Here is a 72,089-nt window from a genome sequence, read left to right as displayed (position 1 = left end):
TGAGAGGAGGAATGCGCGCTAAGTAGCCCTCCTCTTCCAATTGTCGAATTGCTCCTTTGGCCCCTGCAGTAAAAGCAGACAAGATGGATCTCACAATCGGTCCGTTGAATTCATTTGACTCAATCATGACAGTAGCTCGTTCTTTGTAACGAACATCTTCATGATCCTTATAGACCACCAACGCCATCTGAGAGGTTTTTCAATTCATTTTCCCTAGCAGCAACCTCGGCTTTGGTCAAATCAAGGGAACTGTTTAGAGATGCCACCTCGTTTTCTTTCAATTGCAAGGCCTTCAACTTCTCACTCAACTCTGCTTCATAATTATCTTTTAACTCGCCAAGTTTTGAGGTCAACTCTTGATTGAGGTCCGTAACTAATTTGAATTGGGGCTTCAAGACTCTCAATTTGAGTTTCAAGTTGCTTCTTGGAGGCAGCAGAAAATTCGGCAGAAGACAGTTCGGTAACTTGCTGTTGCAGCCTTTTGTTCTCCGATTTCAATTTTTCGTTCTCAGTATATAAGATGTGTAATAGTCGAGAGAAACCCATGTTCTCTAGCCACCGCTGGGAGCATATCCAAAACTGTGAGATAGTATTTCAGAAACAGAAAGCAGGAGTATATAATCATACCTTATTCTCTTTATGAGAAAAGCGGTCAATCGCTTCAGGGATGGAAAGCCCCTCAAAAAGGGGATGAACCTCATCCCAAGAATTAGCAAAAGAGCCCCCCAGTAATATGGGGAGGACAGGGATGGTAGAAGAGCTAGCTGAGAAAGAAGAAGTAGGGATAGATGGTGGAGCAAAAACCAAGTAAGAAGAAGGCGAAGAGGGTAAAGATCCTGAAGTCGGAATAGACAAAGGAAAAGTAAAAGAAGCGTCACCAGAAGTACTAGTTTTAGGAAAAGGAGAGGTAGGAAAATTCAAGGAAGAATAAAGTTCTGCTAATGTGGGCTCATCGGAAAGAAGATCAGTTGATACAAAATCTTCTGAAGCTAGCTCATCGGCAGAAAGAATGAGCCTCCTTTTTGGAGGAGGAGCCCTAGTTAGCTTGCATCCCAGACGCTTGCCCGTAGAAATTTCAGTTATGGATTTATCAGAGCTACCAGGGGATGTAAGCTCAATAAGAGGAATAGAGGCAGATGAGGAGACAGCAACAGCTGCGTGAGACGGAATAGTGGAAGCAGGATCAGGGAGGATCTGCGCAGCAAGATCCCTAGAAGAACCTCCTGGAGCCTCATGAAGCCCCGACGAGCTAGGCACTTCGGCTAAAATAGTTGGCCCTTCACTTATAGGGGGAGGGGCCAGAGCAGCTAGGAATTCAGCCTCCTTAGCACGAAGTAGGTCCTCCTCCACGCTTAGTTCGTCATTGATCAAAGCATCATAGAAGTTCTCCACTGTATGAAAAGAAGAAACGGTTTAGGTAATTAAAAGCAGTAAAGAAGAGGCAAGATGTTACCTAAGGAAATGGGGGTATCAGGTTTGACGGGGCTTATGCCAAATAGATTCAGAAGTTCAACTTTTAACCATTTTGAAATAGAGAGCCGGTGACCTAGTAGCTTCTCACAATAAACGGGAAAAGAGGGAAGCAGATGAAGCTCTCTAACATCGGGCAGAGGAGGTAAGAAGGATTTCCAAGCATGATACCAAGGGATGGGTCCGGGAAACTTTAGGAAGAAAAAACGGGATTTCCAGGCCTTGAGAGACGATGGCATATCACCAAAAAGAACCATTTTAGTTCGCGACTGGAACAAGAAAACACCAGGCTCAGAGAGTTTAGGGTAGGAAAACATGAAGAAATTCTGAGGAGTAGGAGGAATGTCTCGTAAACGGAAAAGCATGTAAGTGCCACATAGATAACGAAAAGCATTAGGTGCAAATTGTTGCAGGGGAATGTCGAAATATTGACTTATTTCAATCAAGAAAGAGGGGATAGGGAACCTTAAACCCCCTATCAACTGATCCCTGAAAAAAGTCACGTAGTTATCAGGAGGATGATAAGGTCGATCATTCGGTGCTGAGATTATGATTCTATATTCCTTAGGAATTTCATACTGACGACGGATGGATGATCTAGTATTCTTATCAAAGATAGAAGACATATGGACATACCAAGGAGCAATTGCTTCCTCAGCCATGGACAAAGGTATAAGTTAGGGAAACAATAGATTACTTACTGGGGGCAATAAAGAGGAACGTCAAGAAGTAGCAGATATGAAGTTTTTTTTCGGTTGCAGACGACAACAAGAGAATGGTGCCAGAGGAGAAATGAGGTTGAGAAGAAGACGAAGGGTTTAGGGTCCAAGAAATATACCACTATGTTGGTGCGGGAAGCATCCGACGATCGAACCTAAGTTTTGATAATGGCAAAGGATTCAAAGTTAAGGTGCTTTGTTATCTGACAGCTTTTACTGAGTGTCTCAGGAAAGTCCTAACTGCGGTTAGGCAAGGTAAAACCCTAGGGGGTGGTAACCCTAGGTCATAGGGGGTGGTAACCCTATGCGGAAAGCCTTGGCAGGTCGTTGGCTTCAGGTAAAAGTCCTAGGGGGTGGTAACCCTAGGTGGAAAGTCCTGGTGTCGCGAACCAGGTGAAAGTCTGAACTAGCCGGTGAAGCGGATGTTCAGCAGAAAGTCCGGAAGCATCGAGTGCCGAGCAAAAGTCCAGTCGATCTGGAGGATCGTACTGGCAATAGGTAAATCTCCTGAGTGGAGTAGGTGAGGACACGTTCCCCGTAGAGGGAACAGTAGGCGTCGGGTCGACCTAGGGTTTCCGGTAGGAAACCTGAAGTCAGACCCGGACAGTTCGGATGCTGTCAAAACTTTTATTATTATCATTCAGTATGTTTCTGTGCTAACTTTGTTTTGCAGGGTATGTGTTTGGGACTAACACATTTTGCAGGAACAAAGGAGCAAGTTACAACTCGGATGAACAGTGTCCGAGGCGCCTCCATGGAGCTTGGAGGCGCCTCGGGTGCGAGCCAGGAAAAGGCCAGCGCAGCAGACTGGAGGCGCCTTGAAAGGAGTTCAAGGCGCCTTGGACCGGAGGTTGAAGGCGCCTTGAACCAGATAGAGTTCGACCAGGTCCGTGCTGATCCACGCGGGTGACTTGGCTCGTTCAAGGCGCCTTGGTGAACAGTATAAGGCGCCTTGAACCCCCTTTATAAGGGGTCTCGACCAGCAGCTTCAAAATACAATTTTCAAGTGATCTTATTGCTACAAGCTGCTCACGAGACGATTCCGAAGTGCTGTTGCGAGACATCGACGACCCGGAGCTCTGAATCTTCAGATTACGATATTGTCGTCGGTATAACTGTATTCTTTTTAATACTTAACTGTAATACTTGTACTCTTGTTGAGCTTATAGTTGTTGCCCACGGAAAGCGATCAAGGATCGCGGGCCTTCGAGTAGGAGTCGTCACAGGCTCCGAACGAAGTAAAAATCACTTGTCTCTCTGTGTCATTTTATTCCGCTGCATTGACTCTTAAGTTTTACGATTCCGATAATTGAACGATTATAGCCACGAGCGCTATTCACCCCCCCCCCCTCTAGCGTGTCTCGATCCAACAATAGGTATCAGAGCGGGGTCGTTTTGAATTGGTGCAACCACCTTTCAAAACAAATTTTTCGCAGTTTTTCTTCGTTTTCGGAGTCGAATTAGAATTTAGCCTTATAGCTATATTCTAATTTTTGTTTCCCTCGAATCGACTTTTGCTCGAAGTAGGTGCAACACCGCTTGAGTTCGTTTTTATTATTCTTTATTTCAGCACTACTAATCCAAGACTTAGTCTTGGAACATATTCTGTTGTTTTCTTTTGTTACATATTATAAATGGCCCAACAAGAGGGTTTCGACCTTTGTCGTCCCCGCTATTCTCGGAGAGGATTTTGGCTCTTGGAAGGAAGAATGGAAGCGTATCTAAAGATACAATTGAAGCGTGGATGATTATAAAGGCGGAATGAAGCGCCAATCGATGACGACGGCAAAACAACACCCTGCGAGAAGTGGGACGCTTCTCTAATAAAAAAGGTGGAAGCCGACGCCAAAGCTACCTGCACCCTCCAGTGTGGTCTTACCAAGGAAGAACTCAACAGAGTTGGCCCGCTCTCCTCTGCAAAGGAGCTCTGGGAAAAGCTAATCGAACTCCATGAAGGCACTGACGACACCAAGGTAAGTAAAAGAGATCTTTTACTTAATAAATTATATAATCTAAAAATGCAGGAAGGCGAAACGGCGAGTTCTCTTCACGCGAGAATACAAGACATCCTTAACTCTCTTCACGGAATTGGCCAGAAGATAGAAAATCGGGACGTAATAAGGTATGCCCTAAACTCGTTTCCAAGGAATACACTGTGGGCATCAATGGTAGATGCCTACAAAGTTTCCAAGGATTTATCTTCTTTAAAACTAGATGAACTTTTTAGTGAATTTGAACTTCATGAGCAGACTAATGCACAGCCTACCGAGAAAGGTATTGCGTTGGTTGCAGGTACAAGCCGAACCCGGGAACCGAGACCACGACGGAGAACCGAACCAGTATCGGAAGCTAAACCAGACTCTGACGATGAAGAAGGTGACATTACAGCCGAGCTGGTAAACCTCGTGAAAAAGCTCTACAAGACGAAAGGATTCGACAAAAGAGATCTAAAGAAGGCAGTAAAATCAAAGGAAGGCCCACAAAATATAAAGATGAAGTTTGAAGTTACATGCTACGGGTGTAACCAAAAAGGGCACATCAAAACCAACTGCCCTAACCTGAAGGAGGTCAAAAAGCAAAGAAGGAAAAAGGTCCTTAAGGCAACATGGGACGAATCTTCATCGGAGGACGACGACGACGAGCTCGAACAAACGAGTCTACTTGCATTAATGGCCCGGGACCAAGTCGTCGAATATGGATGCGAGAGCGAGTCTGAGGCAGAGTCCGAGCAAAGCCACGGATCCGTATCCGTTTCCGAAGGACCAGACCCTGCTGTAAGTATCTCCCGGTTGAACATTTTAGTTAGCTACTTATTGCGCAAATTAGCTAAGTCAAACCTGAAAGTTAAGTCACTTCTAAAGGAAGTAAGTGTCCTTAAAGAAGTAGCTAACACCAAACCCTTACCTGACCAAAGTCAGACTGGATTTCCAACTCAAGTTCAAAAACTTGAGGAAGAAAATTCAAGTCTAACAAATCAGGTTAAAGATTTAGAAAATACCTTAGAACGGTTTACTTTGGGCTCCAAGAATTTGAACTTGATTCTTGGGACACAAAGAGCCGTCTACAACAGAACTGGGCTGGGATACAAAAGTAAATATAGATCTTATCTATCATTAATAAACAAACAAAGTATTAAATCAATCCAAACATGGGTCTCCAAATCTAACTTGGTCAATCAAGTTGGACTTGGCCAATACTGGGTTCCGAAGGATCAAATATACTACCTCGATAGACCATATCGAGGCCATGATCCAGGGGGAGCAAAAAGAAAAACAATCCTAAAAAATTAAATTCAAAATTCAAAATTCGAAATTGAAATTAAAAATTTAAATTCAAAATTCAAAATTCAAAATTCGAAATTGAAATTAAAAATTTAAATTCAAAATTCAAAATTCAAAATTCGAAATTGACATTAAAAAAAAAAAAATTCAAAATTCAAAATTTGAAATTGAAATTAAAAATTTAAATTCAAAATTCAAAATTCGAAATTGACATTAAAAAAAAAAAAAAAAAAATTCAAAATTCAAAATTTGAAATTGAAATTAAAAATTTAAATTCAAAATTCAAAATTCGAAATTGAAATTAAAAATTTAAATTCAAAATTCAAAATTCAAAATTCGAAATTGAAATTAAAAATTTAAATTCAAAATTCAAAATTTGAAATTGAAATTAAAAATTAAATTCAAAATTCAAAATTAAATTATAAATTCAAAATTCAAAATTAAAAGCAACTTCAAAATTTAAAATTAAGTTATAAATTCAAGATTCAATTAAAACTCAAAATGAAGATGGAGGATCCAAACTCGCTGGCACCCCCAACTAAACTACCCGGCAGGGTAACTGAACCTAATCCACCCGAAATGGGTAAAACAAGAGTAGATTACCCGGCAGGGTAATTAAGGTTAGATTAAAACGGACTAAGGTTAACTTGAACCACAGTACTAGTGAAGTTTTTGGATGATAGTACGTTAGGGAAGCTTGGGCATCGCATGTCTAGGAAGATATGGTTTCGACCTGGTGCATTTGGCCAAGTGGAACTGACCGAAGCTACCCTTAAATGGATCCTAACTAGTTAGACCAAGGTTTAGTACTAAGCTCAATGGGTAGGACTATTTGGAAAACCTCGAAGGCATGGTTACTTTAATGAGTTCCTTGTGACTCACCATAGTCCAGAAGTTTATCCAAAGAATGCTTACTTGTTGAACCCAAAGCTAAACCTGAATCTAACACAAAGTTAACCCAAACCTTAAAATTGAATTATAATTCATCTCACAACCATTATAGGATTCCCTGATTGAAAATTTAGGTCGGGTGAGATGATTAAGAAATTTAAAATTAAAATTCAAAATTATTTTAAAATCAAATTTCAAAATTATTTTAAAACTAAATTTCGAAATTAAACTAAATTTCAAAATTATTTCAAAACTAAATTTCAAAACTCTTTTAAAATTTATCTCTAACAAGGTTACTTCAATTTAACTATCGTGAAATCCTTCAACCACTTCCTATGTAGGAATTGGATCAATGGATGTTGGATAGTAGCTGCTCCAGACACATGACTGGAGATAAATTGAAGTTTACTAAACTCACGTACAAGAACTTAGGATCAGTTGCATTCGGTAACGAAGGTCAACTTAAGGTAATCGGAAGAGGTAATATCGAACTCAACTCCGATTTTATTATTCGAAAAGTCCTTTTAGTTGAAAATTTTAAGTTTAATTTACTAAGTATAAGCCAATTGTGTGATAGCGGATACTTAGTAACTTTTGACAAAACCAAGTGTTTAGTTAAAAACATTGAAAATCCTGAAATCTTACTTAAAGGACTTAGGATAAATAATATGTATTCAATTAATCTACCGACATCCTCAACAAAGTGTTTTCTAACACGAGAAGAGGAAACTGATTTGTGGCACAGAAGATTGTGTCACACTCACACTAGACTCATTTCAAAAATGAGTCATAATGGTCTAGTTAGAGGTTTGCCCAAATTAAAATTTATTGAAAGCTCAATATGTAATGCTTGTCAACAAGGAAAACAAACCAAGTCAACCCACAAGTCAACCAATCTAGAAAGAACTAACACTTTACTTGAGCTCCTTCACCTTGACCTATTTGATTCACATGGAGCCAAGTCACTAAACAAAAACCAATATTGTTTAGTGATAATTGATGACTACTCTAGGTTCACATGGGTAAAATTTCTAAAAACAAAAGATGAAACCTATGAAATATTCAGTAATTTTTGCAAATTAGTAGAAAATGAAAAAGACACTAAAATTAAACGAATAAGAAGCGATCATGGGGGAGAATTTGAAAATCATAGGTTTACCCAACTTTTTAAAATAAATGGATATCAACATGAATTTTCATGTCCTAGAACCCCCCAACAAAATGGTCTAGTGGAACGTAAAAATAGAACACTACAAGAAGCCGCTAGAACCATGCTAAATGAATATAATTTAAATCACCAATTTTGGGTTGAAGCAATAAATACTGCAAATCATATTCAAAACCGAATTTTGATCAACAAATTTCACAAGAAAACCCCTTATTAACTATATTATCATAAAATTCCTAACTTAAATTATTTAAAAGTATTTGGATGTAAAGTTCACATTTTAAATACTAAAGATTATTTAAGAAAATTCACACCCAAATCTAACAAAGGAATATTTTTAGGATACTCCTCAAACAGTCGAGCCTATAGAGTCTACAATCAAAACACCCTAAAAGTTGAAGAAACAACTAATATAATATTTGATGAAGAAAATAATCTACCAAATATAAATGAGAATGTTGATATTGATCCAAGAAATATAGAAGATGATGAAATTCAACCAAATCTTAATAAACCAGAGGAACCAGCCCCTGACCCACTTATAAGACCAACTAGGGCCAGTACCTCTCACCCATCTGATCAAATTTTGGGTGATCCAAACCTAGGAGTCAGAACTAGATCCTCCTATAGAATCCACAGTCAGATTGCCCTAATTTCTAAAATCGAACCAAAAACAATAGAAGAAGCACTACCTGACCCGGACTGGATCATAGCTATGCAGGAAGAGTTAGCCCAATTTGAGAGAAATCAAGTCTGGGAACTTGTATCTAAACCCTCAAATAAATCAATAATCGATACAAAATGGGTATTTAGAAACAAGCTAGATGATCAAGACGAAATAATTAGAAATAAGGCTAGGCTTGTAGCTAAAGGATTTAGCCAAGTTGAAGGTTTGGACTATGATGAAACCTATGCCCCAGTAGCTAGACTCAAATCCATTAGAATGTTGTTAGCCTATGCAGCAAACAAAGGATTTAAACTATACCAAATGGATGTCAAGTCAGCATTCTTAAATGGATTTATTAAGGAGGAAGTATATGTAAGCCAACCCCCAGGATTTGAGGACTTAGGATATCCTAATCATGTATTTAAGTTAAAAAAGGCCTTGTACGGACTTAAACAAACCCCTAGGGCATGGTATGAATGATTATCAAATCACTTAATATCCAAAGGTTTCAACCAAGGTCAAATAGATCCAACTCTATTTGTAAAATAAAAAGACATCTTCATAGCTCAAATCTATGTTGATGATATAATTTTTGGATCAAATAACTCTAAATTTTTAAAAGAATTTATTAGATTAATGGAAAATGAATTTGAAATGAGTATGGTTGGTGAACTTAATTTTTTCTTAGGCTTACAAATAAAACAAACTAAAGATGGGATATACATTTATCAAACTAAATATGCAAAGGAATTAATTAAAAAATTCTGCATGGAAAATTCAAAAATAATAAATACTCCAATGACAACCAACATTAACATAGACTCTGACCCTGAAGGAAAACCAGTAGATCCAAAGTACTATAGGAGTGCCATAGGAAGCTTGCTTTACCTAACTGCAAGCCGACCCGACATATTATTTGCGGTTGGTATGTGCGCAAGATACCAATCTTGTGCAAAAGAGTCACATTTAACCTATGTTAAAAGAATACTTAGGTACATTAAAGGTACTCTAAATATAGGACTCTGGTACCCTAGAACTTGCACCTTTGACCTTCTTGGCTATTCTGACTCGGATTACGCCGGATGCAAGTTAGACAGAAAAAGCACAAGTGGTAGTTGTCAATTTCTAGGACAATGCCTAGTAAGTTGGTCAAGTAGAAAGCAACATTGTGTTGCCTTATCTACCACTGAAGCTGAATATATAGCCTTAGGTGAATGCACATCTCAATTGCTTTGAATGATGCACACTCTTAAAGACTATCAACTGAACTATCATAACACAAAAATCTCAATTGATAATATAAGTTCCATAAATTTAACAAAAAACCCAATTCATCACTCAAGGACTAAACATATAGAAGTAAAACACCACTTTGTAAGGGATCATGTAGCTAAGGGTGATATTATACTCAACTATGTTGAGTCAAAATCAAATCTAGCTGACATCTTCACAAAACCCTTACCTGAACTTGAGTTCAGCTCACTTAGAAGACAAATAGGAATGTGTTGGGTAGAATAGACAATGTTTTTTAAATTGGTTATCATTTGCTTTTAAAATTTCTAGGAAAATAATGATTTCAAAATTCCAATTTCTTAGAATTTTCAACATTTGGATCTAGCTTAGGCTTTCCCCCCAGAAATCATGTTCCTCTAGCTGTAAGCCAGAGCATCTCACAAACACCTAGGTCTACCTTGCTTGTGTTTTGAAAAACTTAGAAAGGAGTGAGATGCATAGGGTATTGCCTGGACTCAAGAATGCTTATATCTGTGCATCAATATGAGTCTGGGCGTTAAATATGCAATAAACATTAATCAAGTTAGTTCTCCAGCTCTAGTCAAGTCTACCTGGATCAAAATAACTCAACTTGACTAACCATGTGAAAGCTACTGCCCTCTAGGCAATCAGCAAGTAGCTAAAGGTTAGACAATTGGGAAAAGTGTGTTTCATTTTTTAAGCATGATTGTACTTTAAGGTTCTAATCAAATTACTTTACCTGATTATTTTAAGGCTCTGATACTTGATCAAATTAAACTCAGTAATTTAATTTGACTCATGCTTGGACTAGAAAATAAACTACTGCTACTCCCTGTGTCCTAAAACTAAATATTCTTTAATATCAAATTTTCTTCAAAATGGATATTCAAATATTGTCAAATCTAGTCAACTTTTAATAACATTTTAAAGTTTTTTTCAAGTGACCTCATATTTTATAACTTCTAAGCAAATCCTTTTATTGAAAATTCAAATACTCATATTTTCAAACTTAGTTAATTTTAAGACTATTTTAACTAGACTTAGTTAGATTGTACTCTAAACTTAGCTATTTGGCAAAATATCTTCTCAATACAAATCATTTCGAAGCTGAATATATAGCTAAGTATTTTCAAATTTGGCAAATTCCAAAATTCAAAAAGCTAAGTCGTTTTTGCTAAGAAGAAAATTTATTTTTATCCCTCTTTGAAAATTTTCCTTCAGAAAAATACAAATCTACTTTTAAACTGGTTTATTTTTGATATATGGCAAAGGGGGAGAGTAGGTAAATTAAAGTTAAAGGAAAATTCAAGGTATTTAATAAAAGGAGGGCTTTTATTAAGGGGGAGTCTAATATTACCAAGTTAAAAGTTTCCAGCTTAACTGTTATTGCATTTGAAGTTTATTTACTTAAGCTTGGTTAACTTTATGCAGTTATTACATATGTTGTTTTTCTTAACTTTGAATTACGTGTTGCCATAATCAAAAAGGGGGAGATTGTTGGTGCGGGAAGCATCCGACGATCGAACCTAAGTTTTGATAATGGCAAAGGATTCAAAGTTAAGGTGCTTTGTTATCTGACAGCTTTTACTGAGTGTCTCAGGAAAGTCCTAACTGCGGTTAGGCAAGGTAAAACCCTAGGGGGTGGTAACCCTAGGTCATAGGGGGTGGTAACCCTATGCGGAAAGCCTTGGCAGGTCGTTGGCTTCAGGCAAAAGTCCTAGGGGGTGGTAACCCTAGGTGGAAAGTCCTGGTGTCGCGAACCAGGTGAAAGTCTGAACTAGCCGGTGAAGCGGATGTTCAGCAGAAAGTCCGGAAGCATCAAGTGCCGAGCAAAAGTCTAGTCGATCTGGAGGAGCGTACTGGCAACAGGTAAATCTCCTGAGTGGAGTAGGTGAGGACGCGTTCCCCGTAGAGGGAACAGTAGGCGTCGGGTCGACCTAGGGTTTCCGGTAGGAAACCTGAAGTCAGACCCGGACAGTTCGGATGCTGTCAAAACTTTTATTATTATCATTCAGTATGTTTCTGTGCTAACTTTGTTTTGCAGGGTATGTGTTTGGGACTAACACATTTTGCAGGAACAAAGGAGCAAGTTACAACTCGGATGAACAGTGTCCGAGGCGCCTCCATGGAGCTTGGAGGCGCCTCGGGTGCGAGCCAGGAAAAGGCCAGCGCAGCAGACTGGAGGCGCCTTGAAAGGAGTTCAAGGCGCCTTGGACCGGAGGTTGAAGGCGCCTTGGATAGGCTGAAGGCGCCTTGAACCAGATAGAGTTCGACCAGGTCCGTGCTGATCCACGCGGGTGACTCGGCTCGTTCAAGGCGCCTTGGTGAACAGTATAAGGCGCCTTGAACCCCCTTTATAAGGGGTCTCGACCAGCAGCTTCAAAATACAATTTTCAAGTGATCTTACTGCTACAAGCTGCTCACGAGACGATTCCGAAGTGCTGTTGCGAGACATCGACGACCCGGAGCTCTGAATCTTCAGATTACGATATTGTCGTCGGTATAACTGTATTCTTTTTAATACTTAACTGTAATACTTGTACTCTTGTCGAGCTTATAGTTGTTGCCCACTGAAAGCGATCAAGGATCGCGGGCCTTCGAGTAGGAGTCGTCACAGGCTCCGAACGAAGTAAAAATCACTTGTCTCTCTGTGTCATTTTATTCCGCTGCATTGACTCTTAAGTTTTACGATTCCGATAATTGAACGATTATAGCCACGAGCGCTATTCACCCCCCCCCCCCCTCTAGCGTGTCTCGATCCAACACACTATAGATAAAATAAAATGCTTTCTAGTCCAACGGATGCCAAGGATCAGGGGAAAAGAGCGAGTGATTCGCGCTACGTGGCGGCCGGAAAAGGTAAGTGTCAGGTCATTTACATCGGATGTGACAGACCAGATCGCAAGGGGGTTGGTAGTGCCTCGAACATTCTCTCACCCGATGGAAAGTCAATCACTAATTAGAAAGTTTCGAAAGAAGACGTGAACGACTGGCCATAATAAAATAGAAAGGACAGAACTTTTTGACCATACCTACACTAAAGACAAAAATATTTTAAGAATAAAAGTTTAGAAGAGTGACAAATTTTAGTCTATCCGTGTAGAATATGACTTAGTATTTATTGAAAATATTTTTAACGAGGGCAATTGTGGTTATATTAGTATGATATTGACTTCAGTCAATAAGACAACATCAGTTGATATAACATTGGTTATAATATCAAACTATACTAATAGTTAAGATAACCTTAGCTATGATAAATGATACATAGGATACATGAAGAAATAATGAACATAACACCACATTATAAATAATAGAGGAATTCAATAAAAGCCTTTGATTAGATACAAAAATTTGTCTTTACACTTAGAATCTGATCAAATACATAGCGTCACATTTCCTCAGGAACAACAAACCTCAAATAGATAGTAAATATTACAAGCACAAGCTCTTAGAGCCTTCGGAAATTTTCAATCACCACTGGAGTCAAACTTACCATGGAGCAGAGATAGAAATAGCCCACTTCGTCCGAACTTGTCAAGGCACACAAGAGGCAATATTTTGCCCTAGACGAAGAAAGCAACAAAAAACAAAAAATCTCAAGGGCAACGAGACAGGGGAACATTGATTCATTCCATGATGGAAAAGTAAATGTAAAAACCACTTCCCCTCTCAAGCCGTGTGAGCTCAGTGAGTGGAGCAATCAAGTTTAGCCCAAGGGTAACATGTGTTGTGCCCTTCACACAACACCCATGGGTCATTTGGCTGCCCCTCTATAAGTAGAAAAAATTTCTCTAAAGTTTCTTGGGTCCTTCAGAGCACCTGCATCTTTGGATAGAAGATTTGAACTGTGAAGCTTCCTCTCTTAAGACGATCCCTTGAACCCCTGGAGTAACCGGAGCAAAAATCCCAATAAACTCATATATAGATCTCACCTGGTCCAACAAAAGTTGCCTCCAAAAAGGAGGATCCACGACCATGGCCTTAGCAACAAAAAGTGGCAAGGAAGAAAAAGAACTGAGAGGGGTTGTGGGTGAAGAGAAGGTTGTAGCCCTATTTAAAGGAGAAAAAGGCCCACAGGATTGCTATACTTAATTTATTAAGACGGTGGTACACAAAATCTGTGAGGTCATTTCAAAATCTGGAGCAGAGTCACGGGTAGGAAAAGACAAGACCATACTTATGTCTAGTCAGTCGTCTACACCTCCTTCGACTAGACTTAAGGGGAAGGCTAGTGATATGGGTTAGGTTTTAAGGGTCTTCAGATGAGGAAAGAAAAGGAAGAAAGAGTCAAAGGAGGTAGGCCAATAACAGCCGAAACATACTTTCAGAACAAAGGTAGACCAATATCGGTCGATACATGCCTGCCGTATGAAGGTAAGTCAATATTGGTCGGGACATACCTTCAGAACAAAGGTAAACCAATATCGGTCGATACATGCTTGCCATATGAAGGTAAGCTAACAACGACCGATACATACTCCAGAGCAAAGATAGACCAATATCGGCCGATACATGCCTGCCGAACGAAGGTAGGCCAATATCGGTCGATACATGCTTGCCGTATGAAGGTAGGCCAATAACGGCCGAGACATACTTTCGGAACAAAGGTAGGCCAATATCGGTCGATACATGCCTGCCGAACGAAGGTAGGCCAATATCGGTCGATACATGCCTGCCGTATGAAGGTAAGCCAATAACGACCGATACATACTCCAGAGCAAAGATAGACCAATATCGGCCGATACATGCCTGTCGAACGAAGGTAGGCCAACATCGGTCGATACATGCTTGCCGTATGAAGGTAGGCCAATAACGGCCGAGACATACTTTCGGAACAAAGGTAGGCCAATATCGGTCGATACATGCCTGCCGAACGAAGGTAGGCCAATATCGGTCGATACATGCCTGCCGTATGAAGGTAAGCCAATAACGACCGATACATACTCCAGAGCAAAGATAGACCAATATCGGTCAAGAGGGTTCTTTCGAGCAAAGAACCCACACAGCTCCTTCAATGAATACCTTAGAAACATGTTGAATAAAATATTATTTTTTGACACAACAAAGATACAAATAGAAGTCACATGAAGAAGAATCATACATGAATATATCGAATAGAATAATTCATGATAGAGAATATATATTTTGACGGGAAAAATACTTTCAGCTTGTCTTGCAGGCGCTAAACGACAAAGAAGGTACATCTGGGGTACAAAAAAGATTCCTTAAAAATTATCTTCCGCAAGGGCGCAGCTGACGTCATCTCATAACGAACTCTAACAAACCGGGGTCCACTTCATGGCTACGGAGGTTACATAAAGTGGTATAAAAGGTGAAATCCTCTCCGTTGGCTGGGTAAGTTCACATTATTGGGTACTTTCACAACCCTAATTTTCTGGCTACTGTTCATCTTCTTTATTCTTCCTTCCTTGACATCAAGAGAGATCACTGACTTAAGCATCGGAGGGCCTAGCCAGGGATTCCCACCCCGGTCTTAGGTCACTGACGATAGTGTTGGTTGGTCTCTTGTGCGCAGGGAGCCTCGGGAGCTTGGGAGTTTGACTTTCTCCTATCTGAACGGGGATTTCTTCCTACTTATCATATTTCCTTCGGTGACTCTGGTTTTCTTCCGATCCGCTTTGGGTTTCTCGGGTCGAGGTTCTACCGGCATTATTCTTCATCAGTACGGTGGGTTTCCTTCTTTCGGATCTCCTTCACGGTCAGCTTCTCAGACAGGATCAGTATCGTTAGGGGAGGAGCCCCTAATAAGGATACGCCAATTGACTTTCATAGTTGTGGATGCCCCCTCAATCTACAACGTCATTTTGGATTGTCTGACCCTATATAAATTTCGAACAGTCATCTCAACCTTCAGCCAGAAAATAAAATTTCCTATGGATGACAAGTGAGGGAGGTTAAGGGGAATCAACTGGTAGCACGCAAATACTATAGAAAGATCATCAAGACAGAAGCCAATGTTGTCTAGAAGAGCAGAGAATGGATGTCAACACCATCCGGGAAGCACAACTACCCTGGTATATGAAGAAAGGGAGGTGGTTCAAATTCAACAAGGCCAGTCGGAAGCCACTACTCAAGTATTCGTCGACTTGCCCCCAAAACTTAAAGAAGAGCTTGTTGCATGTTTAACATGTAACAATGATGTTTTTGCTTGGGAGCCCAAAGAAATTACAGGTGTCTCGCCCACGGTCATGGAGTATGTACTCCATGTTTTCCCTAACGCCCGTTCGGTCAAGTCAAAGAAGAGAGATTTTGGGGTTGACTAGAATAAGATCATTCAGGCAGAGGTGGACAAGCTATTGGAGGTCGGCAACATTCGAGAGTTGCAATTCCTAGCCTGGTTAGCCAATGTAGTCCTGGTGTCCAAGCAAGGAAATATATGGAGGGTCTACATTGACTTCAGGGACATCAACAAAGCATGTCCCAAGGATTACTACCCCTTTTCGAGAATTGCCCAGGTAGTAGATTCAACTTCCTGCTACGAATTAATTTATATGTTGGACGCCTATTAAGGGTATCATCAGGTGTCGCTCGCTAAGGACGGCCAAGAAAAGGTTGGCATTATAACCGCTAAGGGTACTTACTATTATAATAGTATGTCATTCAGACTAAAGAATACAGGGGTAACTTACCAACGACTTATGAACAAAGTGTTCTGAAAGTATATTGGGCAAAATATGAAAGTTTATGTGGACGGCGGGTGATAGACCTATGTGCAGATGTGGAAGAAACCTATCAGACTTTTAGACAGTATGGATTGAAGCTCAACCCCAGCAAATATTTGTTTAGAGCAAAAAGTGGGCATTTCCTTGGGTACATTGTGACAAAGAGGGGGATGGAGACTAACTCGATCAAGGTGCAAGCTCTTGAAGACATGGCTCCCCCACGCTACTTGAAGGAGCCTCAAAGAATGACCGACCGAATGATAACATTGCCTCGTTTCATCTCTCTGTCGGCTGATTGAAACTTGCCCTTTTTTAAGATTCTTCGCTAGGCAGCCAAATTTCAGTAAGATGTGGACTGCGATAAGGCTTTTGAGGGGTTAAAAAAATTCTTGTCCACTTTGCCTATACTTGTTAAGCCAGTGGCGGGAGAACCTTTGTAGGTGTATTTATCGACAAATGAGCATATGGTCGGATCAGTGTTGGTGAGATATGAGGGAAAAGATCAGCAATTTGTGTATTTTTTGAGTCATTTATTAAAAGGAGCCGAGTGTCATTATACTGTGCTCGAGGAATTGGCATATGAATTGGTCTTAGCTGCTAGAAGGTTGCGTCCTTATTTCCCTTTTCATCCAATCATAGTACTTACTAATAACACTTTAGAACGAGTACTTGTCAACCCAGACATCTCAGGGAGGTTGATCAAGTGGACCACAGAATTTAATGAGTATGATATACAATACCAACCTTGAGCGGCCATCAAAGCGTAGGCCCTGGTTGACTTTGTTGCCGAAATACAAAATCCTAAACCCAATGAAAATTAGAAGATATACATAGATGGATCATCCACTTGATAGAGTAATGGGATAGGTATTGTCATGATATCCCCAAGGGATGAGAGAATGTAATTATCCTTGCGATTAAGCTACTGGGTTACCAACAATATAATGAAGTTGAATATGAGGTATTAATAGCTAGGCTATAGGTCATTCAACTTGTAGGGGTCGCCCGAGTTTTAATCTATTCATATTCCAATTAGCGGCTCAATAGTTGTTTGGCGATTTTGAGATCAATAACGAGTGACTTAAGTTATATGCAGAAGCATTTGACAAGTTGAAAGCTAAATTTCAGGAGGTAATTATACATAAAATTCCTCTCACAAAGAATCAAACTGTAGATGATTTAGCTAAATTAACCTCCGCAATAGTTCCATGAATTTTGGATAAGCTTATGGAATAGACGTTACTGATCGCACACATTGAAAGGCAAGCCGAGACAAAACTACAGATTGACTGGAGGACGCCGTTGATTTTGTTTCTTTAGCACGACCTCTTACTTGAAGATCGGGAGCAAGCCAGGATGCTCAAGAAATGAGCAGGGTGATTCGCCTTGATAGGGGAAAATGTTTATAAGCAAGCTTTCTCTCGACCTTTTCTCAAATGTGTCAATCCCGATGATGTATAATATATCTTACAGGAAGTATATCAAGGGTCTTGTGGGAGTCACTCGGGTGGGCGTTCGCTCGCTCAGAAAATATTACATGCCAAATATTTTTGGCCCACCTTACAAGCTGATGCCTGATTGGTGACAACTGGTCTGTCCTGCTAAAGATATCAGAATATCCTGCACCACCCCACTAAATTGTTAAAAATATCTATAATTTCATGTTCATTCAATCAGTGGGGTATGGACATTATGGAGTCATTCCTAATCACGCCCATGCAGAAAAGGTTCCTTATAGTGGCAATAGATTATTTTTTCAAATGGGTAGAGGTTGAACCACTAGTCAAAATAACCGAGAGAATGGTCATCAAATTCTTGTGGCACAACATCTTGTGTCGGTTTGAGATTCCACATAAACTCGTTTCACATAATGGGAGGCAGCTTCAAGGGAGAAAAATTCGAGAGTGGTGCTCCGGCTATGACATCACGCAAGCTTTTACATCAATAGATTATCCACAGAGCAACGGGTAGGAAGAAATTACAAATAGAGAGATCATCAGAGGGCTCAAAACCAAGCTTAACCATGTCGGAGGAAGTTGGGTCGACGAATTACTTAGTGTATTATGGGCTTACCGCACTACTCCTCATGAAGCAATAGGTATAACTCCTTTTAATCTTGTCAATAGTGGTGAAGCTGTTGTCCAGGTCGAAGTTGGTGCCGAGTCTAATCGACAATGGCTATATAAAGAGGATAACAACGGCCGAGGCCTTATGGAGCTCGATTTGATAGAAGAAATCAGAGACAAGGCAGTAGCTCGGCTAATATCTTTCCGTGAAAGAATGAAGTAGAACTATAATAGAAGGGTTATTCTAAGATTCTTTCAGGTAGGAGATTGGGTCTAGAAACGGATTAAGCCGATCGGAGACGTCAATAAATTAGAGCCACAATGGAGAGGACCTTATAGAGTGGTGCAGAAGCTCACCTTCGGATCCTACTACCTCGTAGATGCAGACGGGAAAAGGTTGGACTGTCCCTCAAGCGTGAATCATCTACAATCCTATAGGGCTTAAGAGTATGCCTATAATTATCTCATGTATTATGTTATATCTTTAAACTTAATAAAAATACAAGCGGATTTAACTTGAAAACTATATAAATCCCAGACTCCCATGCACCAGGCTGAGTTATAAGCGAGCATGCTCTCGCACCTATAAGTCCCAGACTCCCATGCACCAGGCGGGGTTATAAGCGAACATGCTCTCATGCCTATAACTCCCAGACACCCGTGCACCGAGTCAGGTTATAAGTAAGCATGCTCTCGCTCCTATATGTCCCAGACTCCTGTGCACTCGGTAAGGTTATAAGTGTAACGTCACGGCCCCTCGGCCCCTTGGGAGGCCACACTAGCAGCACGCCCCAGAAGAGTCTCTGCCAGAAAAAATTTCGATGGAATCTCTCCTGTACGGGTGATAATCTGAGACATATCTACAATGCCCTCAGGGCCATATATACCTTGGCCAACACGGCCGGAATAATAACAATAAAATAACTAAACAACCACGCAATTATATATGTAGCAGCCCACTCGGCTGTACTAAAACCAAAACACAACGGAAAATGATAGAAAACCAAATACAAACCAAAATACAAGACTGCTAGCCGACTAGGCTTACACAACCATCAAACAACACAAAACACTCCATAACAACACTCTAGCGCCAAAACCAAAATATACAATACTAAGTACTCTTAATACACAAAAAAAATAAAAACATAAATGAAACCGGTAAGTTTTCAGATGTGATGTGGGAACCGGCAGACATGATGCTCCAAGCGACTCCGTAAACAACTTGGTACATGAAAATAGTGTCCACGGGGGGTGTGAGTTCAACAACTCAGCAGATACCTGGTTGACATGTATAGTAAACTATAACAAATAGTAATAACTATGAAGTACAATCTCCTGGACAAAAGATGGAAATGCACAATAGAAAAAGTTGAAGAGGACTGTACTCACCAGGGCATCCTATTAGAATAATCAGGTCGTCAGACCGAGAGTATCATAAATCCTGTATGCATGTCAAACATATGCATCCATCCAAATGCAGCATATAAGTGCAGCAAACACAATCAGTAAATGTATAAATGCGTATGATGCCAATGATGGGTCCTGGTCACCCCTGACGCCAGTCAGCCATCTCACACACGATGGTGAGACCGAGTGGGTAGGGCTGTGACAACCGTTCACTCTGCCATCACTACTTCTGATGAGTGACCGAGTGGACGGAATGCTGTCGGAGTACACCTATCCTCCTACCCCAAATCATAAGTGGGGGAGCGCAATGCTCTCATCTTCCGGTGCAAAATGACAGGGAGGGATCCTGACGTGCTACCACGCTGCAGTCACACTACCCATGAGCGTCCCAGCGGAGCACCACCGAGCAAATCTGACGTGCTACCACGCTGCGTCACGCTACCCATGAGCATCCAGCGGAGCACCGACAAAGATGAAACTGGCGATGTGCTCAACAATAATGGAGCAGACTATCGCGCAGCATGCAATCATGCGAATGATACATTACACTAAGCATGACAGAATCCTGAACAGCATAGCAATATCCATATATATATATATATATATAATGTGTACCATAGGACAATAAACCAAATCAAAGGTATACAGATCAGATAAGGTATAAAAAAAACCTAGATCCTGAACATAATAAACACATGGTTGTGTCACTACCCCTATAAGCATGTATAATCAGGTAGGTACTAACATGAAGTGCATAATAAGTAAACAAAACAAGTATGTAGCAGGTATCGGGTAGTGACCAACCGAAGCAAAGACGAACATAATCATTACTAAGGGTTATAATCTACTAAACATATCAACATGACATTATCAAAGATAAGTCAAGGTACCCACCTCAAATAGCAGGTCCAATCCAGTCAAATCCAACGTCGAGATATTCGTCCCACGTCAAAGTCCTGCAACCACATAACGTATGGTACAACTAGGTCAAATATGAACTAGTGAGCTAAATCTATCATGAACCAAATATCTAACTTAACCCTAATATGATTAGGGATCCATTCTCGTTAGTTCAATTAAATTTAACTCAATCCATGAACCCTTATCATCCTGCAAACTAACCAAATTTGTCATAGCTAATGATGGCTCACGGCTAAAAGGGTTTTCACCATCGAAAGATGATCTACTGCTGCCCACTCTTTTCCTGCTAACATAATAATTCCGAATCAACTAATCCAATCTATCATTTCAGAAAAGAAATGAAATTCTACACACTTCTTACCCTAATCCAAATATGTAGCCACTCCGTGAAGGATCCAGTGGCTACTGTGATGAAGAGGAAGCTCTCCAGGCCATCCCACAATCCTTCAGAAAAGAACCTCACTGCTGGAATCAAACGGATCAAAAACAAGATCAAGCAGTGGAGTTTACGGATCAAATCAAGGAATGAAAATCACTAGTCCAACCATAACCTAATTCCAACGAAATCTATTCATCTTACCTCTTCTTCTTACCTTAATCCATGGCCTTCCCTTCTATTGATCCACACAAGGAACCGATACTGGATCAAAGAACACCACTACAAGACCTCTTTGGAAATTCCTCCTCACTGATGGATGGGTTGCTGCCGACAGTAAGAACACTGTAAATAATTCCAGCTCCTCAAAAACAGAACCTCATCGTGGAATGATCAAGGGCAGAGGGCACTAGGGCAGCGACGTCGGCACTGTGCAGAGGTGCGGCAACGAGGCTTGATCGTGGCTCGGTCCTCTCTGCCGAAGAGTTAACAGAGGAAGACGGCGGTGGTGGTGTCGGCTAGGGAAAAGGAGATACTGGTCGAAACAGAGGAGAAACTCGGCACGGCGGTCGGCCTCGATGAGCATATCAGAAGAGAGGAAGGGCGGCGGCGCTGGGATCTCTACCGCGCAGGGCGACGGGCGCCAGTGACTAGCTAGGGCACGAGCACAGAAGAGGCGGTTGGCGGCAAAAAATCTAGAGCACAGAGAGTAGGCGTTGCTCCGTACGGTAGAGGGAAAGGTTCGGGTGGAGAAGCTGATGGACTTCGACCAAAGGAAGGAGGAAGAGAAGAGGAAGAAGGGTCGGCACGGCTTAAATCGCGATGAAGGGGGAAGAAACCGTCGCCGGTTAGGGCTTTGGCGTCGGGCGCGCGGGGAGGAAGAAGGAAACGGCGAGGAAAATAAAGAAAAAAGAAAAGGAATAGAAAAAGAAAAAGGAATTAAGAAAATAAGCATTTCCTCGCTTAATTGGGTAGCCTAAACAGGCTTTCCCGGGGCCCAGTTTTTATCCCCGTAAACTCATCCATATGGTTTTCGAAAAATTCCAGAAAATTTTTTAAAAATTCTGGAAAATTCCCTTATCATTATTCGTCATTTTTTGGTATTTTACATTCTCCCCCAGTAATAAAAATTTGGTCCCCAAATTTTATTATCTACCATCAGTAAGTACTAGCAAAAGCTAAACAGTATAAATGCAGAACGGAACCATAACTTACATACCTCAAGTGAAAAGGTGGGGTATCGAGCTCGGATAGTATCCTTGAGCTCCCAGGTAGTCTTCTTATCCAAATGATGCTGCCATCCAACTTTAACCAGCCTGATAGTCTTGTTCCGTAACTAACGCTCTTTCCGGTCCAGAATTCGTACCGGAACCTCCTCATAACTAACGTCAGGCTAAAGGGAAACTGGTATATCAGACAGCACATGTGTTGGGTCAGCTACGTATCTCCTCGGCATGGATACGTGGAATACGTCGTGAATGCCTACCAAGGACGGTGGTAGTGCCAACCGGTAAGCTACTGCTCCAATCCTCTCCAAAATCTGGAAAGGTCCAATGTATCACAGAGCCAGCTTACCTCGGAGGTCAAATCTCTTCACTCCTTTCGTGGGTGAGACTTGCAGAAATTCATAGTCACCTATAGAGAACTCCAGGGGTCTGCGTCTCCGATCAGCATAACTCTTCTGGCGGTCCTGCGCCTATGACATCCTCCGTCTGATAGTACGGACCAACTCTGCCTCATGCTGAGTTCTATGAGGTCCCAACAACTGGGTCTCCCCAACCTCATCCCAAAGGGTAGGTGTCCAACAAGGCCTACCATACAACGCTTCAAACGGTGCCATCTGGATAGCCGAATGAAAGCTGTTGTTATAGGCGAACTCTACCAATGGCAAATGGTCCTCCCAACTGCCTCCAAAATTCAATACACATGACCTCAACAAGTCCTCTAGAGTCTGAATAGTCCGCTCTGACTGTCCATCTATCTGCGGATGGAAAACTGTACTGAATCAGAGCTGAGTGCCCAAGGCCTGCTGCAGACTATGCCAGAAATGAGACGTGAACCGGGGGTCTCTATCCGAAGTAATAGTCAAAGGGACACCATCTAATCTGATGATCTCCCGGCAATACAGATCTGCCAATCGATCCAGGGAATCAATGTCCCGGATTGCTAAGAAGTGCGCTGATTTGGTTAATCGATCAACGATTACCCAAATCGCGTCATGGCCTCGTCGTGTCCTCGGCAAACCCACCACAAAGTCCATGGTAATATATTCTCATTTACTCTCAGGAATAGGAATCCGCTGAAGAAATCCGGCAGGTCTCTAGTGTTCAGCCTTCACCTACTGACAGATAAGACATCTCGCTACAAATTCTGTGATGTCTTTCTTCATACCGTTCCACCAATAGAAACGCCTCAAATCTCGGTACATACGGGTACCTCCTGGGTGGATAGCAAATCTGGAGCGATGAGCCTTTTGAAGTAGCTCCTCCCTGACCGGGTGAGATGGAGGTACGCATAAGCGGCTTCGGAAATATATAATACCCTCCTCATCTCGTGTGAACTCGGTCTGCTGCCCAGAAGCTATCTGGCTGCCAATAAACTGCAAATGCTGATCACCGGCCTGGGCCTCTTGGATCCTCATCCTGATCGACGACTAAGCAACCATGGTATCTAGAATACCCTGCTTTGTCTGTCCCTGCTCCGCAAGGCCCAACTCGAAGAAACCCTGAATCAAGTCCGTGACTAAAACTTAATGGTAAGCCAAGTCCCTCTAGACTTCCTGCTGAGTGCATCACCAACCACATTAGCTTTCCTCGGGTGGTAGCTAATGGTACAATCATAATCCTTCAAGAACTCTATCCATCTCCTCTATCGGAGATTAAGTTCCTTTTGAGTAAAAAGTTATTTGAGACTCTTATAATCAGTGAGAATCTCAACTGTAATACCATTAAGGTGATGCCGCCAAATCTTCAAGGCAAAAATAATGGCGGCCAGCTACAAATCATGTACTGGGTAGTTCTTCTCATACTCCTTCAACTATCAAGAAGCATAGGAGACTACCCTGTCGTGCTGCATCACAACAGCGCCCAAACCCTGAAGAGATGCGTCGGTATAGAGCACGAATCCATCCTCTCCAGAAGGTAAAACCAAAATTGGAGCCGACACTAATCTCCGCTTCAGCTCCTAGAAGCTGGTCTCGCAGTCCTCTATCCAAGTGAACTTCACGCCTTTCCTGGTCAGGCATGTCAGCGGCATAACAATATGGGAGAAACCCTCGACAAAACGTCGGTAATATCCGTCCAGTCCCAGAAAACTACGGATCTCCTGCACTGACTTCGGCTGCTCCCAGCTGGTGACAACCTCGATCTTCTGAGGGTCTACTGAAATACCTCTGCTAGATACCACATCTGTAACGACCACCCTTCTTACTACTACTATTCTCTAAGGATGACCGTTACTTAACTACTAACTCTACTTAACCGGTATGATTAAAAATCATATGGAAACCCTACCGAAAAATTTCGGCAAAGTCTCCCCTGTACCGGTGACCTTAAACTGACATACATAACATAATATACACAGCCACAGGCGGCTGGAACACATATCAAACACACAAAAGGAATAACATCACCACGTAGTTTAATGAAATCAAATCATGCAAGTAATGAATAGCGGAAACAAAATAAAAACATACAATTAACTAACAGCGGAAGACTAAATGACTCATCTAATACATTCTTAATAAATGGCAATCTTAATAAATTCTTAAACTAAGTCCCAAGGCTTCCATAGTCCTGGCATCACACACCATCCGCGCCACCTTGTCGCCTTCCTTCCTATATCTTTTCCTTTCCTGTATCTGCAGTAAGAGGAAGTGTAGTCTATAAGCAAAATTTGCTTAGTAAGCGCTTAACTCACAAAATCATGCATATATCTTAAAAGAACTAAAAACTATATGCTCTAAAAAGAAATAAAGCATAAACATAACTGCTCATGTCAAACTAATAGCAAAGAAAAGCTAAGAAATCTACTCATGTAATTCTACTCACTAATCATGCTACTCATCTAATAGGTAAACATGTAACTACTCATCCACTAGATAAACATGGTAGAATAAAGAACTAAACTTACTAAATTCTAAACACCTTCTGAATCTTATTCCACTTGTTTAAAGACTTATTCTTTAATAGTTTATGTAAAATTCGTTTTACTTGTTCAAAAACTTATACTTATAGTACTTCAAAATAATAATCAACTTCTCTTGGGCCCGGCAACTGTGCTTTTACTTTTGTAACGACCCGACCCATTCGGCGGCTCTGGTCGTCGACCGTCGACCGTTGGCCGAGCCGTTACTACTAGGTTATCTAAACTTAGGGACGACTATGGGAGCCCAGCCCAAGGACAGAGAGTCCAACACAGTGTCACTGATAAAAGTAAAATACTTGTTATCTTTTAATACTTCTATATAATGCCTCGGCATTTTCTTTAGCACCTTGTGTGCCAAAATCCCTAAAGTCTTGACTTTGGGATTTACTTAAGGCCTTGGCCTTTTTCTTTCTTTTCTTAATCTTTCTTATACTTTTCTTATAAAAGAATGCTTCTTACAAAACTGAAATGTTTAAACAAATTCTAACATTGCAATGCTTAAACAAAATCTGCATACAAGTTTAAATAGAAATCTGCATATTAAGCTTCACTAAAATCTGCATATTAAGCTTATCAAAAATCTGCATACTAAGCTTAACAAAATCTGCATACTAAGCTTATCTAAGGTCTGCATACTAAGCTTATCAAAAATCTGCATCTTAAGCTTAACTCATAGCAAACAAAACTGGAAAATAAATCTGCATATTCAAGAACAATAACTCAATAAATCTACACATCCTAAATTATTTCCAACTAAGCAAAGCAATAAGAAAGATTACTGCTGCTAATAAAAGAGAATAATCCTTATACAAATTAGATATGAAGAACAAACCTAATAACCTTCTCTAACAAAGTACTCGAACAGAAAAGATACAGGAAATAGAATCACTTGCTCATTATCCTTAAGTTACCATTCCAAACTCGGAGAACAAGGAAAATTCAAACAACTACTAACCTTTTCGATACAAAGGAATAGACAATCATGCAAAGATAGGGCTACATAGCTCCAACATTCTAACTTGCAAAAAGAATTAGAAATCAAGCGATAACCTATAGAACACTCACGGCAGAAATCTTCAAAGACAAAACTCCTTACAGCATGCTTCAACAATCAAGAAGAACAAGCATAATCTTTACAGCATGATTCGAAATCAAGAAGAACAAGTCCGAAAACTACTCCAACTACATGCTTCAGAAATCTAACTCACGCCAATAAGCGTAAAACCAAAATCCTTAAACCACGGCAGCAAGGAAAGAAAATCTCGGAGCAATCCTACTGCAGGTGAGTAGCAACTTACCTTGCTTTTTGGACTCACAACCGAACAAAAAGGGCTTCTAGGACCTTGGCCGTCCACCGGAAATGATGCCCTAACTCCCTTTTGTTTTCTGCCCGAGCTCCGCAGAAGAGAAGGAGAGAATGGTTTAAGTCACCGGAAAACAGAGCATCAACTTATCCCTTTTTATAACTTAATATTTCTGTTAACTCCTTAAATAAATTCGCTATCTTTTCTAAACAGACAAATCCAACATCAACTTATACCTTTTATAATCCAATATTCTGTTAATTATTTTAAATAAATTCGCTACTTTTTCTAAACAAACAAATCCAACTTCAACTTATCCCTTTTATAATATTTTGTTAACTATCTTAAATAAATTTGCTATCTTTCCTAAACAAACAAATCCAAGATCAACTTATCCCTTTTATAATATTCTGTTAACTATCTTAAATAAATTCGCTACCTTTTCTAAATAGAAAAATTTGTTTGCCCACCTGGTCAGTTGGGTTTTGACCGAGTCAAAGGTTGTGGGTTCAATTCTCGGCTTGGACATTTTTTTGTCGAAACTTCCTTCGTTTAGTAAAAATACCAAACGACCTCCAAAAATTACATAAAAATACTCTAAAAATTTCTAAAAATCCCTAGAATATTTCTATAGCATTTTTAAATATTTTTAAATTACTTTTAGGTCTCTAATTGAGGAAATTTGGGGTGTTACAATTCTCCCTACCTTATAAAAAGTTCGTCCTCGAACTTAGAATAATTCTGGATATCTCTGTCTCATACTGTCCTCACGCTCCTAAGTAACTTCCTCGTGCTTCTGGTTCTAAATGACTTTCACTAATGGTACTCTTTGTTCCTTAGTCTCTTAACTTCTCGGTCCTCTATTATTCATATCGCATCGTACCCCATTAGGGGTCCTTGGAAGGCTTGATATCTTCTTTATCCTTTCTAAACATACTTATGTATATGAATATAAGAGAAACAAAACTAAAATTGTCTCTATTCTTTCTAAGCATATGTATCAAAACATAGAAAATTAAAACATGAATTTTCTTCTTTCCTAAGCACATATAAGCAGATACTCTATACTGCAAATAATAAAGAAAGCATAAAAGAAAATTAAATACTTTCTTACTTGAAGACGGCAAGGATGGTGCTGATGTGTGATGCTGGAGAATGGGAACTGCTCTGATACCAACTGTAACGACCACCCTTCTTACTACTACTAATCTCTAAGGATGACCGTTACTTAACTACTAACTCTACTTAACCGGTATGATTAAAAATCATATGGAAACCCTACCGAAAAATTTCGGCAAAGTCTCCCCTGTACCGGTGACCTTAAACTGACATACATAACATAATATACACAGCCACAGGCGGCTGGAACACATATCAAACACACAAAAGGAATAACATCACCACGCAGTTTAATGAAATCAAATCATGCAAGTAATGAAGAGCGGAAACAAAATAAAAACATACAATTAACTAACAGCGGAAGACTAAATGACTCATCTAATACATTCTTAATAAATGGCAATCTTAATAAATTCTTAAACTAAGTCCCAAGGCTTCCATAGTCCTGGCATCACACACCATCCGCGCCACCTTGTCGCCTTCCTTCCTATATCTTTTCCTTTCCTGCATCTGCAGTAAGAGGAAGTGTAGTCTATAAGCAAAATTTGCTTAGTAAGCGCTATCTAACTCACAAAATCACGAATGTGCATGTATACGAAAAGAACTAAAAACTATATGCTCTAAAAAGAAATAAAGCATAAACATAACTGCTCATGTCAAACTAATAGCAAAGAAAAGCTAAGAAATCTACTCATGTAATTCTACTCGCTAATCATGCTACTCATCTAATAGGTAAACATGTAACTACTCATCCACTAGATAAACATGGTAGAATAAAGAACTAAACTTACTAAATTCTAAACACCTTCTGAATCTTATTCCACTTGTTTAAAGACTTATTCTTTAATAGTTTATGTAAAATTCATTTTACTTGTTCAAAAACTTATACTTATAGTACTTCAAAATAATAATCAACTTCTCTTGGGCCCGGCAACTGTGCTTTTACTTTTGTAACGACCCGACCCATTCGGCGGCCCATTTGGCGACCCTATGGTCGTCGACCGTCGACCGTCGGCCGAGCCGTTACTACTAGGTTATCTATACCTAGGGACGACTATGGGAGCCCAGCCCAAGGATAGAGAGTCCAACACAGTGTCACTGATAAAAGTAAAATACTTGTTATCTTTTAATACTTCTATATAATGCCTCGGCATTTTCTTTAGCACCTTGTGTGCCAAAATTCCTAAAGTCTTGACTTTGGGATTTACTTAAGGCCTTGGCCTTTTTCTTTCTTTTCTTAATCTTTCTTATACTTTTCTTATAAAAGAATGCTTCTTACAAAACTGAAATGTTTAAACAAATTCTAACATTGCAATGCTTAAACAAAATCTGCATACAAGTTTAAACAGAAATCTGCATATTAAGCTTCACTAAAATCTGCATATTAAGCTTATCAAAAATCTGCATACTAAGCTTAACAAAATCTGCATACTAAGCTTATCTAAGGTCTGCATACTAAGCTTATCAAAAATCTGCATCTTAAGCTTAACTCATAGCAAACAAAACTGGAAAATAAATCTGCATATTCAAGAACAATAACTCAATAAATCTACACATCCTAAATTATTTCCAACTAAGCAAAGCAATAAGAAAGATTACTGCTGCTAATAAAAGAGAATAATCCTTATACAAATTAGATATGAAGAACAAACCTAATAACCTTCTCTAACAAAGTACTCGAACAGAAAAGATACAGGAAATAGAATCACTTGCTCATTATCCTTAAGTTACCATTCCAAACTCGGAGAACAAGGAAAATTCAAACAACTACTAACCTTTTCGATACAAAGGAATAGACAATCATGCAAAGATAGGGCTACATAGCTCCAACATTCTAACTTCCAAAAAGAATTAGAAATCAAGCGATAACCTATAGAACACTCACGGCAGAAATCTTCAAAGACAAAACTCCTTACAGCATGCTTCAACAATCAAGAAGAACAAGCATAATCTTTACAGCATGATTCGAAATCAAGAAGAACAAGTCTGAAAACTACTCCAACTACATACTTCAGAAATCTAACTCACGCCAATAAGCATAAAACCAAAATCCTTAAACCACGGCAGCAAGGAAAGAAAATCTCGGAGCAATCCTACTGCAGGTGAGTAGCAACTTACCTTGCTTCTTGGACTCACAACCGAACAAAAAGGGCTTCTAGGACCTTGGTCGTCCACCGGAAATGATGCCCTAACTCCCTTTCGTTTTCTGCCCGAGCTCCGCCATCGTACGCAGAAGAGAAGGAGAGAATGGTTTAAGTCACCGGAAAACAGAGCATCAACTTATCCCTTTTTATAACTTAATATTTATGTTAACTCCTTAAATAAATTCGCTATCTTTTCTAAACAGACAAATCCAACATCAACTTATACCTTTTATAATCCAATATTCTGTTAATTATTTTAAATAAATTCGCTACTTTTTCTAAACAAACAAATCCAACTTCAACTTATCCCTTTTATAATATTCTGTTAACTATCTTAAATAAATTTGCTATCTTTTCTAAACAAACAAATCCAAGATCAACTTATCCCTTTTATAATATTCTGTTAACTATCTTAAATAAATTCGCTACCTTTTCTAAATAGAAAAATCTGTTTGCCCACCTGGTCAGTTGGGTTTTGACCGAGTCAAAGGTTGTGGGTTCAATTCTCGGCTTGGACATTTTTTTGTCGAAACTTCCTTCGTTTAGTAAAAATACCAAACGACCTCCAAAAATTACATAAAAATACTCTAAAAATTTCTAAAAATCCCTAGAATATTTCTATAGCATTTTTAAATTACTTTTAGGACTCTAATTGAGGAAATTTGGGGTGTTACAACATCTCCCAGAAAATCGACTGAAGATAGCCAAAAGGCACACTTCCTGAATTTTGCATATAGCTGATGTCGTCGAATAGTCTCCAAGACTATGCGAAGATGCTGTACATGTTCCTCCTCGGAACGCAAGTAGATCAATATGTCATCGATAAAATCGACAATGAACTAGTCTAGATACTCCAATAAGATGCGGTTCATCGAATCCATAAATACCGCTGGAGCATCGGTAAGCCCAAAATGACCTTACCATTAAAACTCATAATGTCTATACAACAAACATTCTCAACCAGCTGAGATCCTCGATAACAAGTCCGAAATCTGATCACTAACTACAAATCACCAAAGAATAGATCATCTAATGTAAGGGCAACGCTCCATCACAAGAAATACTACATATGTGGGAGCAATGCTCTACCACCAACAAGGCAACCTATATGGGAGCAATGCTCCACCATCACAATCCAAAATATGTAGGAGCAACGCTCCACCACAGACAATCCATAACATGTGGGAGCAATGCTCCACCACAACAATCCAAAATATATAGGAGCAACGCTCCACCACGAACAATCCATAATATGTGGGAGCAACGCTCCACCATAACAAATTCAAAATATGTGTCCAAGACGTCTCACTATCCAACTAGTGACTGCACGAATCACTCTACCATATATTACTGTGAGCAACCAAGGGTATCACAATCCAGTAAGCAAATCGAATCCATCGTCAACTCTATCAACATCGTAGTGGGTCACCCACTAATAGGAAAATTAGTTGACAGGGTAATACAACAAATGACATAATGTACACACTCCACATACTGCATTCAACATAAGTAGAATCATCATAATGTCACCAACAATACACCTGGCACATGTGCACACACAACATAGGTATGATCGACATAATCCTCCAATTAGTACACACCAAACATACTCATAACACAGGTATAAATCAGCGTGATACCTTCAAAAAAATACATTCCGAACCCGTGTGCATATATCAATGTAGGTATAATCGATAATACACCTCAAACAACACTCACCTAACATATATACACCTATGCCAAGAGTATAATCAACGTAATACTTCCAACAAATCATAATAGACACGAGTGTACACACAGAACCATTATAATCAACAAGATACCTCCCATAATACACCAAACATATGTACACATAACATAGATATGAATAATCAGCATATTTAACACAATCAACCTGACATTCCCTATGTTACCTTCTAAGTTATCCAACTAGGTATATACAATCTAAAATTAATGTACCAATGGAATAGAATACATCGATCCTCTATAGACTGATCAAACCGACGATGGTATACAGCTAATTCAGTCTTTTCCACGCCAGTACAAGCCATGTACTCAAATATGCTCTAGATACCTAACTAAGCACAAATAACCCAAAGATTTGTACCTCTAAATATAGAGTATGGCAATCCCCTACTGATCAGACCAACAAAACTAAATCGGTCATCCACTAACTAATCAAGAATACATTAATCCTCCACAAGCAACTAAGGTATATCAATCCATAACTACCCAAATCAACAAGTGTAAATTAGACTTCTACTGACCGATCTAACAAGAGTAAATCAATTATCTACTGATGAAGTTAACTAAGATAACATGGTATTCTACTGGCTAAGTCAACATGGATATGTAGATACTATCCACTATACAGCTAATAATAGCATAGGCTGGTATGTGCCTCCATCTCCTAACCAACTAATAGTAAAAGAAGCTAAAACTACTGGTGGTATGATATGAAAAATCACCAAAGACTGTAGTCCTTGATCTCTATTAGGGTTGACCATGATCAGTGGCTAACCCATCACATGTAATAGGTCCTACAACAACCAGACAGGTACTAAATAAAAAGTGCTAATACATGTCATAACTATCATAGTCAACAATGCATACACTAACAGAAGTATATGATAACAATATACCAACATACATTCTATAGCTTGGAGATGTTCTACTGCTGCCAAGTCCCAAAACCCGAAAAATCACATCGAGCAGACTAAATCACGAAATCCGAAACACATGAAATAAGACTCGTAAACCGTGCTCTGATACCAATAAATTGGTATCAGATAAATCTCAAAAATCCAGAACACATAGAAAGTATCGTATACCTGCTCTGATACCACTAAATTGTCATGTCCCAGAAGAGTCCCTGCCAGAAGAAACTTCGGCAGCATCTCCCATGTACGGGTGACAATCTGAGACATATCTACAATGCCCTCAGGGCCACATATACCTCGGCCAACACGGCCGAAATAATAACAATAAAATAACTAAACAACCACGCAATTATATATATAGCAGCCCACTCGGTTGTACTAAAACCAAAACATAGTGGAAAATGATAGAAAACCAAATACAAACCAAAATACAAGACTGCTAGCCGACTAGGCTTACACAACCATCAATCAACACAAAACACTCCATAACAACACTCCAGCGCCAAAACCATAATATACAATACTAAGTACTCTTAATACACAAAACAAATAAAAACATAAATGAAATCGGTAAGTCTTCATATGTGACGTGGGAACCGGCAGACAGGATGCTCAAAGCGACTCCGTAAACAACCTGGTACCTGAAAATAGTGTCCATGGGGGGTGTGAGTTCAACAACTCAGCAGATACTTGGTTGACATGTATAGTAAACTATAACAAATAGTAATAACTATGGAGTACAGCCTCCTGGACAAAAGCTGGAAATGTACAATAGAAAAGGCTGAAGAGAACTGTACTCACCAGGGCCTCCTATCAAAATAATCAGGTCGTCAGACCGAGAGTATCATAAATCCTGCACGCATGTCAAACATATGCATCCATCCAAATGCAGCATATAAGTGCAGCAAACACAATTAGTAAATGTATAAATGCGTATAATGCCAATGATGGGTCCTGGTCACCCTTGACGCCAGTCAGCCATCTCACACACGATGGTGAGACTGAGTGGGTAGGGTTGTGACAACCGTGTACTCTGCCATCACTACTCCTGATGAGTGACCGAGTGGACGGGATGCTGTCGGAGTACACCTATCCTCCTACCCCAAATCATAAGTGGGGGAGTGCAATGCTCTCATCTCCCGATGCATAATGACAAGGAGGGATCCTGGCGTGCTACCACGCTGCAGTCACACTACCCATGAGCGTCCCAGCGGAGCACCACCGAGCAAATCTGACGTGCTACCACGCTGCGTCACGCTACCCATGAGCATCCAGCGGAGCACCGACAGAGATGAAACTGGCGATGTGCTCAACAATAATGGAGCAGACTATCGCGCAGCATGCAATCATGCGAATGATGCATAACACTAAGCATGACAGAATCCTGAACAGCATAGCAATATATATATATATATATATAATGTGTACCATAGGACAATAAACCAAATCAAAGGTATACAGATCAGATAAGGTATAAAAAAAACCTAGATCCTGAACATAATAAACACATGGTTGTGTCACTACCCCTATAAGCATGTATAATCAGGTAGGTACTAACATGAAGTGCATAATAAGTAAACAAAACAAGTATGTAGCAAGTATCGGGTAGTGACCAACCGAAGCAAAGACGAACATAATCATTACTAAGGGTTATAATCTACTAAACATATCAACATGACATTATCAAAGATAAGTCAAGGTACCCACCTCAAATAGCAGGTCCAATCCAGTCAAATCCAACGTCGAGATATTCGTCCCGCGTCAAAGTCCTGCAACCACATAACGCATGGTACAACTAGGTCAAATATGAACTAGTGAGCTAAATCTATCATGAACCAAATAGCTAACTTAACCCTAATATGATTAGGGATCCATTCTCGTTAGTTCAATTAAATTTAACTCAATCCATGAACCCTTATCATCCTACAAACTCACCAAATTTGTCGTAGCTAATGATGGCTCACGACTGAAAGGGTTTTCATCATCGAAAGATGATCTACTGTCGCCCACTCTTTTCCTACTAACATAATAATTCTGAATCAACTAATCCAATCTTTCATTTCAGAAATGAAATGAAATTCTACAAACTTCTTACCCCAATCCAAATATGTAGCCACTTCGTGAAGGATCCAGTGCCTGCTGTGATGAAGAGGAAGCTCTCCAGGCCATCCCACAATCCTTCAGAAAAGAACCTCACTGCTGGAATCAAACGAATCTAAAACAAGATCAAGCAATGGAGTTTACGGATCAAATCAAGGAATGAAAATCACTAGTCCAACCATAACCTAATTCTAACCAAATCTCTTCATCTTACCTCTTCTTCTTACCTTAATCCACGGCCCTCCCTTCTATTGATCCACACAAGGAACCGATACTGGATCAAAGAACACCACAGCAAGACCTCTTTGGAAATTCCTCCTCACTGATGGATGGGTTTCTGCCGGCACTAAGAACACTGTAAATAATTCCAGCTCCCTAAAAACAGAACCTCACCATGGAATGATCAAGGGCAGAGGGCACTAGGGCAGCGGCGTCGACACTGTGCAGAGGTGCGGCAGCGAGGCTTGATGGTGGCTCGGTCCTCTCTGCCGAAGAGTTAACAGAGGGAGACGACGGTGGTGGCGTTGGCTAGGGCAAAGGAGATACTGGCTGAAACAGAGGAGAAACTCGGTACGTCGGTCGGCCTCGACGAGCATATCAGAAGAGAGGAAGGGCGGCGGTGCTGGGATCTCTACGGCGAGGGGCGACGAGCGCCGAAGGAAGGAGGAAGAGAAGTGGAAGAAGGGTCGACACGGCTTAAATCGTGATGAAGGGGGAAGAAACCGTCGCCGGTTAGGGCTTCAGCGTCGGGCGCGCGGGGAGGAAGAAGGAAACGGCGAGGAAAATAAAGAAAAAAAAGAAAAGGAATAGAAAAATAAAAAGGAATTAAGAAAAATAAACATTTCCTCGCTTAATTGGGTAGCCTAAACAGGCTTTCTTGGGGCCCAGTTTTTATCCTCGTAAACTCATCCATACGGTCTCCAAAAAATTCTAGAAAAATTTCTAAAAATTCTGAAAAATTCCCTTATCATTATTCATCATTTTTCGGTATTTTACAATAAGCGAGCTTGTTCTCACGCCTATAAGTCCTAGACTCTCGTACACCAGGCCGAGTTACAAGTGAGCATGCTCTCATGCCTATAAGTCCCAGACTCCCATACACTAGGCTGAGTTATAAGTGAGCATACTCTCGTGCTTAAAAGTCCCAGACTCCTATGCACCAGGCCGGGTTATAAGTGAGCATGCTCTCACACCCTTATACTCTTCTTAACCTTAGAATGACCACTCAAGTTACAAGTGAAGCAACTCTAGCGTATCTTATTCATAATTCTGCTTGAGTCAATTTCTCATTTGGATGAATTATATACTGCACAAGAAACAAAAAATTTATTCCACTCGGGTGTATTTTTTGTTCGGATGAATTATATACCGCACATGATACAAAAAATTTATCCCACTCGAGTTTATTTCTCATTCACACAAGATACAGAAAATTTATTTCGCCCATAATATCCATGCTAGTTAATGAGATCATAATCATGGGCCATATTAAAAAGATTGTCCTAGATCAGGAATTCTTCTACTCGATTTTCTCATTATAGCAGACCAGACGATTGTTCCGTATAGGGGTATGCTTCGCTCATGGTAATATTCATCTCAGAACTATTCTTACAAAAGTGGAGCTATTAATACAAAGACTAAGCATGAGAAGACAGGTATGATTTAATTATGACCTGAGCCAGTTTATCATTCCAATCTTAGCATTCAAAATGCAAGTTTTGCAATAGTTACATGGTAGAACCATATAAGTGTTGGTGCAGGAAGCATCCGACGATCGAACTCGAGTTTTGATAATGGCAAAGGGTCCAAAGTTAAGATTAATTGTTGTCTAACGTACTTGAATAAGTGTTTCAGGAAAGTCCTAACTGCGGTTAGACAGGTGAAAATCCTAAGGGGTGGTAACCTTAGGTCCTGAGGAAAACCCTAAGGGGCGGCAACCTTAGGTCCTAGGGGGTGGTAATCCTAGGTGGAGGAAAATCCTAAGGGGGGGTAACCTTAGGTCCTAGGGGGTGGTAACACTAGGTGGAGAAAACCCCTAGGGGATGGTAACCCTAGGTCCTAGGGGGTGGTAACCCTAGACGAAAAGTCTAGTCGGTCTGGAGGACCAGACTGGCATCAGGTAATCTCTCCTAAGGGGAGTAGGTGAGGGCGCGTTCCCCGTAGAGGAAACAGTAGACGTCGGGCCGACCTAGGGTTTTCGGTCGGAGATCCGAAGTCAGACCCGGACAGTCTGACAACTGTCAAATACTACTTTTACTATATTTTATGTGTGCTAACTTTGTCTTACAGGGTATGTGTGTGTTTTGTGAACTAACATGCGTTGCAGGGACAAATGAGCAAGGTCAGCCTCGGATGAACAGTGTCCGAGGCGTCTCCATGGAGCTTGGAGGCTCCTCAGGTGCAAAGGAGCTGAAGTCTACGCGGCAGAGCTGGAGGCGCCTTGGACTGAGCTGGAGGCACCTTAGACCACAGCTTGGAGGCATCTTAGACCAGCTTGGAGGCGCCCTCAAGTGGATCAGAGGAGAAGATTTCAGCGCTGATCCACGCGGCTGACTCGGCTGCTTTGAGGCGCCTCCAGCAGTTCATAAAAGGGGTGTTCGAGGTAGCAGCAGGAACATCAATTCTCAAGTGCTTCTACTACAACGTGCTACTCCAAAAGATGCCCTGAATTGTTGTTACAAGTCCCTGACGACCCGGAGCTCCGAGATTGTGATTCTGTCATCGATATAATTATTTTTTATTATGCACTTATTGTAATACATATTTGTACTCTCTTTGCACGATATAGTTGTTGCCCACAGAAAGCGATCAACGATCGCGAGCCTTGGAGTAGGAGTCGCCCTAGGCTCCGAACCAAGTAAATACTTGTGTTCGCTTTTGTTGTCTTTTATTTACGCTGCTTTAACTCGACAGTTTTACAAATCCGAAATGAAACGCGTGAAAGCCACGAGCGCTATTCACCCCCCCCCCTCTAGCGTATCTCGATCCAACAATTGGTATCAGAGTGGGGTAGCTTTGATTTGGTGCAACCACCAATCAAGCAATTTTTCGTGGTGTTTTTCAATTTTTTGGAGTCATTTGGAATTAGTATTATTGCTAAATTCCAATTTCTTTTACCGTTTGAATCGATGTTTGCTCGAAGTCGGTGCAACACCACTCGAGTTCGTTATTAACCTTATTCCCGCACTACTAATCCAAGACCTAGTCTTGGAACATATTGTATTTTTGTCGTGTGTGCATATCCTCTAAATGGCCCAATAAGAAGGTTACAACACCGTCCGACCCCCGCTCTTCACCAGAGAAGACTTCGGTTACTGGAAGGGTAGAATGGAGATTTTCCTAAAGATCCAGTTCGTGATGTGGATGATTGTCAAGACTGGACTCAAACTACCAACTGACGGAGATAGCAAACCAACATCCTGCGAAGACTGGGATCCAGTAACAATCAAGAAGGTGGAAGCAAATGCCAGAGCAACATGCACTCTCTAGTGCGGATTGACGAAGGAGGAGCTAAACCGCGTCGGCCCATTCTCGAGCGCCAAGGAGCTATGGGAAAAGCTTATCGAATTACACGAAGGCACCTCCAAAACCAAAGTAAGTAAACATGATTTGTTGTTTAATAAATTGTATAACCTAAAAATGCAAGAAGGTGAGACTGCTAGTCAACTTCACGCACATATACAAGATATCCTTAACTGCCTCCACGCGATCGGGCAGAAAGTGGAAAATAGAGATGTAATAAGGTACGCACTTAATGCTTTTCCGAGGAATACCTTATGGGCGTCAATGGTAGATGCCTACAAGGTTTCTATGGACCTGTCTTCAATTAAATTAGATGAGATTTTTATGAATTTGAATTACATGAGCAGGCTAATGCACGGCCAATCGAGAAAGGTATAGCTTTGGTTGCAGGTACAAGTAAAACATGCGATCCAAGATCACGGTGAAGAATCGAACCGGAGTCATAAGAAGAACCTGACTCGGATGATAAAGATGATGAGCTAACAACGGAACTCGTCAACTTGGTAAAGAAACTGTACAAGAAAAAAGAAAGGTTTCAACAAGAAGGACTTGAAGAAGGCAATTCCAACCAAGAAAGTTCAACCAAAGGTGAACTTCAAGGTAACGTGCTACGGGTGCAATCAGAAGGGGCACATCAAGGTAAACTGCCCAAACCAGAATGATCCGAAGAAACCAAGGAGGAAGAAGGCCCTGAAGGCGACATGGGATGAGTCTTTTTCCGAGGAAGACGATGACGAAGAACTCGAGCAGACGAGTTTTCTCGCGTTGACGGCCCGGGACCACACCAACCAATCCGGAAGCGAGGATAAATTGGAAGCCGAGTCCGAGAGAACCCACGGATCCGTATCCGTTTCCGAAGGGCCTGACTTCGCTATAAGTATCCCGTGTTTACATAATTTAGTAAATTATTTAATTCGAAAATTAGCAAAATCAAACATTTGGGTCAAGTCACTTCTAAAGGAGGTAGCAGCCCTTAAAGAAGTGACTAACTCCAAACCCTTGCTTGACCCAGTTTAGACTGAAAATTCAACTCAAGTCAAAAAGCTTGAGGAAGAAAATTCTAGTCTGAAAACTCAGGTTAAGGATTTGAAGAAGACATTGGAACGGTTTTCTTTGGGCTCCTAGAACCTTGACATAATAATTGGGATACAAAGAGTCATTTACAATAAATCTGGATTAGGTTTTAAAACCAAAAAGAAATATCGATCCTATCTATCTTTAGTGAATAAACCAAATAGTAAAATAGTCCAAGCATGGGTACCTAAGTCCAACTTAGTTAATAAAGGAGGACTTCGTCAATATTGGGTCCCCAAGGATCAAGTACACTACCTTGATAGACCATATCGAGGCTATGATCCAGGGGGAGCCAAAAGAAAAGCTGTATTAATAAAAAGATAAATCATTAAAAATTAAATTAAGTTAAATTAAAATTAAAAACTTAAATCTAAGTTATAAATTAAACCATTAAAGAAATATAAATCTAATGTATAAATTTAAATCATAAAAGGTAAATCAACAATATAGGAGGAGGATTCAGAATAGCTGACACCTCCAAAAATAACCTACCCGACAGGGTAACCAAAAGCAACCTACCCGGCAGGGTAAGCAGAACTAATTAGAAAGGGAATAAGTTTAACTTGACTTATGGTACTGATGAAGTTTTGGATGATAGTACGTTAGGGAAGCTTTGTAAAATACCGGAGATAGGCGGATATGAATAAGGGAATTTTCCGGAATTTTTGGAAATTTTTCGGGAATTTTTCAGAGCTCGTACGGACGAGTTGACGGGGATAAAAACGGGATCGGGAAAAGCCTATTTAGGCTACCCGATTTAAGCGAGGAAAAGATTATATTTATATATCCTTTTCCTTTTGATTTCTTTATTTCTTTTCCCTTGCTTTTGTCGCCGAACCTGAGCCAACCCCCGCACCCTTTCCTTCTTCTCCCCGACGCCGCCGCGCACCTTCACCTTCGGTGCCCTAACCGCCGACCGAGCAGTTTTCTCCTCCTCTTCTCAACCCATTCTTTCCTCCCGACGCCACCCCGGTGCCCTAGCATTTTCCCCGACGCCACTGACACCTCTCGGTCACTTCTCTGTGCCGGCGCCCGAGCTCTAACACCGCCGCCTTCTTTTGCCGACACTGCCGGTCTACCGCAGGCGCCATCCACGCCCTAGATTCACCGCCGACCACCTCTGCCTTAGCCTCTTCACCGCTGCCCACTGCCGGCCCCAGTTGCTGTGCCCTAGGTATTGGTCACGGGCCACTACGAGTTCTAGCCGTTTTCACGGCTGTATTTCCTTCCTCTCTGCCGAACCCCAGTGCCCACGCCACCTTGCCTGCTGAGTTTGATCTCTGCCCTTTACCGAGTCTTGGCTCCTCCTCACTGATTTGTGGTGATCTTGAAGATTCTACCTTCGATTCTGATCAAATTCCAGCAAGGTGCTATTCTGTGGATTGATTGGTTCCAGCATCACCAGTGGTTGGATCAAGAGCAGAGGTTTGAATCAAGGTAAGAAGTAGAGTAATTGTTACGTGTTGATGAGTTGGATTCATGTATTGGATTAGGAAAATATTGGATTAATCCATGTTTAGGTATAATCTTGATACCTATTGATAATTTATTCATCATTAGGTTGTGTAGAATAATTATGTTATATGGATTTAGGTTTTTGGATTTTTATCAAAAAGGTTGTTTGGGGTTAAGGTAATTAACCCTAATTAACCATTAGAAAGGTCGAAGGAAATAGTTTAGGGTTTATCCCTAAATTTCTATTTAGGATTTATTTAGCTGTTTATTTGTATTCTAGCTAAATAAAAGTAAAGGTATTTTTGTTTACACAGGACTCTGATTCGAGACGGTATCTCGACGTCGGATTTGGACCATTTTGTCGGAGGCGGGTACTTTTGACTTTTGTTGTCTTTGATATGCTTAGTAATGGAATTAACATGTTTCATTAATTATGTTTCTTATCTATTCCGGTTAATCACTACCCAAATCTTGGTACATGTTTGATTGATTGATTTGTTTTACATTCCATGTATACTTTACCTGTCTATACATGCTTATAGGGGGTAGTGATATGCCATGCTTGACCATGTTCAGGACCTAGGTTTTTATACCTTCTGTGTACCTTTGATTCGATATGATTCTTTGACCTAGGGTGCACATTTCTATATATATGGATTAGGTCAGGATGTTTATATGGTTATTGCCATGCATCATTTGCATGATTACATGTTGTGCGATAGTCCGCTCCATTATTGCTGAGCACATCGCCAGTTACATGGATCTGCACACACCACCACTCATGGGTTAGTGGTCGATTCAGGCAAAGTGTGTTGCAGCAGGGACTCTGTTAGGCACCGTTGGTCCACTCATGGGTAGTGTGACACAACGTGTTATCCAGCAGGGATTCCTCCCCGTCATCGTATCGGGAGTTGAGAGCATTGTGCTCCCCATCTATGATTTGGGGTAGGAGGATATGTGTACTCGACAAGATCCCGTCCACTCGGTCACCATCGGAGTAGTGACGCGTCGAGTGCACGGTTGTCACCCTACCCACTCGGCCTCACTTTTGTACGAGATGATCGGTGGCGTCGGGGTGACCAGGACGCATCATTGGCATCATATGCATGATGCATTTATTGCTTGTGTTTGTGGTTGCTGCATTTATATGCCGCATATTGTTTGGATACCTATGTTTGACATGCATACTGATTCCTATACCACTCGAACTGCTTGACCTTATACTCGGGACTGTTAGTACAAGATTCTCCTGTTTACTTCAGATGCATATTTATATCTTTCTTATATCAGGAGACTGCGCATGATTAGTGTTAGGTGTTATTTCTTTACTTTGCATATCAATTATACCTGAGTGTTGGACTCACCCCGCCCATTGTTGTTATTTTCGTGTTGATCTGTCGGGAGGGAGTTCCATTAGTCCCTCAAAGACGTAGTGCTACTCCTCGGATTTTTAGTTGTTGTTTCATTCTAGCTTTTCGCTATCGGACTTTGTTTTAGTTTTGTTTTGGACTTACATATGGATATTGTATGGAAATCTTTCCGTTGGATGGACTTTTAGTATGATTTGGATTTACTCTACTACATGCCTGCCTGGACGGCAGGAGAGGTAAGAAAATCGGATTTAGGCTTTACGAGTGTAGTTGAGTAGGGTTGATTTAGTCGAGTATTATTATGTTGTTTATTTTATTAACTGCGTGGTTGTGACAGCAGTCTATATATATATATATAAGCTGCGTGGTGATTGATTTTATTTATTGTTGTTATTCCACCGCCTGTGGGCTGAGGTATTTGTGAGATGTAGAAAGTTTGATTGTCCACCGACAGGGAGATGTCAAATTTTCTGACAGGACTCCTCCGGGCGTGACAATTTAGTGGTATCGAGCCAAGTTTACGATCTTTTGTTTCGTATTTTGGATTTTGAGATTTATCCGATACCAATTTATTTATTTATCGAGCGGTTACTGATACACCGCTTTTGGTGTTCGAGATTTATCGGATACCGTTGTTGGTATTCGGATATTTGGGTTAGCCAGTTTCGAGTCAAACCGGCATTATTGGATTTTCGATATGTTATGTTTGGATTTCGTTTGAATTTATTGGATTTCCGTGATATTCTCGTTCGAATTTTGAGGTCAAATTGGGCGACGGAACATCTCCAGACGGCAAATAGGTATGTTGTTATTTTATGTTGTTATATTGGTATTGATATCTGTAATTTAATTTAATAGATATGAGACGATCTACTCGTATTGCGAGGCGTGGTGCCGGACGACCACGTGGGAGGACCACGGATCTCTGGATATGCCGGAGATGCCCACTATTAGTGAGCCCGCCACCGTGATGCACTCGGGATGCGGGAGCATCGGCTCTCAAATCCCGATAGCTCCCAGAGATACCTACTTTGGCCACACCGACGGTATCCACGCCACCACTGCTTACCGTACCATCGAGTACCAGTGTACCCGACACCAGCGACACCTGTGCCCCCAGTACATACGGTGTACCCAGCAGCACCTGCATTAGGGATACCGGCTACTCCGCATCTGGTACCATTACCTACCGTACCTTCAGCTGCGGCTACTTTTATTCCCCCGGCAGTACCACCGACGGCTTATGCTCCAGTTTATACAGCAACACCGGGAGTTCTTCCTCCGGTTTATTCCGCGGTACCACCAGTAGTGTCAGCTCCAGTGTTTCCGCCAGTTCCTGCAGCCGTCCCGACACAGCTCATGGATATTGTCGCTGCACGAGCTAGGATTCCAGCCTTTTGCCGAGATCTCAATTAGACTTTGCCTTACTATGGACTTTCTTTTGTACTTGCTCGAGTGGGAGAAAGAGGAAGTAGCCACACTGTCAGCTTGCCCACGTTAATAGTGAATTAGCATAGGCGAACGCCACATGTACCGAGTTCGAGAGGCTTTTGAGAGCCGCTTTTCCACCGCCCTATCGGATGGCTCGCCGACGATTTTATGAGTCCGAGGCGAATAATCGCTCGATGGACCGAGTATAACATCAATTCCTCCGGTTGGCTCGCTTTTCCGAGTTAGTTGCGGAGGATGCACTGTGATGCGCTTTATCAGATTGGATGGTTATCTGCATATACGGCTTGCGGATTAGGGATTACATCTTACTCGATGCATTGAATCGAGCTTTGATGATAGAGTTAGCTCGTCAGACAGCATATCCGGACAGAAAAGAAAGCATACGGGCAGATCCAGCAGACACAGGCGACAAGACAGCCACAGAGTAGTCGCAGACGGTCGTCGGTACTGGGCGTCTCGTAGGCCTCGTAAATCGAGGCGGTCTTCTTGACGCTCCGGTTTTCTCAAGAAGCAACCACCTTCCTGATACTCATTGTTTTATATGTGGATCCAGAGATCACCTCACCCCACTTGCTCTCGCAGTCAGTTTGCTTTTATTGCAAGCTGCCGGGCACCAGAGCCGAGATTGTCTGCAGAAGACAGGGTCAGGTCAGAGGGGACAGTCTAGTCGGTCAGGGCATATCGAGGAGGGCGAAGCCCAATCTTCACAATGCAGCAGGAGCAGCCCTCCGCAGAGATTTGGCATGCTTGGGCAGAGTACTCCAGTGCTTTAGCACCCCGCAGTTTTGCTCCGGGACCTTATTATCCGACTCAAAGGCGATGTCGACTCGGTCCCACCAACAGACAAGATCGTCACCATCCTCTCGCCTTATCCGCACGTAGTCCAGCCAAGGCGCCGCCACCGGCGTGGCGATGTTACCACCTCCTCCGCAGACCGGTCGTGTTCATGTGATTACGAGAGGATGCTCGGTGGGCCGACGGATCCGTTTTCCGCGGTACGATTTCTATTTATACATTTACTGCTGATATTTTGATTGATACTGGTAGTTCGCATTCTTTTATATCCCGTACCTTTATGCGGGAGATCGGTAGATTACCTACTGTTAGGTTGCGGCGATTGACTGTCTCCCTACCGTCCGGTGATACTTTAGACGTCACCCAGGAGATCAGAGGTTGCCCGTTAGACTTTGGCAACATGATACTTACGGTAGATCTTCTAGTATTGGAGATGGTCGAGTTTGATGTCATACTTGGCATGGATTGGCTGTCAATATATCATGCTACCGTTGATTGCCAGACGAGGGTGGTCACCTTCCAGCCTCCGAACCAACCCTCGTGGAGTTTCACTGGCATCAGAGACGACGGTATCTCGATTATTTCGACGATTCAGGCGCAGAAGCTATTGTCTCACGGCTGTCATGGTTTTCTGTTGTCATTGATCAGTACTGAGGACAGTAGTAGTTCGCAGCTCTCCGACGTTCCTGTTGTCCGGGAGTACCCAGATGTATTTCCAGAGGAGCTGCCAGGTTTGCCTCCCAGAAGGCCAGTGGAGTTCGCTATTGAGTTGATTCCGGGAACCGCACCGACATCGAAAGCTCCGTATCGTATGGCACCAAAAGAGTTGAACGAGCTAAAGGTTCAACTCCAGGAGATTTTAGACAGGGGATTTATTCGCCCTAGTGTTTCACCATGGGGTTCTCCAGTTCTGTTTGTCAAGAAAAAGGATGGTACTATGAGGTTGTGTATTGACTACAGGCAGCTGAATGCAGTTACCATCAGAAATAAATATCCATTACCGCGGATCGAGGATTTGTTTGATCAGCTCAGAGGTACATCAGTGTATTCTAAGATTGATCTGCGATCCGGATATCATCAGTTGAGAGTCAGAGATTCTGATGTCCAGAAGACAGCTTTCCGTACCAGATACGGTCATTATGAGTTTTTGGTAATGCCATTTGGGCTTCCAGCGGTGTTTATGGATTTGATGAACCGCATCTTTCTCGAGTATCTGGATCAGTTTGTTATCGTTTTCATTGATGACATATTGGTCTACTCTCGTTCCGAGGAGGAGCATGCACAGCATCTTCGCACAGTCTTGGAGATTCTTCGACGACATCAGCTGTACGTGAAGTTCAGCAAGTGTGCATTCTGGCTATCCTCAGTTGGGTTTCTGGGACACGTGGTTTCTAGCAGAGGTATTTCAGTTGATCCTCAGAAGATCGAGGCTGTCACCGGTTGGGAGCAGCCGAAGTCATTTCAGGAGATCCGCAGTTTTCTGGGATTACCCGGATATTACCGACGATTTGTCGAGGGCTTCTCGCGTATTGCTATGCCGTTGACACGTCTTACCAGGAAAGGCGTGAAGTTCATATGGTCTGAGGATTGCGAGACTAGCTTTCAGGAGCTGGAGCGGAGATTAGTGTCGGCTCCAGTTTTGGTTTTACCTTCTGGAGAGGATGGATTTGTACTTTACACCGACGCGTCTCTACAGGGTTTGGGCGCTGTTCTGATGCAGCACGGCAGAGTAGTCTCTTATGCTTCTCGTCAGTTGAAGGAGCATGAGAAGAACTACCCAGTTCATGACCTGGAGTTAGCTGCCATCATCTTTGCTCTGAAGCTATGGCGACATCATTTATACGGTATCACATTTGAGATTCTCACTGATCATAAGAGTCTCAAATATATTTTCACTCAGAAGGAGCTAAATCTCCGACAGAGGAGATGGATGGAGTTCCTGAAGAACTATGATTGTACCATTAGCTATCACCCGGGGAAAGCTAATGTGGTTGCAGATGCACTCAGCAGGAAGTCCAGAGGGACTTTGGCTTGCCACCGGACTTCAGTCACGGACTTGATTCAGAGTTTCTCGGAGTTAGATCTTGAGGAGCAGGGACCGACAGAGCAGGGTATTCTTGTTACCATGGTTGCTCAGTCGTCGATCAGAACGAGGATCCGAGAGGCACAGGCTAGTGATCAGCATTTGCAGTTTATTAGCAGTCAGATAGCTTCCGGGCAGCAGACCGAATTTACACGAGACGAGGAGGGTATCATATACTTCCGAGGCAGATTATGCGTACCTCAGTCTCATCCGGTCTTACAGGAGCTACTTCAGGAGGCACACCGTTCTCGATTTGCGATTCATCCAGGCGAAACTCGTATGTATCGAGACTTGAGGCGTTCCTATTGGTGGAACGGCATGAAGAAAGACATCACGGATTTCGTAGCTAGGTGTCTTGTTTGTCAGCAGGTGAAGGCTGAGCACCAGAGACCTGCAGGGTTACTTCAGCGGATTCCTATTCCTGAGTGGAAGTGGGATCACATTACTATGGACTTTGTGGTAGGGTTGCCGAGGACACGACGAGGCCATGACGCGATTTGGGTAATCGTTGATCGATTAACCAAATCCGCGCACTTTTTAGCGATTCGGAGGACTGATCCCCTGGATCGATTGGCAGATCTGTATTGTCGAGAGATTATCAGACTACATGGTGTTCCGTTGAGTATTATTTCGGATAAAGATCCACGGTTCACGTCTCGTTTCTGGCAGAGTCTGCAGCAGGCCTTGGGCACACAGCTCCGTTTCGGTACAGCCTTCCATCCACAGACAGATGGACAGTCAGAGCGAACCATTCAGACTTTAGAGGACCTGCTGAGATCATGTGTTATGGATTTCGGAGGCAGCTGGGAGGACCATCTGCCGTTGGTAGAGTTTGCCTACAACAACAGCTTCCATTCGGCTATCCAGATGGCACCGTTTGAGGCGTTGTATGGTAGACCTTGTCGGACACCCGTCCTTTGGGATGAGGTTGGAGAGGCCCAGTTGTTGGGACCTCATAGAGTTCAGCAGGATGCAGAGTTGGTCCATACTATCAGACGGAGAATGTCAGAGGCGCAGGACCGCCAGAAAAGTTATGCTGATCGGAGACGCAGACCACTAGAGTTCTCTGTGGGCGACCATGTATTTCTGCGAGTTTCACCCACGAAAGGGGTGAAGAGATTTGGCCTCAGAGGTAAGCTAGCTCCGCGGTATATTGGTCCTTTCGAGATCTTGGAGAGGATCGGAGCAGTAGCTTACCGATTGGCACTACCACCGTCCCTGTCAGGCGTTCACGATGTATTTCACGTATCGATGCTGAGGAGATACGTGCAGATCCGACACATGTGCTGGCAGATATTCCAGTTCCAGTTCAGCCTGACATTACGTATGAGGAGGTTCCGGTACGGATTCTCGACCGGAAAGAGCGTCAGTTGCGGAACAAGACTATCCGGCTGGTTAAAGTCGTATGGCAGCATCATTCGGACGAGGAGGCTACTTGGGAGCTCGAGGATACGATCTGAGCTCGATATCCCCATCTTTTTACTTGAGGTATGTGAGTTTATTTACCGTTCAGCATTTATTATTATTATCTGTTATTAGTACTTGCTGATGGTAGATACTGAAATTTGGGTACCAAATTTTTATTAGTGGGGGAGAAGGTAAAATACCGAAGATAGGCGGATATGAATAAGGGAATTTTCTGAAATTTTTGAAAATTTTTCGGGAATTTTTCAGAGCTCGTACGGACGAGTTGACGGGGATAAAAACGGGATCGGGAAAAACCTATTTAGGCTACCCGATTTAAGCGAGGAAAAGATTATATTTATATATCCTTTTCCTTTTGATTTCTTTATTTCTTTTCCCTTGCTTTTGTCGCCGAACCCGAGCCAACCCCCGCACCCTTTCCTTCTTCTCCCCGACGCCGCCGCGCACCTTCACCTTCGGTGCCCTAACCGCCGACCGAGCAGTTTTCTCCTCCTCTTCTCAACCCATTCTTTCCTCCCGACGCCACCCCGGTGCCCTAGCATTTTCCCCGACGCCACTGACACCTCTCGGTCACTTCTCTGTGCCGGCGCCCGAGCTCTAACACCGCCGCCTTCTTTTGCCGACACTGCCGGTCTACCGCAGGCGTCAGCCACGCCCTAGATTCACCGCCGACCACCTCTGCCTTAGCCTCTTCACCGCTGCCCACTGTCGGCCCCAGTTGCTGTGCCCTAGGTATTGGTCACGGGCCACTACGAGTTCTAGCCGTTTTCACGGCTGTATTTCCTTCCTCTCTGCCGAACCCCAGTGCCCACGCCACCTTGCCTGCTGAGTTTGATCTCTGCCCTTTACCGAGTCTTGGCTCCTCCTCACTGATTTGTGGTGATCTTGAAGATTCTACCTTCGATTCTGATCAAATTCCAGCAAGGTGCTATTCTGTGGATTGATTGGTTCCAGCATCACCAGTGGTTGGATCAAGAGCAGAGGTTTGAATCAAGGTAAGAAGTAGAGTAATTGTTACGTGTTAATGAGTTGGATTCATGTATTGGATTAGGAAAATATTGGATTAATCCATGTTTAGGTATAATCTTGATACCTATTGATAATTTATTCATCATTAGGTTGTGTAGAATAATTATGTTATATGGATTTAGGTTTTTGGATTTTTATCAAAAAGGTTGTTTGGGGTTAAGGTAATTAACCCTAATTAACCGTTAGAAAGGTCGAAGGAAATGGTTTAGGATTTATCCCTAAATTTCTATTTAGGATTTATTTAGCTGTTTATTTGTATTCTAGCTAAATAAAAGTAAAGGTATTTTTGTTTACACAGGGCTCTGATTCGAGACGGTATCTCGACGTCGGATTTGGACCATTTTGTCGGAGGCGGGTACTTTTGACTTTTGTTGTCTTTGATATGCTTAGTAATGGAATTAACATGTTTCATTAATTATGTTTTTTATCTATTCCGGTTAATCACTACCCAAATCTTGGTACATGTTTGATTGATTGATTTGTTTTACATTCCATGTATACTTTACCTGTCTATACATGCTTATAGGGGGTAGTGATATGCCATGCTTGACCATGTTCAGGACCTAGGTTTTTATACCTTCTGTGTACCTTTGATTCGATATGATTCTTTGACCTAGAGTGCACATTTCTATATATATGGATTAGGTCAGGATGTTTATATGGTTATTGCCATGCATCATTTGCATGATTGCATGCTGTGCGATAGTCCGCTCCATTATTGCTGAGCACATCGCCAGTTACATGGATCTGCACACACCACCACTCATGGGTTAGTGGTCGATTCAGGCAGAGTGTGTTGCAGCAGGGACTCTGTTAGGCACCGTTGATCCACTCATGGGTAGTGTGACACAACGTGTTATCCGGCAGGGATTCCTCCCCGTCATCGTGTACCGGGAGTTGAGAGCATTGTGCTCCCCCATCTATGATTTGGGGTAGGAGGATATGTGTACTCCGACAGCATCCCGTCCACTCGGTCACTCATCAGGAGTAGTGACGTCAGAGTGCACGGTTGTCACAGCCCTACCCACTCGGCCTCACTTTTGTATGAGATGATCGACTGGCGTCAGGGGTGACCAGGACGCATCATTGGCATCATATGCATGATGCATTTATTGCTTGTGTTTGTGGTTGCTGCATTTATATGCTGCATATTGTTTGGATACCTATGTTTGACATGCATACAGGATTCCTATACCACTCGGACTGTTTGACCTTATACTCAGGACCTGGTTAGTACAGCATTCTCCTGTTTACTTCAGATGCATATTTATATCTTTCTTATATCAGGAGACTGTACGCATGATTAGTGTTAGGTGTTATTTCTTTACTTTGCATATCAATTGTACCTGCTGAGTGTTGGACTCACCCCGCCTCCATTGTTGTTATTTTCAAGTTGATGCTGTCAGGAGGGAGTTCCAGTCGCTAGTCCCCTCAGCACGTAGTGCTACTCCTTTGCTGGATTTTTAGTTGTTGTTTCATTCTAGCTTTTCGCTATCAGACTTTGTTTTAGTTTTGTTTTGGACTTACATATGGATATTGTATGGAAATCTTTCCGTTGGATGGACTTTTAGTATGATTTGGATTTACTCTACTACATGCCTGCCTGGACGGCAGGAGAGGTAAGAAAATCGGATTTGGGCTTTACGAGTGTAGTTGAGTAGGGTTGATTTCGAGTCAGAGTATTATTATGTTGTTTATTTTATTAACTGCGTGGTTGTGACAGCCAGAGGCTGAATATATATATATAAATTGCGTGGTGATTGATTTTATTTATTGTTGTTATTCCAGCCGCCTGTGGCTGAGGTATTTGTGAGATGTAGAAAAGTTTCAGATTGTCCACCGTACAGGGGAGATGCTGCCGAAATTTTCTCGGACAGGGACTCCTCTGGGGCGTGACAAGCTTAGTCTATGCATGTCTAGGAAGATATGGAACTGACCGAAGCTACCCCTTACGGATCCTAACTAGTTAGACCAAGGTTTTGTACTAAGTTCAGTGGATAGGACTATTTGGAACACCTCGAAGGCATGGTTACTCTAATGATGTCCAAGTGACTCACCATAGCCCAAAAGTTTATCCAAAGAATGTCTATTTGTTGAGCCCAAAACTAAACCTGAATCTAACACAAAGTTAAACATAACCCTATAATTGAACTTAATTCATCTCACAAAATTATAGGATTCCCTGATTTGAAATTTAGATCGGGTGAGATGACTAAGGATTAAATTGAATTAATAATTTAAATTAATAATTCAAATTAATAATCAAATCAAATTCAAATAATATTAAAATTCTTTTAAAAACTGATTTAAAAATTCTTTTAAAACTTATTTAAAAATTCTTTAAAAACTTATTTAAAAATTCTTTTAAAAACTTATTTAAAAATTCTTTAAAAACTTTTTTAAATTCTTTTAAAAACTTATTTAAAAATTCTTTTAAAACTTATTTAAAAACTCTTTTAAAAATTATTTTAAAAAAACTTATTTAAAATTCTTTAAAACTTATTTAAAAATTATTTTAAAAACTTATTTACAAAATTATTTTAAAACTTTTTAAAAAATTCTTTTAAAACCTATTTAAATCCAATTAGATTAAATCAATAAATCATCTCACAATCACTCATTAGGGAGCTAACTTCAATCGAACTATCTTTTCATCAAAATGATTCCAATTTAGATACTTTGTGTGTAGGAATTGGATCAATGGATGTTGGATAGTGGATGCTCCAGACATATGACTGGAGATAGATTGAAGTTCACAAAGCTCAAGTTAAAGAATTTAGGCTCAATTGCATTCGGCAACGACGGTAAACTTAAGGTAATCGGAAGAGGTAACATCGAACTCAATTCAGACTTTATTATTCAAAAAGTTCTATTGGTTGAAAATTTTAACTTTAATTTACTAAGCATCAGCCAATTATGTGATAGTGGTTACTTAGTTAACTTTACTAAATCTGGGTGTATAGTTAAAAATGCTTATAACCTTGAAATTATACTTAAGGGCATTAGGAGAAATAATGTATACACTATTAACCTACCAACATCCTCAACAGAGTGTCTCCTGACACAACACGAGGAAACTGAGCTGTGGCACAGGAGACTGGGTCACACTCATACTAGACTCGTTTCAAAAATGAGTCAAAATGGCCTAGTTAGAGGTCTACCCAAATTAAAATTCATTAATTCAACATGTGATGCTTGTCAACAAGGTAAACAAACCAAGTCAAACCATAAGTTAACCAACCTAAATAGAACAACTTCAATACTTGAACTCCTTCACCTAGACTTGTTTGATTCGCATGGAGCCAAGTCACTAAGCAAAAACTAATATTTCTTAGTAATAATCAATGACTACTCAAGATTTACTTGGGTAAAATTTATAAAAACTAAAGATGAAATATTTGAAATATTTAAATTTTTTTATAAATTAATAGAAAATGAAAAAGACACTCAAATAAAAAGAATCAGAAGCGACCATGGGGGAGAATTTGAAAATCATAACTTTATTGAATTCTGTGAAATTAATGGGTATAAACATGAATACTCCTGCCCTAGGACCCCCCCAACAAAATGGTCTAGTAGAACGTAAAAACAGAACCCTACAAGAAGCTGCTAGGACCATGTTAAACGAATATAATTTATCTAATCAATTCTGGGTTGAAGCAATTAATACAACCTGCTATATACATAATAGAATTTTAATTAACAAATTTCAAAATAAAACACCCTATGAAATATATATACTATAATAAAATCCCTAATTTAAACTATCTAAAAGTGTTTAGATGTAAAGTATTCATTTTGAACACTAAAGACTACTTAGGAAAATTTTCATCAAAAACAACCCCAGGAATATTTTTAGGATACTCAACAACCAATAGGGCATATAGAGTATACAAAAAAATACCCTAAAAGTTGAAGAGACAATAAACGTAATATTTGATGAAGAAAATAATCTACCCAATATAATAAATGAACATGCTAACTCAACAAATACAGAAGATGATAACGAAATTCAACCTAAACCCAATGAATCTGAAGAACCAATTGCTAACCCAAATGTAAGACCAACTAGAACAAACACAAATCACCCATCTGACCAAATTTTGGGTGATTCGACTCTAGGAGTTAGAACTAGATCATCCTACAGAAACCTTAGCCAAATAGCCCTAATCTCCAAAATTGAACCCAAAACTATAGACGAAGCCCTGCGTGATCCAGACTGGACCTTAGCAATGCAAGAAGAATTAGCCCAATTTGAAAGAAATCAGGTCTGGGAATTAGTACCTAAACCCACTGATAAAACTATAATTGATACTAAATGGATATTTAAAAATAAATTTATTAGAGTGTATACTAAAAGCCTAGCTTTTGGTATAAATATTTATCTAGAAATAAGAATCACATTGGTCAAATGTCTACATTTATGATAAATGTAGTTGTTCAATTAATTTATATTGTAGATAACATGGTGTGTGGTGTCACACACAGAGGATCATGTTATTAGCACCTTATAAATTATAAACAGTAGCTCACGACCAAGATGGAAAGGAACAAATCATTGGAAGGTCATAGTGTAATTAGGTATTAGTTTATCTTAACTATATAATTACACTAGTACACTTAGAGTAGTGTATTGAGTAGGACCATTAGAGGTCGTTTCTTTTTATACTAACTTTATAAAGGAACAAAGACCTCAGTTATTATGGAAGTATGTGCTCTTAAACCTAATATAATAACAAGCACATATATTTGATATTTATTTATTTAATTTATCAATGGGTGAGATTTAGTTCGATAAATCAATAAGCCTGATAAGTTGGAAAATGATATCACTTATAGTGTGTGTTGTTGATTATAGAAGGAAAATGTGTCCTAGTGATCTAGGTTGATAATGCCCCCAAGAGGAGCTCATAAGGATTGACATGTTAAACCCTGCAGGTGGACTTAGTCTGACATGACGATAAGGTTGAGTGGTACTACTCTTGGACTAAGATATTAATTAAGTGAGTTGTCAGTAACTCATTTAATTAGTGGACATTCGAAATCTTAAACACAGGGAGACTAACACACTCATAATAAGAAGGAGCCCAAAATGTAATTTGGGATTGGTGCGGTAGTTCAATAATAATTCTTTAGTGGAATGAATTATTATTGATGAAATTAAGTTGTGTGTTCGGGCCGAAGACAGGAAACTTAATTTCATTGGGAGACCAAAACCAATTCCTCCTCTCGGTCCCTATCGTAGCCTCTTGTATATAGAGATTTATACCCACCACATACCCACCTTCTTACCCAACCTATAGGGGTCGGCCAAGCCTAAAGGTTCAGCCTTAAGGTGGCCGGCCAATTGCTTGGAGCCCAAGCTTAGGTGGCCGGCCACAACATATTAAAAAGGTTTTTTGTTAAAATTATTTCTTATGTGGATATCATGGTTTTAAAAGAGAGTTTAAAATTTAAATCTTTCCTTTTATAGCTTTCTACAAAAGATTAAGAAAAGATTTGAAATCTTTCCTTATTTGTAGATTGAAAGGTAGATTTTAATTTTGAGAAAACTTTCCTTTTTAACCATGTTCATTGTAACGCCCGCCCTCCCTGCTAACCCTAAGGGACGGGGTTACGATACTCTACGTACGTATTACAGCGGAAGACTTAAAATTTATTTTTCTTAACTTAATTAAAACCGAACTACACTAATATGGTTTCCATAACATGATAACAAGTTAAATAAAAACTTAACATCAAGTCACCCATATTGTATTACATTTCACAAAACCAAAGCATAGTTCTTAAAGGTTTTAAAGCAGGTTCTTTAATTAGTTGCCTAGCCACCGCCACACACATCTTCGTTGCCCCTCCTGCTGCTCCTTTAGCTCATCCAGCTTTTTCCTTTATCTGTGGTACAAGGAAAGTAAGCTGTGAGCACTCATGGCTCAGTAAGTTCCTTTCCTACTCACTAAAATCAAAATCAACATATAATCAAAGAATGTCTCAACTTAACATAATCTCAACTAGTCATGGTATAACATATCATATTCTTTAAGCATATCGTGCAGCATAACAAACATCATAACTAGTCATGGCATATCATCTCCTAAATCATAGCATGACACATAACATAATCATATCATGGCATATCATCTCTTTAAGCATAGCATGAAACATAACATAACCATATCATGGCATATCATCTCTTAAAGTATAGCATGAAACATAACATAATCATCTCATGGCATATCATCTCTTAAAGCATAGCATGAAACATAACATAATCATCTCATGGCATATCATCTCTTAAAGCATAGCATGAAACATAACATAATCATATCATGGCATATCATAAATCATAGCATCATCACAACATGATCATAAAGTGTATGCAATATGATTTTTGAAAACATGTATCCGAAAAACATGTGTATGTCTCATGATCTTTAAAATCATTTCTTCTTACATATATACTTGAACATAATCTCAACTTAAAGGGGATCCCGGCTATGTACCACTTACATATTGCGCGTAACCTATGTAGGCCCAAGGTAGCAAGTCTTGAACCCTACAAGGCAACATACTAGGCCCGAGTCTTACTCCATCGACCTAGGGGCACTTAGGAGCCCATCCCTAACGAGGCCCGAGTCTTATTCCATCGACCCCGGGGCGCTTATGGAGCCCACCCTTGGTACAAGCCACATAAAGTAAAGTACATGTCATACTTATACATATCATACATCATAAAAGCATGCATCACTTAGGCACACATCATATCATAAAAGTATGCATCACTTAGGCATACATCATGTCATAAAAGTATGCATCACTTAGGCATACATCATGTCATAAAAGTATGCATCACTTAGGCATACATCATATCATAAAAGTATGCATCACTTAGGCATACATCATGTCATAAAAGTATGCATCACTTAGGCATACATCATATCATAAAAAAAAACATGCATATTTTCACCACATAGCATATCATAAAAAGCATGCATATTCTAAGCATATAGCATATCATCAAGCATGCATATTCTAAGCACATAGCATATCATCAAGCATGCATATTCTAAGCACATATCATATCATTAAAACATGCATATTTCTAATCACATAACATATCATTAAAACATGCATATTTCTATCCACATATCATATCATAAAAAGGTATAAATCACAAGCATACATGGTTAAGCATAAGGGTATATCATGTGATTATACTATCATAAGAAACATGGTAATATAGTTAACTTGGGTTCTAAGCTTCCTAAACCCTTGGGTTCCTATCATGGCCGAACCCCCTTAGGTCTCAATTTAGGTAAAAACAACCTCCAAGCATGTGAAACCTAAATCATCATCACATAAATTTCATAGGAAGCATTATAAGCATGATTAACTTGGTTTCTAAGTTCTCCAAGTCCTTAAACTCATGTGGCCGAACCCTATCAGTATATAAACAAGATCCCAAATGTCATGAAAGCATGGAAACCTTAAACCATATTTATAGCATTTTTTTCAAATAGCATAGTAAGCACATTGAGCTAGTTCTTAAGTCCTTCAAGCCCTTAACGTATATCTTGGTCAAACTTTTAACAAGTGTTCATTAGGGCTAAAAACAAACATACAAGCATGTGAACTTGAACTAACATCATGTATAAATTCATAACAAGACTTCATACAATAGGTATGGCCGAAACTTACCCTAGCCTCATTTAGGTCACTAAACAACATAGAGTATGAGAACTTTGGTTTTCTACTTATCATATTTCATGTAGAGTGACATAAGCATATTTAATTCTTGTTCTAGGGTTTCTAGGGCATCTATTCCATCATGGCCGAAACACACAATGATCCATTTAGGTCATGGAAAAATTATACCAATATGTGACACAATCAACACCTTATCATATTTTCATAAGAAGTACTTTTAACACATTTGGTTTCATTTCTAAGGCCTCTAGGTCTTTTAAACCCTACTTGGCCGAAACTCACAGAATATAAACTTGCTTCAAATAGCCTAAAAGCATAAGAAATCATACAAGTTTCATAGCATGTATAAAGACAAACATAATAAACATACATGTGAATTGTGTCTTAGGCTTCCTAGGTTTCTTTCCCTTTTTCTTTTATTTTTCCTCATGGCCGAAACCTACCAATCTTTAAACTAGGTTTTAAGTGGACTAAAGCATGGAAAACCTAAGTAAGTTTCATGGCAAAAATTACTAAGAACATCATATACAAAGTTGGTTCATAAACAAGGTAGGACCCTTGTGATCTTACATGTCATATATCATGTAACTAATTTTCTATTCTCAATTTAAACATAAGAGCATTAAACAACTTTCATATCATAATATCACATAGGTCTTGAGAATATTAGAATTTTATTTAAGTTTTTCTAAACTATCCATCTTATCATGGCCGAAAATCTAAAATAAGAGTTCATGAATTTCTAGCAATGTACAACATGCAATTCTTTAATAGAACTCTATATTCTATCATACAAACATGGTTATTTAAATTTAAAGGTCTTCCTAACCCTAAACCCTTTTCTTGGCCGAAACATATAAATGGATTTCCTTGGTTTCAAGTAACTTTCAAGCAAGTAAACCAATAAAAACCCTTAGTATTTCATGGGAGAAATTTTGTACTAGTTTAGTTAAACAATATTTTTCCCTAACCTCCTTAGCATATTTTTGGCCGAAATTCTAGGGTTAGGTACTCCTCTGATCAAGTATCATTTAAGTATAAAAACATGAAGAAAATCCTTCCTACATAGCATAGAAAGAATATCATGAAATAAGGAATTGTTTAAATCATCCTAGATTTGAAAACCCTTTCTTTAGCCGAATTTTATTAAATTCTTTCCTAGGTTTTCTAATCCTTATAGAATCCAAAAATCACATAAAAGCCTTGTACCACAGGTGAGGGGAAGCTTACATCCTTTTCGCTTGTGGATCTAAGGTATGGTGGAGAAGAAGTAGCTTCTTCTTCTAATTCCTTTTCCCTTGATTCCCTTGCTTAGTCCTCCTTGTATCTTAGGCTTCCTAGGAGAAAACCTTGGCTTTGGGGCCGAAGGTGGAGGAGAGGGGACTGTGGTGTTCTCAGTGAGGGAGAGGATGAATGAGAGAAAAATAATTTTCTCTTTTCTTGCTCTCTTTTATGTTAAGGGGGAAGAGGTAGCAAACTTAGTTTTTGCTTTCCTTCTCCCTTAGCCTTTTTTTTCTATTTTATTTTTATTTTTATTTATTTATTTATCCTCATCATTCATGGTGAAATAAGGGGGAATGAATCCCCTTAATTAGCCTCTTTATTTTCGGCAAGAGAAGAGAGAAAGAGGGAGAGAAAGGGAGGAAGGCAAGTTGCCTTTCTCTTGCTCCTTACTTGTTTTCTTTTGGCTATCTTTTACTCTTACCTTTATCATGAGTTTCTCTCCTTTGCTATCAATATCTTCTCTCTATCCCAATTGGTTTCCACTAATTAATCCTATGAAATATAATATAAGAGGTTCATGGTTCAATCCTTGACCTCCTCTTCTTTTTATTTCATTTTATTTCTTTTTGCTTCAACTCACTTCCTATTATTTTTCTAAGGAAAAATCCCACATTCATATATTTATCTTACAAGCTTAGTGGGTATTATATTCATGATTTAAAAGAGAGTTTAAAAATTAAATATTCTCTTTTATAAGTTTCTACAAAAGATTAAGAAAAGATTTGATATCTTTCCTTATTTGTAGATTAAAAGATATTTTAATTTTTAGAGATAACTTTATTTTTATCCACATGTTTAAAAGAAAGATTTTAATTTATAAAATTTCCTTTTTACAAACTACCATGAAGGGAAAATTATTGGAGAAATTTTTTATAAATTTCCGGAGACAAATTAGGAAGTTTTAATTTTTGTTTTAATTAAAACTCTCCTTGTTTTGGGGAAATAAGTGGTCGGCCATGTATATTGAGAAGAGAAAATTATTTTTAATTAAATAAATTTTCCTTTTCATGGCAAAAGAATTAAGGAAGTTTTTTATTTAAAATTCCTTATTTGCCAAGACCAAGGATTATAAAAGAAGGGGTAGAGGTGCCTTCATGGTGAACGACTCTATTATTCTTCTCCTCTCTTTTCCTCCTTGGTGGCCGGCCCTAGCTTCTCCCTCTTCTCTTCTTCTTATGGCCGACGGCAACCCCTCTTGGAGCTCTTGATGGTGGTCGGTTCTAGCTAGGAGAAGAAGGAGAGAAAGGAGGTTTTGTTTCTTGCATCCCTTGGAGCTTAGTGGTGGTGGTCGGACCTCTACTTCTCTTGGAGAATTGTGGTGGCCGAAACCTAGAAGGAAGAAGAAGGAGCTTGGTGGTTCTCATCTCGGAAGATCGTTGCCCATACAACTTCCGAGATAAGAAGAGGAATACGGTAGAAGATCAAGAGGTTATTTATGCATGCAAAGGAAGGTATAACTAGTAATTGTTTTCCACATCATACTAGTTTTCTTTGTATAGTTATTTTTGAAAATACCAAGCACAAGAGGCATATGATTCTAGAGTTTTCGAAATAGTTTTTTCGAGTTTGTGTTTTCTTCTTTTTCGAATTTGTGATTCGATTGTTCCTTTTGGTTAACCTAGAGTTATTTAAGGAAATAAATATTAGCTTTCCTTAAAAGGCTTTGCCTAGGTGGTGGTGGTTGCTCCCATAACCAAGAAGGTCATGTGCCTCGCCATGCAATCCTGGAAGCCAATTTTGGAAATTAATATTTATGGAATTAATAACTTAGGTAGATTTGAATCAATAGTGTTAAGTTCCGCTTGCGATTCAAATCTAAACCATTAAGAACAGATAAGTTAAATTTGGAATCAATAATGTTAAGTTTCGTCTGCGATTCCTAATTTAACTTCTAAAGAACACAATAGGTTATTTAAGAAAAGGTTCGACACTTGTACAAAAAAATTTATACAGTGGAACCGATACGTTTTCCTAGGACTAACCAACAAAATTAAATGATCAAGGTGAAATAATTAGAAACAAAGAGAGGTTAGTAGCTAAAGGGTTCAATCAAGTAGAAGGATTAGACTATGATGAAACCTATGCCCTGTAGCTAGACTTGAATCCATTAGGATGCTGCTAGCCTACGTAGCACATAAAGGATTCAAGCTCTATCAAATGGATGTAAAATCTGCCTTTTTAAACGGATTTATAAAAGAAGAAGTGTATGTTAGTCAACCCCCAGGATTTGAAGACTTAGAAAATTCTAACCATGTCCTTAGACTAAAGAAGGCCCTATATGGACTAAAACAAGCACCTAGGGCTTAGTATGAACAGTTGTCTAACTATCTAATATCAAAAGGATTCAACCAAGGTCAGATAGATCCAACCCTGTTTGTAAAAACCCTATAAAATGATATTTTTATTGCTCAGATTTATATAAATGACATAATCTTTGGATCAACCAACTCAAGATTTTTAAAAGAATTTACCAAATTAATGGAAAATGAATTTGAAATGAGTATGGTAGGTGAACTGAACTTCTTTCTAGGTTTACAAATTAAACAAACCAAAGATGGAATATATATTTTTCAAACTAAATATGCTAAGGAGTTAATTAAAAAAATTGGAATGGAAAATTTGAAGAATATTAACACACCAATGGCCACCAATATTAAAATTGACTCAGACTTAGAAGGAAAACCAGTAGACTTGAAGTACTATCGAAGTGCGATAGGAAGTCTACTGTACCTAACTACAAGTCAACCGGACATTCTTTTTACTGTAGGTATATGCGCAAGATATCAATCTTGTGCAAAAGAGTCACACCTAATTCATGTTAAAAGAATACTTAGATATATTAAGGGAACCCTAAATGTAGGACTTGCACCCTTGATCTAACTAGCTTGATTCAGACTATGTCGGGTGCAAACTAGATAGAAAAAGTACAAGTGGTAGCTGTCAATTTCTAGGTCAGAGCCTAGTAAGTTGGTCCAGCAGAAAGCAACACTGTGTTACCCTATCTACCACTGAAGCTGAGTACATAGCCTTAGGAGAATGTGCATCTCAATTATTATGGATGATGCATACCCTAAAAGACTACCAACTAGAATATCATAATATCAAAATTTCAATTGACAACATAAGTTTAATTAATTTACCAAGAATCTAATTCACCACTCAAGAACAAAACACATAGAAGTAAAACACCATTTTGTAAGGGATCACGTAGCTAGGGGTGATATTGTACTTAACTATATTGAGTCCAAATCAAACATAACTGACATATTCACAAAGTCCTTACCTAAACTTGAATTCAGTACACTTAGAAGACAAATAGGAATGTGTTTAGTAGAATAGAACTTATTTTTGTCAAATCAACTTGCTTTTATTGATTTTCAAAATTTTAGGAAAAATTATGTTTTCGAAACTCCAATTTTATTAGACTTTCTAAATTTGGACTTAGCCTAGGGCTTACCTTTAGATATCATGTTCCCCTAGGTTTTAGCCAGAGCATCTCACAAGCACACTAGGCATAACTTGTTTGTGTTTGAAAAACTTAGAACGACATAAGATGCATAGAGTATAGCCTAGACTTCAGAATGCTTATTTCAGTACATCACAGTAAGTCTGGGCGTTAAAAACCAACATTACATTAATCAAATTAAGTCATCCAGACCTAGTCAAGTCTAACTGGAAGAATTGACTTAACTTGACTAATCAAGTGAAAGTTGTTGCCCTCTAGGCAAACAACGAGTAACTAATGGTTAGACATATGGGCAAGAAAATTAAGTGTTTAATTTTAAGATTTTTAAGTTACTCATGCTTGGACTTTAGGGCTTCTTGAAATTATGTGAACATGGCCTTAGTTACACCTTTACAAGTTTATCTCTTCTTAAAGCACTTTTTAAAATTCAATTTTTTTTCAAAATCAAACTAAGTACTTTTCAACTTTAGCCATATTTTCTAATAACAGTTTCAAAGCTATTTCAACTTTTGCTAAAGCATCTTTTCAAATTTAAACTATCTTTAAAGGATTTTTCAAAATTTAATATTTTTTCAACTAAGTGTTTCTCAAAAAGCTTGTTAACATTTTAGCTAAGTAACTTCTATAACCGTTTTCAAAATTAGATAAGCTAAATATTCTTCTCAAAAATCTTTTTCAAATTGAATTAAGTATTTTTTAGGAAATGCCTTCAAACTTAGCCAATTTTGATAAAAGTTCTATTTCAAATGGAATTAAGCATTTTTCGAAAAAGTTTCTCAAGACATAATCTTTTAAAGCTATCTTAGCTAAAGTTATTTTCAAACTTAATCTTTTAAAACTATCTTAAAAGATCTCTTGTGAATCCTTAAACATTTACTTAGCTAAACGTTTTACAAGACTATCAATTTCAAAAAGCAAAGTCTTTATCCCTCTATTTATATTAAGGCTGTAATCTTTTTTAAACATTTTTTGAAAAGTCAAAGCTAAGACCATTAATCACATATTCCCTGTTACCCCCTTGTTTATGTTGATGTATGGCAAAGGGGGAGAGTAGGAAAATTCAAAGGTAGGAAAATTCAAAGCAACTTATTCAAATTATTCAAATTAAAGGGCTCTTATTAAGGGAGAGCCTTACATCGAGGGCTCTTATTAAGGGGGAGTCTTACATCATTAAAGGCTTAAGTTTTGTTTCATTTATTTAAGCCTGCTTATGCGTCTTAAACTTTGAAGATCATTATTGCAAAGTTTTTTACTTAACTTTGAATTTCAGTTGCCATAATCAAAAAGGGGAGATTGTTGGTGCAGGAAGCATCCGACGATCGAACCCGAGTTTTGATAATGACAAAGGGTTCAAAGTTAAGATTAATTGTTGTCTAACGTACTTGAATAAATGTTTCAAGAAAGTCCTAACTGCGGTTAGGCAGGTGAAAATCCTAAGGGGTGGTAACCTTAGGTCCTAGGGGTGGTAACCCTAGGTGAAGGAAAACCCTAAGGGGTGGTAACCCTAGGTCCTAGGGAGTGGTAATCCAAGGTGGAGGAAAATCCTAAGGGGTGGCAACCTTAGGTCCTAGGGGGTGGTAACCCTAGGTGGAGGAAAATCCTAAGGGGCGGCAACCTTAGGTCCTAGGGGGTGGTAACCCTAGGTGGAGGAAAATCCTAAAGGGGGTAACCTTAGGTCCTAGGGGGTGGTAACCCTAGGTGGAGAAAAACCCTAGGGGGTGGTAACCCTAGGTCCTAGGAGGTGGTAACCCTAGGCGAAAAGTCCAGTCGGTCTAGAGGACCGGACTGGCATCAGGTAATCTCTCTTGAGGTGAGTAGGTGAGAACGCGTTCCCCGTAGAGGGAACAGTAGGCGTCGGGTCTACCTAGGGTTTCCGGTCGGAGATCCAAAGTCAGACTCGGGCAGTCCGACAACTGTCAAATACTGCTTTTACTATATTTTATGTGTGCTAACTTTGTCTTGTAGGGTATGTGTGTGTTTTGTGAACTAAAATGTGTTGCAGGGACAAATGAGCAAGGTCAGCCTCGGATGAACAGTGTCAGAGGCGTCTCCATGGAGTTTGGAGGCACATCGGGTGCAAAGGAGCTGAAGTCTGCTCAGTAGAGCTAGAGGCGCCTTGGACCAGCTTGGAGGCGCTCTCAAGTGGATCAGAGGAGAAGATTTCAGTGTTGATCCACGTAGTTGACTCGGCTGCTTTGAGGTACCTCGGAAGGGCTTTGAGGCACCTCTAGCAATACATAAAAGGGGTGTTCGAGGCAGCAGCAGGAACATCAATTCTCAAGTGCTTCTACTACAACGTGCTGCTCCAAAAGACGCCCTGAAGTGCTGTTACAAGTCTCGGACGACCCGGAGCTCCGAGATTATGATTCTGTCGTCGATATAATTATTTTTTATTATTGCACTTATTGTAATACATATTTGTACTCTCTTTGCGTGATATATTTGTTGCCCACAGAAAAGCGATCAACGATCGCGGGCCTTGGAGTAGGAGTCGCCCTAGGCTCTAAACCAATAAATACTTGTGTTCGTTTTTGTTGTCTTTTATTTCCGCTGCTTTAACTCGACAGTTTTATGAATCCGAAACGCGTGAAAGTCATGAGCGCTATTCACCCCCCCCCCCCCCTAGCACATCTCGATCCAACAATAAGCATGTCTTACATTCAGCCAAACATGCTTAAAATACTCTTGGGGAGTTCTCTCAACAATCGCTATCGATCTATAAATCTCCTGGGAGATTCCGCGGAGAGGTAGTCACCCTCTTTCAATTGTTCAACTGCCCCTTTGGCCCCTAGATAAAGGGTGTTCAAAATTTGGTCTCCAAAAATTTTACTAAATTCTTGAGATTAGATGTAAGCTTTTCGCCTAACCTTAAAACGGTCGTTCTCTTCAGCTTTGTAAAATAATTGCTCAGACTTGGTCGTGTCTAGTTTAGCTTATAGTAATTTCAACTAAGCTTCTTATGTGGCTAGGTTGCGTTGTTGCTCCAAGAGCTGCATATCTCTAGAAGATAGCTCTCTAAATTGCTCAGCAGATCTCGAAGCTAGGGAAGTCTTCATCTCTTGTAGCAGGGTGGTCTGCCTAGCTAAGTCTAACAGTGCTTTAGTTTTTAAGGCTACTTCTGCTCGGACCTTAGACTTGTTGGCAACCAATAGAGTTTCTAACTTTCTTTTATCTTCTTGGTAAGAGTCCTCTAGCTGCAAAGACTCTCTCAAAGTTTGCTCCATGCCTGCTAACAGCCCCTCCTGGAACTTTACCTCCTTTTGTTACCTTGCTGTCTCCTCGCTCGGGTTAGAGGTTGAGAGCTCCAATTCTTGAACGCGCTCCTTTAGGATCTTATTGTCTCTCTCTAGGTCCACCGCTAGGTGGATTAAATTTAATTCAGTGGTGAAAAACTAAAAATAGGCAACATTGAAGAAGGTTAGCAAAAAAGTTTGTTTGGCAAAAGAGATATCAAAAACTTACCGTAGTAGTAGTCCACGTGTACTCATAGGCACGCTCAGAGTTAGAGAGATCCTTTGGGCATTTCCTTGTACTTTCCCAGGTCTCGGCCGATTGTCCTTCTAGTTTTAATACCCCATAGGAGGAGGGAGCCAAGGTCATCCTTTGTTGGGATGGAAGGTTGAAAGTAGACTTAAATTGGCGCTCTGGGTTGGACATGGAGCCCGACCTCACGAAAATGCCTCGACCAGAGCCAAACTATAGGGAAGAATGGACGAGTGATGTAGGACGATAAATTTCCACAGTCGCCTTTGGTTGCCGAGCAGGAGAAGGCGCAAGAAAAGCACCGGGCTGCCCGAGAATATAAGATCTAGGCAGAGAGTTAGCCACGATCATTGGTTCCTTTCCTTGAGTGGAGGAAGCTAGAAGCTTAGTAGGCAGTCTCCTAGGTGTGGATCGTTCAGATATGACTAGAGCACTCGAGCGGCGTCTTTTGGCGAGCGGGACATCAGATTCGCTAGACTCAGAGGGAGCTGCTATTATTTAAAGAATGCTAGGAATTGAGGCCGCTAGCTCAGACTCACGCTTAACCTAAATCTCCTCACCTAGTCAGTTTAGGGTGTCTTTATTTACCTGAGATCCACAGAAAAGGAAAACTATAGAAATGGTCTTAGCTGCACTCATAATACTTGTTAAATGCAACCATAAGAAAATATTATTTGAGACCAAGGAGAAGGAAAGAATTCGAGTCTTATAGAAGGAGAGGGTCAGTTCTAATCTAGTTGGACTCAATCCGAAATATATAACAACTCCTCTTGAAGCGACATCAAAATATCAAACTTCAGTGCAGTTAATTTCGATATGACCCTACTAAGGGATGGTTCTTTATCGAGGTCACCCAGGGTGGGCGCATGCAGGAGGCTCTATTTCCAAATGTGTGGCCAAGATACCGGAGTTGGAAGGCAAGTGAAAAAGTAGTTGCTCTTCTAATAGCTGCCTTGTGCCAGGAATTTTCAAAAAAGATAGATTTTTTGTCGGAAAGCAAAGTGAAAACAACCTTCAACTACTTGTTAGGGATGAAAGAAGTAGTGAAATAAACAGGGAGAGAGAAATCCCAAATAGGCAGAAAATAATGAATGTCCCGCATATTACATGAATAGAATTGGGAGTTTGCTGTTGAAAAGGAATGTGAAACTACTGGCTCACCTCGATGAGAAAAGAAGGGAGAGGGAATCACAGGCTTGACTGCATTTGCTCCTTGAAGAAAGCTATGTAATGTGGAGGAGGAAGGTGGGGGCGAGCCTGCGTAATTGGTACCATGACATGCAAAGAGGGGAGAATGTCATAGTTGTATCAAATATCATCAAGGTCTATGCTGAGAAATTGGGAAACTAGATGGGTATAAGATAGACCAGAAGTAGCCATCAGGAGGACTAAGAGAATAATTCAAATAGTGAGATTGAATAGAGGAGAATGGGGAAGACAAGGTCACTAGAAATTGCAAATTGAGAGCTATAGGAGGAAGAAGAAGACAAAGATGAAGGATTTAAGGTTTTTAAAGGATTCTTTAAGGAAACTCTTTAAATACCCCTCTTAATGTGGGTTGTCGAATTGGGATAATGGAAATCAGGCTAATGATCAACGCCGTCGGATCAGAGGACGAGGTGGCATGATCCTAGAAAAAGGTGCGTCAGTTGGTATGTTAGAAAAGTAAGGTTGACAAACACGTATCACTAATAAGAAGTGCACAATTATGACGGATAGGACAAGTACATCATTATCATAAAAAGTTGGCACTTATATCAAGGTAGATTTGCCCCTGTCGCTAAGCGGTTAACACTAAGACCTTGATGACTAGTCGACCTTAAGCAGAGATAGGTCTCTTACCCCTCCACTTTTTTCAAGTGCTTAAGGAACTGTCTGACCTAAAAGTTCGTCCAAATCTTAGAAACTGGTTGGTCTCAATTTGGTTAATCTTGGTCCTGCACGAATACTAGATCATCCTTATTTGAGTGTTCTATCACACACCCAACCGTGAAAATGTGCTCGGCACAGTGAGAGATGATTTCAACAATATTAAGGGTGATGATCCTGATCACATAAAGAGCAAAACTATATATTATCACTATTCTTCAGTGAGTAGAGAGACTACTTTAAAACAAGAAAATATTAGGCGGATGTTCTTTGATAAGTCTTTCACAGTCAAGGAAGTTCACGGGAGGAGCTGAAGTTAGGTAGCCTTTTTCTTGAAGTTGCTTAATCACACTCTTAGCTCTATGACTAAGAGCGTTGATGACAGAATCGATGATCAGCATATTCAAAGCCTCTTAGGCTAAGAGGGTCTTCTTCCTCTCTTCAAATAGATCATTTTCCCCTTCTTGATAGGAAGTCAGCTCCGCTCGGGCGGCTATCAGCTCAGTCAAAAGACTTGCTCTTCATATTTACTGGCATTTATAGCAGCCTGATCAGCCTCTAAGTTCGCCCGGAGCGTCTCTAGCTTAATTTCTTGGGTGTCCACCTTCTGTTGCCATTCGGTCGCCAATTGAGTTTGTGTCGTGAGTTCCGCAACCTAGCTGGCCTTTGAGTCTTCCAGTTGGGTGGAGAGGAGTTGGATTTCGATAATCCTCTCGTTAAGTTTAGCCAATATAGTCGCTCGACGAGCGGTCTCTGAGTGAAGCCTATCTTCCGAAGTTTTTAGGGCAACTTTCGCTTTCTACACCCACTCGACGTCAATTTGGTTCTTCACCCGAACCTCGTAAAGTTATTTTTCTACTTGGCCCAACCATATATATGCACATACAATTTTGATACTTTGCACATCCTTATATGGGCGACTATGGACGACAGCAGACATGGCGAGCTAATGTAGATAAAATCCAACATTTTCTCCTTCTCTTCAAAACACGTGAACATATTTTGGCTCTCTTTCTTCCCTTCCCTTCGTTCACGTAGCTAGTTTGCAAAACCAAAACCCCAAACCCTCTTCCCCTCTCATCCCGCTCCTCTCTTCCCCCACATCAGACCCTATACCCAGGCCATCTTATTCATCTGGCACAGATATAATAACTATAAACTTTATCTTTATTAATGAAATATGATACGAAATTTTCTTTATCAATCATCTCATAATTAACTCTAAGGGCTAATACTAACACAAGTTTGTAAAAATCTAAATAGCTTAGATCCATCAATGGATTTCAATTAAAACCTACTTATCGACTTAAAGAGCTCAGATTGTACTCATTTAGGTATTATGGATTTTTGAGGTCGCAAGGAGTCCAAAAGTGTCATCCATTACTTATTTCGGACTCCTAGATGTGTTGCAATATTATGCTAACTTTCAACTAAATGCTTGGTCTTAGTCTCATGCTATGTTGGGCCTGATCTCAGAGAAGATCAGGACCAAGTTGGGTCTGATCTCCCCATACCATATCCAACTTGGTCTTAATATGCTCTCAGATAAAATTCAACATGGTCCTAGTCTCTAGGAAACTAGGCCTAAGCGTTCTAGTTGAGACTTTTTTTTCTCTTTGACACTACTAGGAAGGTTGAAAATAGTAAGGAGGACATATTTGGACTCATTGACACTTTAGAAATTCACAGGATTTAGAATGAGTAATCAACACTTTTTAAGTCGATCATTAGAATTTTACCAAAATTCACTAATTGACCTACACTATTTGGATTTTTATAAATTTACAATCATATAAAAGAGTAAAGTTTAAATAAAATAGATTTGATATCAAATCTTCATTCTGATTTTAATAGTTAGTTTTTTTTTAAAAAACAAATGAGTTGTATAAATCGACAAGTGAGAGAAAAGAAGAGATATTTGTTTTCCACAAGGAGAGAAAATGAGAGAGATGTTGAGGTGTATGTGTTAGAATCATCAAAATTATTTTAAAATTTAAATATTTTAAATATGGTCGAATATATTAAATATAAGTGCACGGAAAGTTAATGTTTACTAAAGGGGTAGATGGGAAGGACGCTGAAAGTAGTGTGCCATTTGATTATTCTCGAATACAAGATTTGAGAATTTCTAAATTTTGCATGTGCATAAATTCAAGAATTAATAAGGTCCCCCTCCATGATTTGTAATGTCTCCCTCCATGATTTGAATCTTTAAGAATCAATAATGTCCCCCTCCATTATTTGAATCTTCAGTCGACAATGATTGAGTGGTCGATGATGTCATAATTAATAAAAAAATAAATTAAAATTGAGAAATTATTGAAACTATTAAAACATGCATCTTTTGCAAGAAATTACGGCCATGATTTTCATAGATTTTTCACTTCTATCTATCGTACCAATAATCACTCAAGTACGGGCATCATCCACGGATTTAAAATCTCTCCTCACAATTTTACTTTGCTTTTTTTTAGTTCCACTATACGACTAATAGAATTATTAAAAAAATAATATTAGTTTCCATATTGATTTTCATCGACTCTTGCAATTCATCGTAATTAAGTTTTAGACAATTTACCGTATCACACATCCAAGTTTAAAACATATCTAAAACTCACGACTGACTTTTATATTAGCATAAAAGCACATTTATATTTTCTATATTTTTTTCTTTCTTATTGACAATAAAATTTAGAAAAAAAAAATCTTTTAGACAATCATAGTGGGAGCAAGTTGACTGATTTAATTAAAATTATAACATTTTGATATAGAAAAATCGATTTAACTGTTTTAAATTATAGATATAGATAGATGATTTAATAATTTTAAAACTATCCAATTTGATCATTTTAAAAACTTATCTGCTTTGTGATCCGGTAAAAACGCTGTGTTTTTAAAACTTGCATGGATGATGTGCTGCTGTATGAGCATCGTGAAGTGACTGCATTAATGGCATTTTCCTGCTGCACTAAATGAATAACATGTGCGCTCGCCCAGCGCCCCCGCGCACTAAATGAATAATATTGTGCAAAAGGTGGGTCCTGCCGCCCAGCGGCCTTCTAGGTCTGTCTCCACAGGGATCTTAGGAGGAGGTAAATCAGCGGTAAATGCTGGCCCGGTTAAAGCGTGGTGTCTCCGGAATTTAACACAGCGGGCCCAGATTATTCATTCAGTGCGCGTCCGTGGACCTTCGACCTTATAACTCATTGTGCAAAGATGCACTAAATAAATAACATGAATGTCACGAAAGGGGTGCTAATATTGAAGTTAAAATACGAATGAAAATATTGAAGTCTAATATTAAAAAAAATAAAATGAATTATGAGTACCAAGACGTAGTTTTATAAAAAAAAAAATTAAATGCCAAATAAAAATGAAAGTCATAGATTTATAATAAACCTACGTAGTTGTGAATTAAATGGAAACACCTGACCCATAAACTCAGGTTTTATGAGTGAAATAAAAAGTTAGAATATGAGCTTAGATAATTGCGAGGGTGGAGAGTATTTTGAGATTAAAATGAATATTTTGAAATATTTGGATAAATTACTTCATGCTTAAAGCCTTAAATTAATGTTTATGAACATGAGGTATCGGTATTGATTTCGATTTTATTGTAATAGGTTTTAAATTTTTTTTATCATGCTTAATTATATAAGATTTTATTTTAATATCCCCTCTCCATGAAAAGAATTTTTTACTTGTTGATTTCTAATATTCCCTTTTCATGAAAATTTAACATTTAAGGATATTTAAAGAAATATCCATATCGTGGATGCCCTAAGGCAGGAAAAAAGGAAGTAGGTAAACTCACAGCATAGAAAATTAATGAGCGGGGCATTAGAGAAAGGAAAAAAAACAAAAAAAAAACTAAGAGAAAGAGTAAGTAGGTCGGGGAGTCCGGAACCTTTGGATCGGTTTTTATGGTCTAAGGGTTGATCCTTAAATATGTATTGATGGAGATAAATAATTCTTACCTATTTTATAAGTAGGGGTCATGTATTCCATCAATACATGTGTTAGGGATCATCCTCTGGATTGTAAAAAGCGGTCCAAAAAATCTATCTAAGTAGCTCAAGACCGCTCATAACTCACCGCCAAGGATTAACCTAGATAGATCACGTGAGTTGTCCACCATCGTATAATTAAGTGGGTGAAGAGTATTTTTGAGATTAAAATGAATATTATGAAATATTTGGGTAAATTATTTGATGGTTAAATTATTTTTAAAAATATAGTGGTTAAGTACAATGTATTTACTTTTATAATAAGCACATATCTTTCGTCCGGAAAAAATATAAAATGAAAGGGAAAGATAATACATATCCGGTAACTAAGAAGTATCTACTTCTAATATAGATGGGTAACCATACTGAGAATTATTAAGAGATAATCATAATTGATAGAAGTTCATCTCTCTTAATTCCTTAATATTTTTTTAATCTCATTAGAAAAAATATCAAAAATAATTAAAATAGGATAACCTTTACAATCCTTGTGAAATTTAAAATTCAATTAGACAATAACATCTAATATTTTTTAACTATCAAATTTAATGCAATTATCTTAAAAAAGAATTATTATTATCACATATCTAAGCAATTAGATCATAATCATCTCATTTATTTTTTCACTTGGATAGTGCGACGATGGTGTAGAGAAGTGTCAGGATGGTGGGGATACTAAGGAGGGTCAACTGTTGTATCTCCAACTCGGTCAACTACTGCTCACAGTCCATCTCGATGATAAGAAAAATAATAACGAGGATGAGAAAGATGGTACCAACGATCTACGCAACCATTCCGATGCTACTAAGGAGCTTCTTGGTCACGATGACAGTCTCAACGATAGCGATCCTCCCTAACATAACGATTACAAACTCTAAAACAGAGCTTGACACACGAGACAATAAGTCATCGGTCCACCCCTAGAAGCCAACTCTTCTATGGAAACTACAGAGGAGATTATGTTTTTTATTTGAGAAAAAAAACAAAGTGGTTCGAGTTTTTAAAAATGAACAGTAAAAAAGAAGTGTCATGGAAAAAAAAATGGAAATGAGATATTTGATCAATTAAAAATGACTACGTATTTTGAATAATCCGCAAAACTAAGCTACTGTAACGACAAGAGAAAGAAAGAATACAAGAAAGAGGAAGGTAGTTCGGGGCTTAAGATCAGCTCGGCACACGGGCAAAGCTAGGTTATAGTCTACTCGGCTATAGCCCAGGGATCAACGATGTCGATGCTAGAAAAACTAAGCAGGTATTTGGTTTACGTTTTATACGCTGTTTTCTATTTTCATTTTCTGAGAAAATAGAAAACGCGTTTGATTTACATTTTCCACGTTCATTTTTAAGAAAATGAGAAAGTGTTTTCTAAGAAAATGAAAAACGAGGAAAAATCATTTTTAAAAAACGAAAAACGTACATTTTTTAGAAAATGGAAATAAAAATGTGATAAACCAAACGCACCTTTAAAATTTTTTGGTGGGAAAAAAATAGGGTGACAATGTCGACATTGACATTCATTGCCCATAGTCTCAGATCTAAGTCATCTGGATGGGTTCTGTCATTGGCTTCGCATCAGCCCGAGTAGATCATAGATCAGGCGGGCTGGCTCCACCCTTGGGTAAGCCTCGTGGCCAGCAGATGCACCAAACCGAACCCAGCCGACGTGCCAAATCATGCGTCCTCTAC

The sequence above is a fragment of the Zingiber officinale genome, chromosome 9B (assembly GCF_018446385.1).
Source record: "Zingiber officinale cultivar Zhangliang chromosome 9B, Zo_v1.1, whole genome shotgun sequence".
Taxonomy (NCBI): domain Eukaryota; kingdom Viridiplantae; phylum Streptophyta; class Magnoliopsida; order Zingiberales; family Zingiberaceae; genus Zingiber; species Zingiber officinale.
Note: the sequence above shows the minus strand (reverse complement) of the source record.